At 36.2% G+C, this 72089-nt stretch overlaps 2 protein-coding genes and 1 long non-coding RNA gene across 4 annotated transcripts in view; 2 read left to right on the top strand and 1 right to left on the bottom strand.

Annotated features, from left to right (window-relative positions):
• The window catches only part of LOC149780162 (uncharacterized), a 6896-nt gene extending 4643 nt beyond the window's left edge, over window positions 1-2253 (bottom strand). For both annotated transcript variants that reach the window (XR_016414882.1, XR_016414881.1), the window contains exons 1-2: window positions 1941-2253; window positions 1130-1176 (exon numbers count right to left, since the gene is read on the bottom strand). This is a non-coding gene — a long non-coding RNA (uncharacterized LOC149780162). The remainder of the gene's footprint in view (window positions 1-1129; window positions 1177-1940) is intronic.
• A 4800-nt stretch (window positions 2254-7053) lies between these two features.
• Window positions 7054-19075, top strand: LOC149780161 (uncharacterized). Its single transcript, XM_089936179.1, has 5 exons — window positions 7054-7103; window positions 8142-8267; window positions 13277-13482; window positions 14302-14348; window positions 18940-19075. The coding sequence occupies exons 1-5, from the start codon at window positions 7054-7056 to the stop codon at window positions 18976-18978; spliced, it is 468 nt and encodes a 155-aa protein (XP_089792305.1). The 3' UTR covers window positions 18979-19075.
• A 7335-nt stretch (window positions 19076-26410) lies between these two features.
• Window positions 26411-70268, top strand: LOC149780160 (uncharacterized). Its single transcript, XM_089936336.1, has 6 exons — window positions 26411-26509; window positions 27455-27512; window positions 61972-62093; window positions 67349-67513; window positions 68386-68432; window positions 70121-70268. The coding sequence occupies exons 2-6, from the start codon at window positions 27460-27462 to the stop codon at window positions 70157-70159; spliced, it is 426 nt and encodes a 141-aa protein (XP_089792462.1). The 5' UTR covers window positions 26411-26509; window positions 27455-27459; the 3' UTR covers window positions 70160-70268.
• Window positions 70269-72089: the final 1821 nt, after the last annotated feature.

Here is a 72089-nt window from a genome sequence, read left to right as displayed (position 1 = left end):
TATGACAAATTCACATACATGTTTGTTTTATATTATGTACAAAACTGAATTATAACCGGAACAAATCTTTAATGCTGACTATCATATAAATTTAGGAAGATACTTGCTCAATTCAGACACTCAGCGCACATGTTGAAAGTAGAGACAGGCAGGCATAGTTAATAAGACTGAGAGAAATAATAGATACTGTGAATTATACCGGGAAAAAATGTCTGTTTGGTAGGATATGAATTCCATTGCCTTTGTCTATATCGATTATAATACAAATATTTGAATGAAGTTATTATCTCTATTCCGTCTGCAGGAAACGTTTATCCGTCATGAGTCATATAAAATATTAATTATAAAAAATATTTCTTGCTTTATTAACTGGGCTTTTCGTGTGAGACGAACTTTGATATTTCATACGAATGGCGAATGTTACACATAGTGGCTGTAACACCTTAGCAATATCATACACTGATTCTTGATATGACATTCTATACGTAAACTCATGTTGAACACCACATTTAATGCCTGTACACCATGGTGTACGCTACATTTATCAGCTACTTCAAGCCAAAAAAATACACCAATTTGAATCAGCTACTTTAAGCCTACAAGATACACCAATTTGAATAAACTACTTTAAACCTACAAGATACACCAATTTGAATAAACTACTTTAAGCATGCAAGATACACCAATTTGAATCAGCTACTTTAAGCCTAAAAATTACACTAATTCCAATCAGTTACTTTAAGCCTACAAGATACATCAATTTGGATCAGCTACGTGAAGACTGCAAGATACACCAGATCGAATCAGCTACCTTAAGCCTACAAGATACACCAATTCGAATCAGCTACCTTTCATCGATATCAATGTTTATACATTACACACCGGGTTTAAAACTTAAGTTCAGAAATCTCCGTAAAAAATTTGAAAAATGGGGGGGGGACGACTTCCAATTCCGAAAGCCAAAGCAAATAAAACATTTGATGAACATTAACATTAGTGTGTTTCCATGCATTCCTTGTACACTGGTAGATACATTAACCTTGAAACTGTGCTATAGTCGACAGCCTTAAGAAAATGACAAATAAAACCGATACAAAATGGAACTTTCTCGTGAGTATATAACACTTACATGAACCCAGTAACTCTCCCATTCTTTTACTGATACTCTACGGTCCACTGCAACGAAATTTATACAGTAACAGTCAGATACTTCTAATTGCAAGTTCATATATCTTTATTTTTTTTCTGTCTTTCATGGTATATGCCTATTTATCATTCTGTATGTAGATTACTCATATTATCTACCTTTTGATCAATCCAAAATTATCTACTTATCTATTTATCTATGCACAACAGTGGTACTAGATTTTTAAACTTTCGACACATAATGGATAAGCTGAAAGTATATGTCTTTCCATTCATCTCTCTCTCTCTCTCACACACACACACACACACACACATACACACAAACATACACCATAAAAACCTCATAAAAATAAGAACAAGGTTCCTGTACAGTCGTTATAAGTAGTGAATATATTGAGAGAAGTGGATCAGAGTACAGTTTAAAATGTTGTTGTTATAGGCTATACATGGCGGCCAGTATTAATGGTGGAGAAAGAACCCGGGAAAACCCCCGGAAAGAACCACCGACCCACGAGAAGCTACTGGCAAGCTTTCTCACATACCCACATTGGCTGAATCCGAGACTCGAATCCACGCAGACAGAGATGATATAGCTGTGATGTATATACGCATTGTAAAACAAGTGCGAACAGAAACAAGATCGTAATCCAGCTCTGTCAATATATGTACTACTTATACAACATAGATAACTTAAAATTGTATCTTAAATGAAATTTTTTAAATTCTATTTATTTATATTCGTTTCACTCTTTCTCATTAATTGAATAGAATATAACTGTTAAAAAACAACGCACTATCAACGTCCATCATGCTGAACAAATTGTCAAAGTCGTGCTCATCTAGATGGTGATCGCTGTCCACATCGTAATCATCGTAAAGTGCATGGGAGAGGTCATGTAGAGTCGGGGTATGAGTATTGACGTAGGACGTGTACTCGTGGCGTGTCACTCTGCCGTCATCTGCGTTGAAAAAAGTACAATAGAAAAACGGTTTTATGTATCTGCATGTAGCAAAATGGATTATGTCTTACAAAAAGCAAATTCAGTGAATTTTCGTCCCTTCATCCCTTTCCATGGTATAAGGTCACAAAATTTCACAGTAATGAAATCTGACTACAGTATTTATGAAAGATCTGGAATATCAACGGACAACAGTTTTATTGCACTATCTCAAGAATATTTAAAAAAGTTTCCATCAAAGTTATTATTTAAGGAAACATTGTCTGCTTGTTTCAAATGTTTTAAAAATGTAAAAGTTACCCTAGACTGCTTTGATGTAGTTGTTTGGTTACCTAGAAACTTTATGGAACAAGGTAACATGTACTCTGTTTATAAAAACCATGCTACACTAAAATGCATTGTAGGAATTTCACCGACAGGAACAATAACGTTTTGTCAGAAGTCTATGACGATAGCATTTCGGTCAAGGATAATTTTGTTAAAACTGGACTGGCAGATTTACTTGAGCCAGGTGAGTTAGTGATTACGAACAGAGAGGTTTTGATTAAAGATGTTTTAATGTCTGGCAGAATTGATTCCACCTTTTCTTATAAGATTAGATGAATTGACACCTCAAGAAGAATTCATGACCAGGAGCATTGCTCGTGTCTTATTCAAGCTGAAAGAGCATCTGATCGACTGAAAAGTTTTAAGGTTACATGTACTCCTCTCTCTTCTTGTAAATCAAAATTATTCGCGAATATTTATGCATAGCATGTTATTTTCTAATTGATAAACACGTTTATTTTGTCATCGGTTTTAAAGTTTCTTGTGTGTAGATGTGTATAAGAATTAAAAGAACATAACGTTATTATATTGAAATGATACATGTAGATTAACCCTTCAAATTGCTCTAAGAACATGAATTAAATCTACATATTCAGTATCGCTTAATTAAAGATATATAATCATTTGAACTACCTCATCACATTTATATTTCGTTTATATATCTTGTATATATATATTAATGTGTGTGTGTGTGTGTGTGTGTGTGTGTGTGTGTGTGTGTGTGTGTGTAGCATCCTGTCACGATTGGTTGCAAGTTGCTGTACACACTGGATATTTCCTATTCTTGAAGGCTGTGAGATAAAAACAGCAATCAAAATGTTCCGTACCAACTGTTCTGTAAATCCTTGCATATCTTATATTATCAAAAACCTTATTTTCTTATGAATTTCCATAAAGATGAACATCATACAGCAAACTATGCATCAACACACTATACACAAAAGAAAGTCATTTTAAAAGTGTTCATTCAATATTTGTTTTAGTATGCTTTTATAATCCCAGTTTCTCAATTAATACCAGAAGTTAAATTTAAAATCTGTGGTACCAATATAAAACGAAACAATTGTATTTTGCATAGTCAATGTTTCAAATCCTAAATCTGAAAATATGCCATGGGATCCTCATGTCAATATATTCTGGCATAATACTCCGTGGGATTCTCATTTTATAATATTCTATCATAATACTCCGAGGGATTCTCATTTCAGTATATTATGTTGTAATACTCCGTGGGATTCTTATTTCAATATATTCCGGCATCAGAATATTATGATGACATTTTATCAGTTTTGAACTTTAATATTTTCCAAATTCAACATCTGGAAATATTCTTTTTAAAATCATTCCTTTTGAGGACCAAATGACAAAGACTCGAAATTCTATATCATAAAGTGCAGTCTGCATTTCTGGTAATAATATAGCGTATGTACCTGGTAGTAATACTACATCTGTACCTGGTAGTAATACTACATCTGTACCTGGTAGTAATACTACATCTGTACCTGGTATTAATACTACATCTCTACCTGGTAGTAATACTACATATATACCTGGTAGTAATACTACATCTGTACCTGGTAGTAATACTACATATGTACCTGGTAGTAATACTACATATGTACCTGGTAGTAATACTACATCTGTACCTGGTAGTAATACTACATCTGTACCTGGTAGTAATACTACATATGTACCTGGCAGTAATGCTACATATCTACCTGGTAGTAATAATGCATATATACCTAGTAGTAATACTACATCTGTACCTGGTAGTAATGCTACATCTGTACCTGGTAGCAATACTACATATATACCTGGTAGTAATACTACATCTGTACCTGGTAGTAATACTACATCTGTACCTGGTAGTAATATTGCATATATACCTGGTAGTAATATTGCATATATACCTGGTAGTAATACTACATATATACCTGGTAGTAATACTACATCTGTACCTGGTAGTAATTTTACATCTGCACCTGGTAGTAATACTACATCTGTACCTGGTAGTAATACTACATCTGTACCTTGTAGTAATACTACATCTGTACCTGGTAGTAATACTACATCTGTACCTGGTAGTAATATTGTATATATACCTGGTAGTAATATTGTATATATACCTGGTAGTAATACTACATATATACCTGATAGTAATACTACATCTGTACCTGGTAGTAATACTACATCAGTACATGGTAGTAATACTACATCTGTACCTGGTAGTAATACTACATCTGTACCTGGTAGTAATACTACATCTGTACCTGGTAGTAATACTGCATATATACCTAGTAATAATACTACATCTGTACCTGGTAGTAATATTGTATATATACCTGGTAGTAATATTGTATATATACCTGGTAGTAATACTACATATATACCTGATAGTAATACTACATCTGTACCTGGTAGTAATACTACATCAGTACATGGTAGTAATACTACATCTGTACCTGGTAGTAATACTACATCTGTACCTGGTAGTAATACTACATCTGTACCTGGTAGTAATATTGCATATGTACCTTGTAGTAATACTGCGTATGTACCTGGTAGTAATATTACATCTGTACCTGGTAGTAATACTACATCTGTACCTGGTAGTAATACTACATCTATACCTGGTAGTAATATTGCATATATACCTTGTAGTAATACTACATATGTACCTGGTAGTAATACTACATATGTACCTGGTAGTAATACTACATCTGTACCTGGTAGTAATACTACATCTGTACCTGGTGGTAATACTACATCTGTACCTATTAGTAATACTACATCTGTACCTGGTAGTAATACTACATATATACCTGGTAGTAATACTACATCTGTACCTGGTAGTAATAGTACAACTGTACCTGGTAGTAATAATACAACTGTATCTGGTAGTAATAGTACATCTGTACCTGGTTGTAATACTACATATGTACCTGGTAGTAATACTACATATGTACCTGGTAGTAATACTGCATCTGTACCTGGTAGTAATACTACATCTGTACCTGGTAGTAATACTACATCTGTACCTGGTAGTAATACTACAGATATACCTGGTAGTAATACTACATCTGTACCTGGTAGTAATACTACATCTGTACCTGGTAGTAATACTACATCTGTACCTGGTAGTAATACTACATATATACCTGGTTGTAATACTACATATATACCTGGTAGTAATACTACATCTGTACCTGGCAGTAATACTACATCTGTACCTGGTAGTAATACTACATATGTACCTGGTAGTAATACTACATATGTACCTGGTAGTAATATTGCATATATACCTGGTAGTAATACTACATCAGTACCTGGTAGTATTACTACATCTTTACCTAGTAGTTATATTTACATGATTTCTTTATGAATGGCCCGTTATTCACAATTTTTGAAGAAAGGTTGTATACTTTATTTGCATTAAGGTCATTTACATATAATGGGTCTTTTTCTGCTAAAAATAGGTGATACTTAATTTCGACTACACCTATTACGCTAAAGTTTCGATGATAGACAAGGCCATCAGGAGTACATCCAAGTTTCGATCATAGACAAGACCATCAGGACTACATCCAGGTTTCTATCGTAGACAAGGTCATCAGGTCTACAAGTTCTGGATTGACCCAAAATCCACTTTCTTCTACCGTAAAATCAGATCCAGTGTTTTCAGCCATGTATTCTTGAAAAGTGGATATGTGGAGTTTGAGGAATCTGAAGCTGGTCAGGAGTGGTAAAGAAAAATAGACTGACAGCCGGGGATGTGGGGGGGGGGGATTTTTCTCGCCGTTCTTTGGAATTTCCAGTAAATAAAAATAGACTGAGAGCTGGGTGTCTATATATGGAGCTTGATAAATCTGAAATTGTTTGGGCGTGATACAAAATATAGTCGAAGATCTGACCTTGGATATGTGGAGTTTGAGAAATCTGAAACTGGTCAGTAGTGGCAAATGACAATAGACATACAGTTGGGTGTGTTTATGAGGATTTGAGAAACCTGAAATAGGTCAGAGTGATAAAAAAGCAAAATACTGACAGCTATGGGTGGATATGTGGATTTTGAAAAATCTGAAATTGGGCAGGAGTGTTAAATAACAATATACTGACAGCTGGGTGTGTATATGTGGATTTTGAGAAATCTTAAATCGGTCATGAGTGGTAAAACAACAAGAGACTGACAGCTGGGTGTGTATGTATGGAAAATGAAAAATCTGAAATTGGGCAGTAATGCTAAATAACAATAGAATGACAAGTGGGAGTGTATATGTGGACTTTGAGACATCTGAAATGGTCAATAATGCAGTGAGAGCAATACATTAACAGATATGAACGCGTCATTTATCATCGTATCGATCTGTCCAAGGTACAAGTTTTATAGGCTGCTCCAACTAGTCAAATATGTAATATATCCTTCTTAAACACAAATTTAGTATCTTTACCTTACATATAATCTCATGATTAAATAATTCATGTCGATTTAAAAAATTGCAAAACCAAGAAAGTTCTGTGAATATTTTTGTGATTTTCCCCGCTCACTGTAGTGAGGTTCCCCACAAGTATACCACGATAAAATCTGCATGTGACCTCTGCTACAGAGCTGTATAGTTACAAGATGGACATGGGAATTTTCATGTACATGTCTCAAAGTACATTAGAGTCAAAGTATAGAAAAGAAATTGACCAGCGATCTTAATGTTTAATATAATGTTCGACTGATTCATGAGGTGGCATCAATTATAGTTTTACCTTGGTTCATTCCTTAACCTCGGGTAATGTTTAGGAGTTAAAGCGTAAACACTAGCAACCATAAAATATACTTTTATAACCTTGACCTTGAAGATAGGTATGCAAATTTCAAAATGATCTATAATGTCTTAAAATGAAAAAGAAAGTATGGAAGAAAATAATGGTCATCCATAAATATACCTAAATATTAAAGGGCCAATATATCAAAAGCAGAATGAAAACTGTGATGGAAAATTCGATATTGACCTTGAACTGAATTATAGGACCGCCAGTATTTTGAATTGTGACTTTGATCTTTATGATAGGATTGCCAGTATAGTAAACAACATGCCTTCTCGTGATATATAAGCATACCAAGTTTTCATTACGTGGTTTCAAAACCTGATGAAATTAAAGACTGGAATAAAAGGGAACTATTTGATCGCGTGATCACAAAAGTTATACAGGTATAGGCTGGAATGGAAGTGAGATATTTCATCCCGTCATATCACGATATCACTGTAGCTAGCCAGTATCTAGATTATGTGATTCAGTTGTATGCCATATCACACTAGCTAGCCATTATGTAGATCATGTGATTGTGGTGTATACCATATCACTGTATTTAGCCAGAATCAAGATTATGTGATTGTGGTTTCTACCATATGACTGCAGCTAGCTAGTATGTAGATTATATGATTGTGGTGTATACCATATCATTGAAGTTAGCCAGTATCTAGATTATGTGATTGTGGTGTACACCATATCAGTGTAGTTAGCCAGTATCTAGATTATGTGATTGCCGTGTATACCATATCAGTGTAGTTAGCCAGTATCTAGATTATGTGATTGTGGTGTATACCATATCAGTGTAGCTAGCCAGTATCTAGATTATGTGATTGTGGTTTACACAATATGTTCGCAATATTTCGATTTTTACTTTAAGATAATATAATTCTCTTAATTTTCTTTCAGATTAAATTTGAAGCCATACAATGCAACCGCCTTATTGATGTTCAGGGGGTATGACTACAATCAGGATGGTTTCTTTACATTCGACGAGCTGCACAGAAGCTTCACTGTTTGCGACATCAACCGTGAGTAATTTTTGCTTTTACAATCAAGCATCCGAGGTGATACCTGTCAGTTTCTTGTCCCCCGTCTTTTCGCGAAAAGCAATTGATATTTAATCAGAGTTTTCATTCATCCTCACTGCAGTCTGTCTGTTACGTCTCGGTTTCCACTCAGTAACTTTAACCTATTCTAATGTCAAGGTCATGATTTTCCACACAAAAACTTTATAACAATTTTGAGACAAAGAGACGAAGTTTGGTACTTATATGATTCGAAATTAATAAGCGTGTCACATACCCCACGTAATTAGTTCCATCTTGAGTGTCAAGGTCACAGCGTAATATTTTACACTTTTTTCATGGAATTCTATAACTTTAGAGGTTTGAAATTTCGGAATAAGATATAGAATACTTTTATATGATCATTAGACGGCGTGTTGCACACCTCATAATTTTCTTTTACACCTACTATTCCGCTCTATGACGTTACTTTTATTTGAAATGAAAGAATACAACTTTTCATACATTTTCATAATAAAAATATGTTTTATACTAGTTAAGAGGAACATATCTTTAAGGTCAAAGCCACAACCTAATAGCCCACTTCCATTCCAGTCTATAGCTTCATACCTTTTGGAGATGACGGGATGAAATATCCCACTTCCATTCCAGCCTATAACTTTATAACTTTTGTGATCACGCGATCAAATAGTTCCCTTTTATTCCAGTCTTTAATTTCATCAGGTTTTGAAACCACGTATTGAAAACTTGGTATGCTTATATATCACGAGAAGGCATGTTGTTTACTATACTGGCAATCCTATCATAAAGATCAAAGTCACAATTCAAAATACTCGCGGTCCTATCATTCAGTTCAAGGTCACGATTCAATATCGAATTTTCCATCACAGTTTTCATTCTGCTTTTGATATATTGGCCCTTTAATATTTAGGTATATTTATGGATGACCATTATTTTCTTCCATACTTTCTTTTTCATTTTAAGACATTATAGATCATTTTGAAATTTGCATACCTATCTTCAAGGTCAAGGTTATAAAAGTATATTTTATGGTTGCTAGTGTTTACGCTTTAACTCCTAAACATTACCCGAGGTTAAGGAATGAACCAAGGTAAAACTATAATTGATGCCACCTCATGAATCAGTCAAACATTATATTAAACATTAAGATCGCTGGTCAATTTCTTTTCTATACTTTGACTCTAATGTACTTTGAGACATGTACATGAAAATTCCCATGTCCATCTTGTAACTATACAGCTCTGTAGCAGAGGTCACATGCAGATTTTATCGTGGTATACTTGTGGGGAACCTCACTACAGTGAGCGGGGAAAATCACAAAAATATTCACAGAACTTTCTTGGTTTTGTAATTTTTTAAATCGACATGAATTATTTAATCATGAGATTTTATGTAAGATAAAGATACTAAATTTGTGTTTAAGAAGGATATATTACATATTTGACTAGTTGGAGCAGCCTATAAAACTCGTACCTTGGACAGATCGATACGATGATAAATGACGCGTTCAGATCTGTTAATGTACTGCCCTCACTGCATTATTGACCATTTCAGATGTCTCAAAGTCCACATATACACTCCCACTTGTCATTCTATTGTTATTTAGCATTACTGCCCAATTTCAGATTTTTCATTTTCCATACATACACACCCAGCTGTCAGTCTCTTGTTGTTTTACCACTCATGACCGATTTAAGATTTCTCAAAATCCACATATACACACCCAGCTGTCAGTATATTGTTATTTAACACTCCTGCCCAATTTCAGATTTTTCAAAATCCACATATCCACCCATAGCTGTCAGTATTTTGCTTTTTTATCACTCTGACCTATTTCAGGTTTCTCAAATCCTCATAAACACACCCAACTGTATGTCTATTGTTATTTGCCACTACTGACCAGTTTCAGATTTCTCAAACTCCACATATCCAAGGTCATATCTCCGACTACATTTTTTATCACGCCCAACCAATTTCAGATTTATCAAACTCCATATATACACACCCAGCTCTCAGTCTATTTTTATTTACTGGAAATTCCAAAGAACGGCGAGAAAAATCCCCCCCCCCCCATCCCCGGCTGTCAGTCTATTTTTCTTTACCACTCCTGACCAGCTTCAGATTCCTCAAACTCCACATATCCACTTTTCAAGAATACATGGCTGAAAATACTGGATCTGATTTTACGGTAGAAGAAAGTGGATTTTGGGTCAATCCAGAACTTGTAGACCTGATGACCTTGTCTACGATAGAAACCTGGATGTAGTCCTGATGGTCTTGTCTATGATCGAAACTTGGATGTACTCCTGATGGCCTTGTCTATGATCGAAACTTTAACGTAATAGGTGTAGTTGAAATTAAGTGTCAGCTATTTTTAGCAGAAAAAGACCGATTATATGTAAATGACCTTAATGCAAATAAAGTATACAAACCTTCTTCAAAAGTTGTGAATAGCGGGCCATTCATAAAGAAATCACGTAAATATTACTACTAGGTAAAGATGTAGCAATACTACCAGGTACATATGTAGTAATACTACCAGGTACAGATGTAGTATTACTACCAGGTACAGATATAGTAACACTACCAGGTACAGATGCAATATTACTACCAGGTACATACGCAGTATTACTACAAGGTACATATGTACTATTACTACAGTTACAGATGTAGTATTACTACCAGGTACATATGTAGTATTACTACAAGGTACATATGCAATATTACTACCAGGTACATACGCAGTATTACTACAAGGTACATATGCAGTATTACTACCAGGTACAGATGTAGTATTACTACCAGGTACAGATGTAGTATTACTACCAGGTACATATGTAGTATTACTACCAGGTACATATGTAGTATTGCTACCAGGTACATATGTAGTATTACTACCAGGTACAGATGCAATATTACTACAAGGTACATATGCAGTATTACTACCAGGTACAGATGTAGTATTACTACCAGGTACATATGCAGTATTACTACAAGGTACATATGCAGTATTACTACCAGGTACAGATGTAGTATTACTACCAGGTACATATGCAGTATTACTACAAGGTACATATGCAGTTTTACTAACAGGTACAGATGTAGTATTACTACCAGGTACATATGCAGTATTATTACAAGGTACATATGCAGTATTACTACCAGGTACATACGCAGTATTATTACAAGGTACATATGCAGTATTACTACCAGGTACAGATGCAATATTACTACCAGATACATATGTACTATTACTACCAGGTACAGATGTAGTATTACTACCAGGTACATACGCTATATTATTACCAGAAATGCAGACTGCACTTTATGATATAGAATTTCGAGTCTTTGTCATTTGGTCCTCAAAAGGAATGATTTTAAAAAGAATATTTCCAGATGTTGAATTTGGAAAATATTAAAGTTCAAAACTGATAAAATGTCATCATAATATTCTGATGCCGGAATATATTGAAATAAGAATCCCACGGAGTATTACAACATAATATACTGAAATGAGAATCCCTCGGAGTATTATGATAGAATATTATAAAATGAGAATCCCACGGAGTATTATGCCAGAATATATTGACATGAGGATCCCATGGCATATTTTCAGATTTAGGATTTGAAACATTGACTATGCAAAATACAATTGTTTCGTTTTATATTGGTACCACAGATTTTAAATTTAACTTCTGGTATTAATTGAGAAACTGGGATTATAAAAGCATACTAAAACAAATATTGAATGAACACTTTTAAAATGACTTTCTTTTGTGTATAGTGTGTTGATGCATAGTTTGCTGTATGATGTTCATCTTTATGGAAATTCATAAGAAAATAAGGTTTTTGATAATATAAGATATGCAAGGATTTACAGAACAGTTGGTACGGAACATTTTGATTGCTGTTTTTATCTCACAGCCTTCAAGAATAGGAAATATCCAGTGTGTACAGCAACTTGCAACCAATCGTGACAGGATGCTACACACACACACACACACACACACACACACACACACACACACATTAATATATATATACAAGATATATAAACGAAATATAAATGTGATGAGGTAGTTCAAATGATTATATATCTTTAATTAATCGATACTGAATATGTAGATTTAATTCATGTTCTTAGAGCAATTTGAAGGGTTAATCTACATGTATCATTTCAATATAATAACGTTATGTTCTTTTAATTCTTATACACATCTACACACAAGAAACTTTAAAACCGATGACAAAATAAACGTGTTTATCAATTAGAAAATAACATGCTATGCATAAATATTCGCGAATAATTTTGATTTACAAGAAGAGAGAGGAGTACATGTAACCTTAAAACTTTTCAGTCGATCAGATGCTCTTTCAGCTTGAATAAGACACGAGCAATGCTCCTGGTCATGAATTCTTCTTGAGGTGTCAATTCATCTAATCTTATAAGAAAAGGTGGAATCAATTCTGCCAGACATTAAAACATCTTTAATCAAAACCTCTCTGTTCGTAATCACTAACTCACCTGGCTCAAGTAAATCTGCCAGTCCAGTTTTAACAAAATTATCCTTGACCGAAATGCTATCGTCATAGACTTCTGACAAAACGTTATTGTTCCTGTCGGTGAAATTCCTACAATGCATTTTAGTGTAGCATGGTTTTTATAAACAGAGTACATGTTACCTTGTTCCATAAAGTTTCTAGGTAACCAAACAACTACATCAAAGCAGTCTAGGGTAACTTTTACATTTTTAAAACATTTGAAACAAGCAGACAATGTTTCCTTAAATAATAACTTTGATGGAAACTTTTTTAAATATTCTTGAGATAGTGCAATAAAACTGTTGTCCGTTGATATTCCAGATCTTTCATAAATACTGTAGTCAGATTTCATTACTGTGAAATTTTGTGACCTTATACCATGGAAAGGGATGAAGGGACGAAAATTCACTGAATTTGCTTTTTGTAAGACATAATCCATTTTGCTACATGCAGATACATAAAACCGTTTTTCTATTGTACTTTTTTCAACGCAGATGACGGCAGAGTGACACGCCACGAGTACACGTCCTACGTCAATACTCATACCCCGACTCTACATGACCTCTCCCATGCACTTTACGATGATTACGATGTGGACAGCGATCACCATCTAGATGAGCACGACTTTGACAATTTGTTCAGCATGATGGACGTTGATAGTGCGTTGTTTTTTAACAGTTATATTCTATTCAATTAATGAGAAAGAGTGAAACGAATATAAATAAATAGAATTTAAAAAATTTCATTTAAGATACAATTTTAAGTTATCTATGTTGTATAAGTAGTACATATATTGACAGAGCTGGATTACGATCTTGTTTCTGTTCGCACTTGTTTTACAATGCGTATATACATCACAGCTATATCATCTCTGTCTGCGTGGATTCGAGTCTCGGATTCAGCCAATGTGGGTATGTGAGAAAGCTTGCCAGTAGCTTCTCGTGGGTCGGTGGTTCTTTCCGGGGGTTTTCCCGGGTTCTTTCTCCACCATTAATACTGGCCGCCATGTATAGCCTATAACAACAACATTTTAAACTGTACTCTGATCCACTTCTCTCAATATATTCACTACTTATAACGACTGTACAGGATCCTTGTTCTTATTTTTATGAGGTTTTTTATGGTATATGTTTGTGTGTGTGTGTGTGTGTGTGTGTGTGTGTGTGTGTGTGTGTGTGTGTGTGAGAGAGAGAGAAAGAGAGAGAGAGATGAATGGAAAGACATATACTTTCAGCTTATCCATTACGTGTCGAAAGTTTAAGAATCTAGTACCACTGTTATGCATATATAGATAGATAGATATATAGATAGATAGATAGATAGATAGATATTTTTGGATTGATCAAAAGGTAGATAATATGAGTAATCTAGATACAGAATGATAAGTAGGCATATACCACGAGAAACAGAAAAAAGATAAAGATATATGAACTTGCAATTAGAAGTATCTGACTGTTACTGTATAAATTTCGTTGCAGTGGACCGTAGAGTATCAGTAAAAGAATGGGAGAGTTACTGGGTTCATGTAAGTGTTATATACTCACGAGAAAGTTCCATTTTGTATCGGTTTTATTTGTCATTTTCTTAAGGCTGTCGACTATAACACAGTTTCAAGGTTAGTGTATCTACCAGTGTACAAGGAATGCATGGAAACACACTAATGTTAATGTTCATCAAATGTTTTATTTGCTTTGGTTTTCGGAATTGGAAGTCCCCCCCCATTTTTCAAATTTTTTACGGAGATTTCTGAACTTAAGTTTTAAACCCGGTGTGTAATGTATACACATTGATATCGATGAAAGGTAGCTGATTCGAATTGGTGTATCTTGTAGGCTTAAGGTAGCTGATTCGATCTGGTGTATCTTGCAGTCTTCACGTAGCTGATCCGAATTGATGTATCTTGTAGGCTTAAAGTAGCTGACTGGAATTAGTGTAATTTTTAGGCTTAAAGTAGCTGATTCAAACTGGTGATTCTTGCATGCTTAAAGTAGTTTATTGAAATTGCTGTATCTTGTAGGCTTAAAGTAGTTTATTCAAATTGGGGTACCTTGTAGGCTTAAAGTAGCTGATTCAAATTGGTGTATTTTTTTGGCTTGAAGTAGCTGATAAATGTAGCGTACACCATGGTGTACAGGAATTAAATGTGGTTTTCAACATGAGTTTACGTATAGAATGTCATATCAAGAATCAGTGTATGATATTGTTAAGGTGTTACTGCCACTATGTGTAACATTCGCCATTCGTATGAAAGCCCAGTTAATAAAGCAAGAAATATTTCTTATAATTAATATTTTATATGACTCATGACGGATAAACGTTTCCTGCAGAGGGAATAGAGATAATAAACTTCATTCAAGTATTTGTATTATAATCGATATAGACAAAGGCAATGGAATTCATATCCTACCAAACAGACATTTTTTCCGGTATAATTCACAGCATCTATTATTTCTCTCAGTCTTATTAACTATGCCTGCCTGTCTCTACTTTCAACATGTGCGCTGAGTGTCTGAATTGAGCAAGTATCTTCCTAAATGGATATGATAGTCAGCATTAAAGATTTGTTCCGGTTATAATTCAGTTTTGTACATGCTATAAAACAAATATGTATGTGAATTTATCATAATTGCTTTGCCAGATTCGGAATGCCGTATCCCTAATTCTTTGCGAAGATAGTGAGAAAATTCGGGGTGGGGTGGTCTCCAATATCTTGATTTAGCCAGACATATCCAGAACTGAAGGGAAATAACACGTTTTTGACTTTGGCAGTCTAGTTGACACGATTGGTTCCATATAATATTTTCAACAATAAATAACACAGGTGCGAGTAGCGAGCAGGTATAAATCGTACAAGCCATAGGTATAAATCGTACAAGCCGTAGGTATAAATCATACAAGCCAAAAATATAAGTCATACAAGCCATAGGTATAAATCATATAAGGGATAGATATAACTCGTACAAGTCTTAGGTATAAATCCTAGAAGCCAAAGGTATAAATCATACAAGTCATAGGTATAAATCATACAAGTCATAGGTATAATTCATACAAGTCTTATGTATAGATCATACAAGTCATAGGTATAAATCATACATGCCTTTGTTATAAATCATACAAGTCAAAAGTATAGATCACTGATACCATCGTTTTAAATCATGCATGTCATTGTTTTAAATCAACCAAGTCATAGGTTTAAATCATCAAAGTCATAAATAGAAGCTATATAAGTCATCTAATTAAAACCGAATGCGACAACAAGTAGGGTATTAGTATGTTTGTATTACATAACAGAACGATAAGCATGGTCTATTAGCCTATTAACATGGTCTATTAGTCATAATGTATGGAATTCAAAATAAATTTCGCACGTAGTGATGAAGACACTGCGTCAGACATACTATTGATTTATAACAGAAGAATACGGTCTGCCCAGTTGTCCGTATACAGACATGGAACATCCGATTAGTCTGATATTTACCTATGAAGTGTGGACTGGTTGGTTAGTAATAAATGTAGTTATTGGTTAGCAATAAACATAGTGATTTGTTAGTAATATACATAGTAGACTGATCGGTTACTAATAGACGTGTGATTGACTAGTAATAGACAGTGATTGGTTAGTAATATACATTGCGGACGGAATGGTTAGTGAAATACAAAGTCACTAGTTAGTAATATATACAGTTTATGGTTAGTGTTTGACACAGCTCACTAATTGGTTAGTAACAAACATAGTGATTCATTATTAAATGGCTTTATGATCTGTGAGTAACAAATACAGTGGATGGTTAGTAATATAGACACTGAGGTTAGTAATATACGTAGTGACGGGTTGGTAATAGAAATAGTAGACTGGTAGGTTGTTAGTAGACATAGCGATTGGTTAGGAATATACATAGTGACGAGTTGGTAATAGAAATAGTAGACTGGTAGGTTGTTAATAGACATAGCGATTGGTTAGGAATATACATAGTGATTGGCAGTATCAGACGTAGTTATTGGTTAGTGATAGATATAGTGATTGGTTAGTGATAGACATAGTGATTGGTTAGTAATAGACAGAATTATTGGTAAGTAATAGGCATGGTTGATTGTTAGTAATATACATATTTATCAGTTAATAACCGACATAATGATTTGTTAGTAATAGACATAGTGATTGGTTAGTAATATCCATAGTGATTGGTCAGTATTAAACGAACCGCTCTGGTGGCCTAGTGGTTAGAGCGTCCGCTACGGATGCGGGATCTCGCTAGCTCGAACCCCGGCCGAGTCACACCAAAAGACTTATACAAATGGTACGAACAGTTGCCTCGCTAGGCGCACATCATTAAGAGGGTAATGTTAGGACTGGCTGACATGGGGTCAGCATAATGTGACTGGGTGGGACATGACGCTACATGTCTGCGGCATGATGCCCCAGTACTAGACATCGCTATAAACTGCCACCCCAGACATCGTAGCGATATAACATAATTTTTTTTATTAAAGCCACGTTAAAAATCTAAATCACATAGAGTATTAGACGTAGTTCTTAGTTAGCAATATACATAGTGGTTATTAGTAATAGACATAATGATAGGTTAGTATTTGGGCATAGTGGACTGTTTGGTTAATAATATACTTAGTAATTACAGTTTTGAGACATGAATTTTCGCTTGCAAAGAATAATATCCTTGGATTCAATCACTGAAACGCAATGAATAAGTGGTACAACAGAGGTGGCTTGTTTCTTAAACAAAAAGGAAACTAAATGATCTCTTTATTTTCTGATCAATTATTATTATTATATATATTATTATTATATATATTATTAAAATTGCTACAATTTTCTTTCCTGAAAGTGCACCAGAAATTTGACGTTTTACAAATCAATGGTGAATAACTGACTTTTATTTATACCATAATAAAGAACTTTGAATTTATGTTATTATAACAATATCATATGTGTACATTTGCATCATTCTACATAAAGATAAGTAAGAATAGTTGCTTTCTACCAGCAGAGCAAGGGGAATGGAAGTGTACAATATATATATATATATATATATATATATATATATATATATATATATATATATATATATATAGAGAGAGAGAGAGAGAGAGAGAGAGAGAGAGAGAGAGAGAGAATGACTATCTGATGTCAAATTTCCGTGTTCTTAAGTCCATGCTAGAAAACTACATAGATGTTGATTACACAACCCCAGAAAGACCCTATTCTGTTTTAATATAAATAGTATCTAAAGGAAAGTAATGATCTCTTTATTTTCTGATCAACTAACCATATTATTAAAATAGCTACAATTTTCTTTCCTGAAAGTGCACCAGAAATTTGACGTTTTACAAATCAATGTTGAATAACTGACTTTAATTTTATACCATAATACAGAACTTTGAATTTATGTTATTATAACAGTATCATATGTGTACATTTGCATCATTCTACATAAGGATGAGTAAGAATAGTTGCATTCGACCAGCAGAGCAAGGGGAATGGAAGTGTACAAGATATATATATATATATATATATATATATATATATATATATATAGAGAGAGAGAGAGAGAGAGAGAGAGAGAGATAATGACTATCTGACGTCAAATTTCCGTGTTCTTAAGTCCATGCTAGAAAACTACATAGATGTCGATTACACAACCCCAGAAAGACCCTATTCTGTTTTACTATAAATAGTATCTATATATATTCTCATACCGTTTTTCCATATACCCAGTCCTTGCCATTTTTGTTCCTTAACACAACAAACCATCGCACTATTAAACAGCTCCTGGCCAGGATAACTATAAGTAATTCCAAGTGAATACCTTCTCTGTTTCGTTATGAGCGACACGAACGAAAATATGTTACGCAACTATTGCCTTCGTTGTTATATTCCTCACTTTTACTTACATTATTCTGACCCGTATGGGCATGGAAAAAACACATATACCATATATAATTTAATGTTATTCTTCATTGATCATCTTTTTGTCGTCGTATCAATCTATTGTTGATGCGACAGTCATTATTATCATTATGTTTATTATTATTATTATTATTATTACTTTTATTATTATTATATTTATTATTATTATTATTATTATTATTATTTGCAGCAATTTATAAAATATGAGCACCTTCATTCACAAATCTGAAGGCGTTAACACTACGCTGATGGGCGGATGAATACTAAGCTCTAGGATGCGTAAAGTCTTATTTTGTCCAGCTGATAAACAATAAATCCACATTCAGTTGATGCATTTTATCGTCGTCCTCGTTGTTTTTGTTTTCATTTTCTGTCTCTGAAATAAACTGTCATGTCAAATTTAAACAATCTCGAACATTGTACTAGAAAGTAGATGTCTTCAGATCTCGTAGCGATCCAAGAGTACAAGAGTTATACAAGTCAGATCTCTTTAACGGTTAAACCGTTAGGAATCGTCTACCGGCGTAGGTTTAGTCGTTTATAATCGTACACCGTTGTTGCTATAAAGGGTAAGATAGTTGCTAGAGAGTAATCGCACACCGTTGTTGCTATAAAGGGTAAGACAGTTGCTAGAGAGTCTACGACAGCTATTAGCCAGTAAACATACCTTGATAACAAGTTTGAGTTACCTATAGAAATTTAAGAACTTGTGAATCTTTGAAGAGTGCTAGTCAGACACAAGAACAAAATATATAATTCATGTTATGTTTGCAATATAACTTATTCTTTATAAAATGGTATATATATATATATATATATATATATATATATATATATATATATTCTGTTTGTGGATGGCTAAAACTCTTTTTTCTCCAACTTCGTTTCAGGCAATTTTGAGAAAAGACTAACATCCTCTTTAAATATTTTATTTAATCGTCAGTATTTAATTAGTTACAAGACTGTTTTGTTTGAATGAATCATCAATTTTTAGTTAACAGTCTGTCTTATTTATATGAATTGTCAGTATGTAGTTAGTTACAAGAATGTCTTGTGTGAATGAATCGTCAATATTTAGTTCGTTAGCAGAATGCCTTATTTGAATGAATCATCGATATTTAAATTGTTAATATACAGCCTTGTTTGAATGAATCATCAATATCTAGTTAGTTAACATTATGTCTTATTTATATGAATCATCGTCAGTATTTAATTAGCGAGCATACTGCTTTGTTTCTGACGAGACCTGGATCACTTAAGACAATTCCAATGATCTGTTCCACAACACGGTGTTATCAGTTTTGTGAAACACAATGTTTTCAACATTGAATAAGAGCAGTATATAGTCAGAGATGGGTGACGCTTTTGTAAATAAATAAATAAAAACCAAAAAAACTCCACTGTGTTTGTGAATGAATAACGCAATTCGTCTCTTTCAAACTTCGATTAGACAATTTTCAGAAATTAATAGCATTCTCTTTATGCTTCCCGAGAAGGTCACTAGCATGCAATGTTCTGCCAGTTTAACTGGACCATGGGCAACCTGGCCGTTTCTCTTATGCGATCACCAAAATTTACCATTTTTAACAAGGCACACTGAAGCAAAGTCAACTTGTAAATAAAATATATAGATACCAAAAGCAAGCTTTATTTGCGTTCTGTTTACGTATGTAATTTTCGTAAAAGCATCTTAAGATTCAATTAATTTATTTCAACTTCCAAACACCATATAAAGTCAACGGTAAATCTGCCCTCCTACCACAAATATGGCGGCTGATGACGTCATTCGAGAACTATCTAATTTTGAATTAATCGTCGATATTTATTTCGGTAACATACTTCCTTGTTTTAATTAAACATCTCTATTTAGCTAGCTAATAGGCAGCCTTGTTTCTGACGACACCGGAATCATTTTAGTAAATTCTCATGATCTGTGCAACAAAGGTCGTGTTGTCACTTTTATGAAAAATGAGCTTTTCAAAACTGAGCAAGATTAATAGATTGAAATAGTCGAGTGACGCCTTTGTAAATACCTCTGAACACTGAATAAGAACAATAGATTGAAAGAGGTTAATGACACCTTTGTAAATCCCACTGAACATTGAACAAGAGCAATCTATGCCCAGAGATGAGTGACGCAATAGCAGTTTATGGTCAGAGATAAGTGATGTCTCTAGCCACGAAATCTCGAGATCAATTCGAAGACTTCTCTTCAAACATTTCATAGTGTTAGACCGGGTCCCGATTTAGATACTTTACAAGATACGTTGAAATAAAAATCCTCCAAACTGGAGCACAATTGTTAGACTATTGATGCAATCAATTAACTTTTGCATTTTTCCATACACGGTTCGTATAGCCTACTGCCCCTTATACCGCTGACTCTTCTCGACGAAATTAGTCAGGACTAGATAATGTCAAAGAGGCGTTGAAATCAAAATCCTCTAAGTTGGAGTACAGTTAGCAAAAACTATTGATACCATCTATTAATATTTGCGTATTTTTCATACCCGGGACACATAAGGCGCCATTTATTTCGCTGTTTCCTCTAGACGAAATTCATCAAGATATCCTTCGTAGGTGGACTCTATCCCCTACAGATAGAATATTAAAGAAGGGTCCATGTCAAAACAGTACCAAGAAGTGACGTAATAGCGTAAATAATAAACGTAAGATATAATCTTAAGTCATGTGTTCTGCTCGACTTCTTTTATCTAGCCGCTAATTTCTCGAAATCGGCCCACGAATTTTCTTAAAACCTTTCCAGCTTTTCTAAGGGGTCGTTAATTTGATACTGGATGAAAGACGTTGAAATGAAAATCCTCTAAGTTGGAGTACAATCAGTACAAACTAGTGTTACAATCTATTAACATTTGGGTGTTTTTCATACCCGGTACTTACCGTTCGTCCATTTTTTCGTTCCAATCTGTTGACGAATTCGTCAGGACTCCCTTCATGGATGGAAGCTTTCCCCTAGAGATCAAATATCAAAAAGAAAAGTCCATGTCAAATCTCTTAAGAGGAACGTAATGACCCAACAATATATGTATGATTTCATCTTCTGACAACAAGCATTGTTCTCGACTTCCCCTATCCAGCCAAAAATGTATCAAAATCGGCTCGACGAACGTTCTTCATAGTTTTCCTACCTTTGGAACGGTCCCCGTTTAAATACCGACCTAGATACGTTGAAATCAAAATCATCTAAGTTGGAGTACTCTTAGTACAAATTAGTGATACAATCTATTAACATTTGGGTGCATTTCATACAAGGGACATGTAGCGTTCCCATTATTGCGCTGTTTCCTCTCAACGGAATTTATCAGGACCTCCGTCGTTGTTGGTTGCTATCCCCTAGAAGTAAAATATCAAAAAAGGTGTCCACATCAAAACTCAATGAAAAGGTGACGTAATGGCCCAAATACAAACGTAAGATATATTCTTACAGCCTGTGTTCTGCTCGACTTCCTTTATCTAGCCGCTAGGATCTCGAATTGTCTCTAAGAATTTTCTTCAAGCCTTGATTACTGTTAGAACGGGTCCCTAATTAGATACTGTCTGAGAGACGTTGAAATAAAAATCCTCTAAGTTGGAGAACAATCAGTACAAACTAGTGATACAATCTAGTTACATTTGCATGTTTTTCATACCCGGTACCCATAGAGCGTCTCTTATTTCCATGTTTCCTTTCGACGAAATTCATCAGGACTTCCTTTGTGGGTGGTCTCTATCTCCGAGATATAAAATATCAAAGAAGTGTCTATGTTAAAACTCAATGAAAAGGTGACGTAGTGTCCCAAATGTAACGTAAGATATAATCTTACGGCATGTGTTGTACTCGATATCCATTATCTAGTCGCAAATTTCTCAAATTTAGCTCGACCAATAACTTTCTGTATTTTCCTGCTATTAGAACGTGCCTCTAGCTAAATAATGTTCAAGAGGCGTTTAAATCAAACTTTTCTAAGTTGAGGTTCCATTAGTACAAACTATTGATACAATCTATGAATATTTGAGTGTTTTTCACACCCGGTACCCGTCGGACACCTCTTATTTCGCTCTTATCACACGACGAAATTCTTCAGGACTTTATTCATGGATGCACTTTATCCTCTAGAGATAAAATATTAAAGAAGGGCCCTTATCACAACTCTAAAGAGGGGACGTAATGGCCCAACTGTACAACGGTATATGTTGTATTCGACTTCCTTTCTCTTGCAGCAAATTTCTCCAAATCGGCTAGGCAAATTTTCTTCAAACATTTCCTGCTGTTAGAACGGGTACCTATTTATATACTGTATGAGAGGCGTTGAAATCAGAATCCTTTTAAGTAAGGGGTCAATTAGTACAAATTATTGATACAATCTAGTGACATTTGCGTGTTTTTTATACCAGGTACCCATCTGGTTTCCCTTATTTCTTTGTTTCCTCTCGACCAAATTCGTCATAACTTCTTCTGTGGATGAACTCAATCCCTCGATAAAACGTCAAAGAAGGGTCTGTGTCAAACTCTATAAAGAAGGGACTCGATGACCCAAATATATACATAAAATATAACTTTCATATGGAATGTGTTGTACCAGACCAAATTTTTGTGGCCGCGACTTTCTCGAAATCAACTGGACGTATTTAGTTTAACAAAACATTTTTAAAAATACTTTTAGCACGTGTGCCTAGCCAGATACTGTCTGACAGGCATTGAAATCAAAATCCTCTAATTAGAGGTTCAATTAGTACAAACTCTTGAATCAATCGATTGATCTTTTCCGTGTTTTTCATACCCGGTACCCACCGGACGCCCTTTATATCGCGGTTTACCATCGACGAAATTCTTGAGGACTTCCTTCGAGAGTTGATTCTATGCCTTAGATATAAAATATCAAAGAAGGTTCAACGTCAAAACTGTATAAAGATATAATGTTTTTACGGCATGTGTCTTACGCGACCTCCATCTAGCCGTAGATTTTTCGAAATCGCCTCGACGAATTTCTTTAAAAACTTTTTTCTACTGTTAAAACGTGTACCTAGTTTGTCAAAAACGTTGAAATCAAAATCCTCTTAACAGGTGTTTAATTAGTACAGGGGTGCACAACCCACGGTGATGAAATGTCAGAGAAGGGTCTATGTTATAATCTTCTTACGGAATGTGTCGCAGGAGACCTGCGTCATCAAGCTCATTTCTCGAAATGAACTCAACGAAATTCCTTGGGACTTCTTTCGTGACTGCATTATCCTCTAGAGATAACATGTCAAGAAGGGTCCTTGTCAAATCTCTTTAAAGGTGATACTTAATGACCAAACTGTAAAAGTAAGATATAATCTTCTTGCGGCATGTGGTTTACCCGCCCTCCACTCCCCTTTATGTAATCCCAATTTCTGAAAGTCGGTTACAAGTATGCTAAGATCCCGAGTTCCAAGGTCTTCAAGACAGTATTCAAAGTCAACTGAAGGCTTCCTAGACTCGTAAATACTCCGAATAATTCTCCTCTAGACACGACATAAAAAACATGAGAAATCTCCAATTTCACATTTGTTTGTTGTTTTTTTAAAATGTGGTTTCCCTTTTACTTGAGTCATTAGTAAGCGTTTCGAACCCGAATAGTAATATTTCACGCCATGCATCAGAAGACACGACCCAAATGCCTAACAAAACTAATTAATCCTATATTAAATTACTAAACACGTATTCCTATCAATATCCTAAACCATTCCTACATTTTGTCTGTGATCTGTCTATATTCACCTTTATATAACACTCGTATTTCTCCAGTCAGGTTACAATTACACCAATGTATGCTCTAAATAGCTTTCATCTGCATTAGCTAAGTGATAACCAATTACATACTAAATTGGGAGTACTGAATAAATAAAAAATCTCGTTGTGAATATGGAATAAGTATTGAAATGTATGTCAAATATTTGAATCGGGAATATGTGATGTTAGGTGATGTGATTTTGATTTTTAGCGTAGCTTTAACAATTTTTCAGTCATATCGCTACGATGTCTGCAATTTGGCAGTTTATAGTGATGTCTAGCACTGGGTCATCATGCCGCAGACATGTAGCATGATGTCCCACCCAGTCACATTATCATGACACCAGGCCGACCAGTCCTAACACTAACTTCTTAATGCTGAACGCGAAGCAAGGCAGCTGTTAGCACCATTTTTGTAATGGTCTCTGGTATGACTCGGCCGGGGATCGAACCCACGACCTCCCGCATGATACACAATATCATTGCAATCCTTTCTGCTTCCCTTTCCCCCCTCTCCTCTCATGCATAAGGGATAATATATACAGAAATCTGAAGTGAGAGAGGAAAAGAATTTGGGTTGGATGAAACCCTTGAACTGAACTTACACCAAGTAACCTACAAGAATATATTTCGTCCTAACGGTATCTGTACACTTTTCTTTGGATATCTACAGTGCTTAAATAATCAATGATACAAAGTTGCAATAACCTCTCGACACTTAGTATATTTCTTGGCTACAAGCACGCACACTGTAATGTATTTAATGTGTTGTTGTTGTTGTAGTTTCTTAAATCTATTATTAATGTTCCAAATTCGGCTATTATTAATACAATATGGAAATGTTAAAAAAGGCCTCTCTCTCTCTCTCTCTCTCTGGACCATTGTAGCAAGATACGGGCGAAAAACCACGAAAATACGAGCGTAAAGGATTTTCGCTTGTGTCATACGACGATTTCTCTGGACCTATGAACGATGGTAAAGTTAAGTCAAAGCGAACTGGGGGGGGGGGTGAGAGAGAGAGAGAGATGTTCTTTTTGTATGTGATATAAATAAAATATATAGTATAGTATGTACGCTATATCAATGATATACAACTCGTATAAATATTTCATTATATATATATATATATATATATATATATATATATATATATATATATATATATATATATAATACAAATAATACTATAATACACGTTAGAGAATTTTTAATTCGTACTCTACGAAGATTCGAACCAAGGCAGAACGGAAAGTGCTATCCCTAGATTCTATAGAAGAATGCTGTCTGGTGTATATTTATAATTCTTTATAATTAATTCTACCTTGATTTCTTTCATAGGAATCGGAATGACTGTGTAGATAGATGAGAATTAATTACTAGGTCATCATGCGAGTGTGTCTACTACACACGAGTACATATACCACCGATTGAGTAACATCATTGTTTGGTGATGTGCACTTAGTGATGAGGAATATGGACTATTGTGTGCAGGCAAGGCGATGGATGCCCTTTACCCGCGAACCTGTGTTCGAATCTCCGTAGAGTAGGAATTAAAAATTTTCTAACCCGTATGATAGTATTATTTGTAATAAATATTAAATCTGCCTACTATTATCAAGCATTCTTCTATAGAATTCAGGGATAGCATTTTCCGGTCGTGATGTATATTTATAATTCTCTCTTTGTCTCTCTCTGTGTTTGTCTGCCTGTCAGTCTCTGTCTCTATCTCTGTCTCTCTCTCTCTGTATATATATATATATATATATATATATATATATATATATATATATATATAGAGAGAGAGAGAGAGAGAGAGAGAGAGAGAGAGAGAGAGAGAGAGAGATTTCAACTTGTTTCCTTATCAGTTTCAAGCTTGCATGGAATTGCCCCTTTCGTGTATAGATACGTGAGAAAGAAACACGACATGACGTTGACATTTTGATCAACAGATAAAGTCACATTAAGATCCATAGGGAGAGAACAGTCAGACTGAAAGCTTGTATTGGTAAGGATATATAAAATACATCTAATTAACCTTATAGTAGATCATGTATTTTAGTAGTGAACCCTGCTTGAATCAAGTTAAGGCTCTAACAGATCCTGTCTCTAAACTGTTAACCAATGGAAATCTATTATATGTATGATTCTTTTAAGTTATTGTTCAAGCAAAGTATACCTTTTAAAGAACTACATGCTTAAATTCGAATGCTTTACCAGTCACAGATTGTTTATCGCAATTCTTGTATTTAGCAGTTTCTCCAAATCTTACTATTTTTGTAGTTCACGGTTCCGCTGCTACAATTATATGCTTATCTTTTACAGTGTGTTACATACCATCGTTTTTTGTATAGTGTTACAGACCATGACTACTTTTTATAGAGCGTTACAGACCATGACTACTTTGTACAGAGTTTGACAGACCAAGACTACTTTTTATAGTGTTACAGACCATGACTAGTTTTTATAGTGTTACAGACCATGACTACTTTTTATAGTGTTACAGACCATGACTACCTTGTATAGAGTTTGACAGACCAAGACTAGTTTTTATAGAATGTTACAGACAATGACTAGTTTTTATAGTGTTACAGACCATACTTAGTTTTTATAGATTGTTACAGACCATGCCTACTTTTTGTAGTGTTACAGACCATGACTACCTTATATAGAGTTTGACAGACCAAGACTAGTTTTTATAGAATGTTACAGACCATGACTACTTTTCATAGTGTTACAGACCATGGTTAGTTTTATAGATTGTTACAGACCATGACTACTTTTTATAGTGTTACAGACCATGGTTAGTTTTATAGAGTGTTACAGACCGTGACTAGTTTTTATAGAGTTTTACAGACCATGACTAGTTTTATGGAGTGTTACAGACCATGACTAGTTAGCATCTTTGATATAGTATCATTGCCAATCATAAGAATTTTCTATTCTATTGCAGGTATCATGAAGTACCTTGTAACAGCAATCGTTTTGGTCTGTTTTCACAGCTGCTATGGGTAAGACAAATTAAACTGCGATTTACACGTGCTAGGTCTGCTCGGAGATAGCCATATCATCTAATCTAGTATTGTGAAATACTGTGCATTGAGAACGGGATACCTGATATCAATACATCCTTATTTATGCATCGTCAAATGTTTAGTATACATGCACATCAATATCATCCATGCCACTCTTTCCTCATAAATACGTCCTTTTCCTCAATATAGTAACGTACTGATGACTTTGTTTTATTCAAACAATATTTTAATTTAGTAGATTGGAATATATTATTTTCCTAATTTGGAAAAAATCGTCCCTGAAAAACACTAATTCACTCGCAGACTTCATCCTATCCAAATACAATAATCATCTTAGACACAATTTGTCAAAAATATGCACAATTTCTGGTGCATTGGCTTTAAAACCCTCCTCTTATGAATAAGTAAATGGGCATATTTTCCTATCTTTTCCTCAAAAAACATAAAAATATTTATAGTCTGACATAGGGGGTATATCATTATTAGTCTGATATACATAGGGGTGTATCATTATTAGTCTGATATACATATTGGGCGTATCACTCTTAGTCTGACATACGTGGGGGCGTATTATTATCAGTCTGACATACATAGGGGTGTATCATTATTAGTCTAATATGCATATTGGGCGTATCACTCTTTGACATACATGGGGCGTATTATTATTACTCTGACATACATATGGGGCGTATCATTATTAGTCTGACATACATAAAGGGCGTATTATTATTAGTCAGACATACAGAGGGGGCGTATCTTCATGAGTCTACATTTGGGGCTGTGAATTTTTTAACAGGACAGTTTTAATTAGCCCCTTCTCCACTCGTAAAAGAAAGCAATAAAAAACAAACACACAAGCAGGTCGCTTGAAATTACATTTAAGAATATAAGTATAAATGTTCTTACTTGTGTATGTGTATTTTCAGCTATTCGTTGTTATTCTCACCTCAAAATCGAAGTACGTATTTAACCAACACTCATGACATTTGGTCTTATGATGTCACTCAAAGAGTCATTCACTCTTATCAAGGCTGGGTCAGCGTATTTTTGAATCTCGAATGGTTCTTGCATTTACTGTTATTTGTTATTTAAGCCATCACTATTTTGGACTTTATTTAATCAACACTTATAACAACAACTGGTATGTGTATTTATCTCAAAGAGAGTAGTTACCATAGCAAACGTATTGTAACAAATTTGAAGTAAGCGCATTTAGTTATATCATCCCATTTTTAGGAATTCTTATAATTTGTCGATTTTTTGTTTGATTATGGCAACTCGGTCCTGTGGAAATATTCCTTAGCCCGAAATAATTAGCGAATTAGTAGGAACAAACGTAACTGAGGTCAGAGCGGAATGAGTGTCCCTTTCGTTCCATAGTCCGTATTAAAATGTAAGGGTGTACACTGGTTGTGTGATCCCAGGTGCAGTATTTATGGTAAATTGCACAATAGAATGAACGAGAAGGGACTTCCGTCGTCGGCAGCTACCTGTATGGTGGCGTTCTACAGTTTCGTATTTTGCAGGGTTAGAATTTTAAAGAAAAAGAAATTCCCCGTCATTCCTCACAGGTTTTACTGGCTATTTAAAAAAGACCTTGTATATCTTATGTATAGTTTAAAGAACCTTTAATTCCATTTATTTTGGTGTATGATTGATGGGTGTAATATGGGTTATAGAGTATACAGCTTGGCCTTACTCCAGATGTGCACTTTTTTTAATTACATTTTACATATTTGGTAATTCATTCATTGCACATTCAGAAGCCGATATTGTCTAGTCTGGCAAAATTCATTTTCCCTATTTCAATAGCTGCTACGGATATTGTACTTTAGACTAATTGTGGCTGATTTTGTGAGCACAAAGGAACAGTCATTTTAGTTAGCAGTGTGCTTAGATCATGTAAATTTCCCAAAGTACAATATCCAAAGAACTGTCAGCTACATTACATTAAAGTAGCATAGCGGTATGCCAACATTCTTTCCACTGTGCATGTTTTAAATGAAAACAACTTCACCATACATACGTCAATCTCTCAAAAATACATAATAACTGGTGAGCGCCCCCATGTCGCCATGGAAGCAAATGTGATGCAATTTTACAGGCGAAATGTGTCTCACAAAATGATTGTACTGGCCTAAGGTGGCTCAGTAAAAATAGTTCCTTGTGTTAGGGGTAGTTGTATAGTTTTATGGCGTGAAATGCTGACGATACCGCGATTTGAAGAAGAGAACCCATGCAGATGTGAGGTTGATAGACACTTGGAAAGTTGTGAGATCTGTGGTCTTGTATTGATTAGAGTAAAATTATTTATAGAATGGACACGTTGAGCTTTCTAATTTACAGCAGAAGTTGTATGGAGGTCTTTGGAGTTAGGGGAAACTTATGACTTCTAGAGGAATAGCGCCAGAGTTTGACACCGCTCTGTCGACCAAACACACCTGGGTTGTAACAGTATCTTTGCTTTAAGAGAGTAGCTACCACGCCAAAGGTATGTTTTATTTCACCAATTAAGGACTTAGTGTTATGTACTGGGATGCTTTTTTTAATACAATGATTTTAAATATAAATGTCTTTACATAAAATGCCTACTTGTTACTTCTTCTTAGAGTTACTGTTATTGTTTCGTGTAAATAATCCGTGTCGTAGCGATGAAATGTTGTCATATAACTTCGACCCTACACTGATGAAACTTTGCATGTTGATGCATCGTAATAAGAATTATAATGCATAATATTTCTTAAATCCAATTGCTGACCAACCAATTCGAAACACCGTGGCCGAATTAGCTAGGACAATGGCATACTCTTATCATATGTGTATTTACTGAACTTTTAAAACCCCACACTACCAGGTCATACTAAATTGGGGCCGCGAAATTGTTCCAGTGATTTACACATTGCCTTCATCGCTTTCGTCTTCCGTCTGAAAATGTAAATGAACTACATTTACATTTATGACATCATTCTCCATATCTCATAGTCATGCTAGATTAATTTGCATCTATGAATGGACATAAATACTGTACCACTTAACCTTACGGAAGGACGAAAAATTAACCCTAGTCCTTTATAAATGGTGGATCGAACTGCAGTGTTTGTACGACCTCTAATACCCTAATCGTAATTTTTACGAGATGTCACTATTAAAACAAGAGTTATAATCGTTTTTACAAATCATTCAGATTCGTCACACACGGAAACATTGCAACGGTAGGAACAAATATTGCAACGTCTTGAACAATTTCCACCGATATGTTTAGAGCCGCTTGGAGATTTCAAGAATCTGACGAAACCGGAGAAAAACCAGCAACTACAAAGACGATAACATACATGTTACCATTCGAATCAAAGAGTATCGAAGACTGGGTGACTTACTGAACATCAGTATCGAGACAATTCTGGCTACAATTTAACACAATCTATGTTGCCGACTGAATAGAAAGGTGTGAGTGTTGGTCAGTAAAAATCAGTGTTGAGCAGGTTAGAATGGGTGCTGGTGGATATCAATGCCGAAAAGTACCAAAATGAAAATGTACGTTCTCAAAATATACACAAGAATGCTGAAACGTACTGATGAAGTCAAAATATACATAAGAATACCAAAACGAACTGATGAAGTCAAAACGTTACTGTAACAAAACGTACACGAATTTTGGCAATGTATTAAACAATAAGTTATAACATTTTGCAGTTCTCCCACCTAAACGTATAAAAAGTATATTATAACAGGTATGAAGTAAAAACTATAATTCTGGACCATTCAGCTTCGGCCCGATAATTTAAACTCCTGATCAGCTTAAATCATCAGTGATAATTTCTTTGTGTTTGTTTTTGTCCCCAATACTAGCTATTTTAAGAAGTAATATAATTATTTTTTGTTATATTAGACTCAGCCTCAGTTTTCGGTATTGTCAACGTTTAATTCTGAACAGTTAATTATCACAAATTCATGTTTATTTATTCGATCTTTGCGAGAAGGATAATTATCATAAAAATGCGTACTAGTCCACGATTGTCCTGCGATATTTATTCTTACAGCTGTTTGCACGGCAGTATTGCAAAAAGCAACTTTTTAATTCATGAGATTTAGAGAAAAGCGGCAATATATTTTATTACGGTACTCATTATGCAATGCTCTAATTCTACCTTTATTATAATTGTGAAAATGTGAAATTAAATATTATTCACAGGAAACCGAATTGACCATAATTGGTGTTTGACTTCGGTGTTTACTAGTAAGAACAGTGTGTTTATTTTTGTGCCAGTCCGAACAACCCGTTTTTGTATTATGTTTTTAGTTTGCTATAAAACGCAGTGACTGGTGCAAATAAAGTTTTGAACTGAATTTGCCATTTTCATAAACCAGATATAATTCGCAAGTAACATTTTCAAAGTGGCATACCAGTTTGGAGCACTTGTTTTGTAAAGGCAGCATCGGCTTTGTTTTCCTGGGTCATTTGAACTTCTTCTGATAATGAATCGGAGTCTAAAGATATATATATGCACTGACCTTACAGTATGAACGTAGACGTTATGGACAAATGTCGGACATTATCTGGAACCAATAGGTATAATACAATTAATGATAGGAGGATGAACAGGTCATGTATTAACAGAGTGCAATAGAACACAGAGGTAATGTCATCAAGAATTTAACCACTTTTAGAGAGAAAAAACAACAAATAACATATAATGCACATACAGATGAAAAAAAAAAATTGGAGCAGCAGATTGGATAAATTCTATATTAGTAAAAAATAGAAAAGGAAATAAAAGCACGGATTATATTAGCAGACCATTATTAAACACCTATCCAGTTAAATTATTAATTATCACCAAGAAAAGCTAAGATGGGCGAGTGAACATTAGAAAATAAAAACGGCAATATTGGTATTTTCATTCAGATAAAAGGAAATAATAAACTCTACAACAGAGCACAAATATATTTGCTGATTGAAAACAAAAACAAAAATCATTTAATTACTATGACACAATTAAAAATGAAAATAGGACAAGAAGATTCCATTGGCTCTACAAGAAAACAATAGGGAGCATAATATAAAGGGAAACCAAAAAAGATATATAATTATTTAATTCGTATACCAGTACTATCAATAATTATGTACAAGAAAAATCTAAGTAGAGAAACAGTAGAGGATAAAAGCAAAGATATAAATTTTCAAAATTATTGTAGAAAACAAGAGATAAAAATATACGTAGAGAATCTACAGACGATTATGGCAAAAATGTAAAGTTTAAAAATTAATAAAGAAAACAATGATTACGTGAAACCTTTATCGAACAAATAGATTTTTAAAAAAACAGCAATCACATGAATAAATTAAACTTAATCTCCTGGCATCAATGGGCTATCATCCAACTATCATCCAACTTATATATATATATATATATATATATATATATATATATATATATATATATATATATATATATATATATATATATATATATATAATAATAATAATAATAATAATAATAATAATAATAAAATGGAGGAGGTGATAGCTTAAACATTGGAGACCTATATCTCTTATCAAGCACCAACTATATAATATCAAACAAAATATTAAAAAATAGGATGATATAATTTCTAGGACAACTAAGAAATAAAAATCATTCATGTGGAGAAAACGAGGAGGAAATTACCAAGCAATTTATTATCAACAAAATGTATTTTGGACCATTTGAGAACACTGGTATATAGGGTATGATTTTTTTAATCAATCGAGACAAATTATTTTATAGAACGGAACAAAATTATACCCCAAAAATCCGGATTTGATATAACATTTTTTGATGGGTAAATATGCTATATAATAATACATATTCTAAAGTGAAGGTAGATGAAGCCTATACACAAACAAAGATGATTCAACAGGCTGACGATTGCACAAACTTCATCATTGACAAATCATCAGTTTCATATTTACAGAAAGAGTACGAATTATACGATAAAGCGTGATGACCAAAGAGCAATTTTAAATACATTTAGGTGGACATTGGAGAAGGAAAATCATCCAGGCCTCTCCTAGAATATAAAAAAACTAAAAGTTATAACCCTAGACACCTGTTATGGTAAACAGGCATAAGAGAAAGCATTTAACGTAAATTAAATAAAATTAGAACTAAACCTATATAAAAACATACTAAATAGCCTAGTTTTATCATTCATTCTATATTAGATAATAACAAAGTTATTTACTTGGGTTTAAATTCTAGGGTCAACCTTGTTGATGACAGTAGACGAATCTAGAAAATGAATCTGTACCGTGTACATATTTGAGTAATTTTCTGATTGGATGGTTGTATTAGGACATATGTCCGGTGCGGATATATTGCTGGTTAGGGATGGATCGCAACAGAGAATCGTGCAGATCTATATAAGAAAAAAGAAGTACACATTTGTTTCCTATTCTTTTTCATATGTTTATTTTAATATAAGTCTTTTGGTGATGATCAGTTATAATTTAAGAGGATTTATTAATTTATTAAATTACTGGTATTACAAAAGTGCTTATAGATAGTTTAGACAAAAATGTTTTTTGTGGGATTATTGCAAATTCATTCAAAAACATTATGGATAATATCGTTTTGATAGGAAAAGATTGTTAGCACATCCGCACATTCATAAAATTGGTACAACAAGCTCATTGATAGTCTGAAATTCATTCTAAGCACCACATAAGTTCATTCAGAACGCTCTATACTTTGGACATTTTATAAAACGTTTAGGACTATTTGGGATTTAATTCGCAATAGTATAAATTCCCGTTAAATTTTCCTTGTATAACTTAAAACTATAAATTAAATTATTTGATGAATTTTATTAAGCTTGTTGGCTTAGCTTTTTTGCCATTTTGTTAAACACTATAGAGAAGTCACGATATTTAGCCAGTTATGGTATGTTTTAAGTATATCCCAGGAAATGATAAAGTAACTGGAACAAATAATAATATATTTTTTTGGGAGGGAATGCGTCAATTCAGAAAGGAAACACTTATAAAAGCAAAAGAAAACATACACACGCACAGCAGCAGGGAAGTTGTACAGACCTTCCGTTCCAGACCAAATAAAGCTTCCTACGAGAACATTCTCCGTAGAAGCCTCAGATTTCACTTTTACAGCCTTCTACGGAAGCTAATTTTCGTGCATTTCAGACCGGATGCATCGGTTGGTCGCGCCGGTGTGTTGGTAAATATAGCATCCGAGACAGGAAAAATAAATGAAGAAGAATTCTAGGGATAGTAATTTTTGTGTTAATTTTTTTGTTTCAACTTGGGGCTGCTTTTTCATGAATAAATTTGATCGAGACCAATTCGATACCGACTGCGTGGATCGTGAAGATTTATCGTAATAAAACCGTGAGGTGTTGCCTGAGCGCGGCTAAAGAAATTTTTGAATTTGTTTATGTCCATGTCACCGTTACACCAGGTCTGATGGATATTTCTCAGCGTGTGCGTGTCTACGCCATTGAACACCGACAAGATATTGCAATTGTCCCTAATCACCTTTGGAATCTGCGTATATCTCTGTGTTACGTAAATCACATCGGTGTTCTTGTGTCTGCCACGCGAGAATATCCTAGCCGGGTTGGTCTGCTTGTCTAGCATAACATCGTCGAAAACAACAAGATTATTAATATCGCCGTCTAAATTTTCCACGGATGGAGCTTCATTGATGTCTGTGATAAATTCGATTGTGCCTTCGTCGGTATTATCGCTAAATTCCTTTAACACTTGATAGCAACGTTGATCGTCAACGGATGGTGCAACCAAATACAATTTGTCCCATTTTAGCCATCGCATAATCAAATTTAGCAACAACTGCGTCTTACCAGATCCTGACGGGCCAATAATTATCATTCTAATCGCATTCGGTAATACCGCGTTATGTTTTACCTGCTCGCGTCGCTTCGTGGCTGAAAAATCAATTACATTCATGTTACTAGAATACATGGATTTATATTGTGTTAAGTGCCGCACTCACACAGCTACGATAAATCCAACCGAAATCGTTACACGCAATAACAGAAACGCAATTGCAGGAGAATGCGAAGTTTGTAAGACACGCAAGTTTAGATTTGTAAAAAAAAAAACTAGAACCGGAGGAGACATTGCCGCCTCCATGAAAAATCTACCTGGGCTGCCCTGGGCGAAATATCCCGGAGAGAAACATCTACCAGGGTACAATTACTGCGGACCTGGAACAAGACTCGATATCAGACTCGACGATAATAACCAACCAAAACAAGACGAAGATCCAGTAAACGCCATCGATAACGCTTGCTATGTTCACGATCTCGCATATCCCAGTGGAGATTTACAACAAAGGCATCTCGCTGATATCAAGCTAATTCACGCACTAGACGCGATTCCTAACAAAAATTTCAAAGAAAAATTGGCATCCTGGTTGATAAAAGGCGCGATGAAAGGTAAATTAGTATTCGGTGCTGGTAAATAATATGGAGCAAATATATTATTCTCCGCGAGGATTTTGGCGAGGAAAATCAGCAATTGCCAAACTTGCCAAAGCCGCTAAAGTAAAACAATCCGTCGCTGAATCGTGGCTATCGAAACAGGCAATCTGGCAAATATATCTCCCTCCGCCCAAGAAAATACCGTACGCGAGTTTCACCGTCAGCGTCCCCAATGAGGTCCATCAAGCGGATCTGATGTTTCTTCCTCACGATACCGTCGACGGAGTCACATATAAATATGTCCTGACAGTCGTTGATATCGCTAGTAGGTATAAAGAAGCCGAGCCATTATCGAATAAAACAGCAACGGAGATCGCTAAGGCGTTTAGCGAAATTTATTCCCGATCCCCGTTAACATGGCCGAATCTTCTCCAGGTTGATCCAGGTCGAGAATTTCTTGGCGCGGTTACTTCGTTGATGAAAAAAAATAATGTGAAAATCCGACGCGGTATTGTAGGTGTTCATCACAATCAAGCTATCGTCGAAAGATTCAATAAAACTCTCGCAGAACGATTATTCGGATACCAATACGCGCGTGAATTTATTCAGGATAATCGATCTCACGATTGGGTATCAAGATTGCCTCATGTAATTAACGCACTGAATAACGAAGTAACTTGAACGATAGCAATGAAACCCGCAATTGCAATTACAAAATCGAATATACCCCTAAAGCGAGATTCCACAATTCAACCTGTACTAGGTAGCGTCACAGTCAGATATTTATATAAAGAAGGCGAGGCTGAAGGAGGAAGAAAAAGAGCAACCGACCCAACCTGGAGCGTTACAACTCACAAAATATCTGCCGTGACAAGATCGTCATGAAGACCAGCTATTTATATCCTAGATTCATTGGCGCCTCAACGCGGATTTACCAAGGAAGAATTACAAATAGTACCCGAAGATACTCAACTACCACCAGCGTCACTTATGTAGTTTACTCGAATTCGTCCTAGCTGGGATAATTTTCTTACTCTCGACACGGCTAAATATACCAAATTTGACCAGGAAATTCTATCATCGACGATCCAAACTTGACAACCTACGGTCAATCCCTGCGACGAGTGTATCGTTGTTGCGTATCCTAGTTTCCACGGTGATTTTTCTGCATTTATCGCGTCATTAACGAGATTAATATCAACGAAGATAATATCATTCAAGACCAAAATCTTTTCCTCTCCGCATGGCAAAATAATATTAATATTTTGTTTTCTAGTATTGGCAGGCCTATAGCATAACGGTATCTGCAGCGTTGGAAATTTCTCGCAATGCAGCTTGAATAACATTTCCTGAATAATATCACGAACAACTTTCCTACTAGCAACGATCAAATGATCGGGACGCCACAAATTTAGAAAATCGCTCATCGGAGTCTCGTCGATTATTTTTCTCATGACATCACACTGAATTTTATTCGGTTGTAATCGAATCAATTTCTTAAATTCGGTCAGTAAAATATCTGTAGATCTATAATCAGCGTCGATTTCCTCGTAATAATCAACGAAGTTTCTGAGCCATTCGTGAGGCGATTCGCCATCGATAGGATCAGGTTGGCCGTGATCACCGCACATTATCATAGCGGTATTTTTTCCTTCCAACCAAGCCAAGATCGATTTTAAAATATCTAAATTCACCGTGCAAATCTCATCAAATATTATAATCTTGTTGATATATTTATCGCCCATTCGCACCGAGTCCCATGATCCACCGCTGTACTTGAAATAACTGTGATACGTGCAAGAATTAACGCCACGCTGATTTATTTCTCGCGCTAATCTATGTGTCGGAGTTAATACAATCATATCGGAATTTGCAAATAAGTTTATTACTCGCGTTGTTTTACCGCTACCACCAGGTCCATTTAGGTAAGCAAATTTACTGCGCGAAATTGGATCAAACGCAGATGCGGCTGTCGAAGATTCCAGAATCGAAGATTTTTCAAATTTACCTCGATGAAATTCATCGCGATCTTCAACATCGGCGTCTTCGCAATAATCTAGGATATCTTCGTTTTTTATCCTCCACGTTCCCCACAAACTACCATCGGTGATTAAATTTTCCAGCCTGTATTGGTACTTTTTATCGATATAAAATGAATCCGTTGCGACTCTTACCGCGATATCAGAAAATTTATTTATCATCGACAGCAAATTTATACTTACATAGGCGAGCATCGACGACCGCAAATGCGTATATTGCGCTGATTCTCCGTCAAGGTAGCTAATCACGGTACCTAACTTTGTTCCATCAATGATAATATTCTCTCTGTTACAAAATATTCCTCGTGATACCGTATCGGCGATTATAAAATCCATCTCGGCGTCGTTGATAAACAACCTAGCGTGTCGATGCTTGTGATCAACAGATCCACCTTGAGTAAATTTACCAATTATTTTTCTTCCTATATCTTTGGCGTTGTCACAGTCTGTCGGCAACCACACATCGGTCTGTTTCCTATACGATATAATCGCCTCACTCACCGTCAACGACACTAACATCGACGAATCTATCATATATCTCAATAACACCGTAGGAACCCAACGACGCTGGGAGAAATGCTTGCCGAACCAAATATAGCAGATTTTATGCAAATTTTCAGCAAACTCGAATGACGTTACACAAGCGAATCCGGTCATGACAAAATTAGGCAACGGTCCGTTAATTGCTACCCTTGTCATCTCGCTGGTAGGATGGCCGAATTTAGCAAAATAATCTGCACAATCGCCATATCCGAGGAAACTTCCAGGATAACACGCGCTCATGTCAACGGAGATCATATTTTCGAAATAGTACTTGGTATTCCACAATCCGCCATGGCCGTATTCGATACAACTAAGTTGAATATCAGCGAGAAATTCGTTCCTTGTGGGCTTCCACGAGTTTTTCTCCCTAGCGGCATGAGCGGCCACAGACGGAACTGTAAAGCAATTCGTTAGTAACTGATCGGGATTCGATGAATATTTTACCGCAAGTTTTCTCATCGACTCGTGTAATATTTCCCCCCGGTAAATATCGCCGCATGGCAAAATAAATTGATCGTATTTTTCTTCGCTCGAGAATAACCATATCGATATCGGATCAGATACGCTTAATTTTTTGATAAATCTAAACATGGCATCGCAATTATCTTTCGCAGAAAATTCCGTAGAATTTTCCACGGGATAAAATTTGACAATATGATCCCGCGGAAATATCATCACCGACTGCGACCAAGCATGTGAATTGTGATCGACAATCTCGATTGGCGCTTCTCGGGATCTATACGGCGACGAGTATAATATTTCTCCCGATAACGTTTTCACTGTGATAGGAAATTTAAGTTTTTTACTCAACGCAGCTACATCGTCCACAGATGCACCATCAGCGACGGTCTTTGCCCACGCGTTAATTTTATTCAATCTCAACTGGGTCAGACCAGATCCACGTCGAGCGTTTTTCATATGTTCGACGACGCGCTCGGCCACGCAATTTATCATTGGCGATTCTTTCATCGCAGGTAGATTTTTCACGTCCGAGTTGTTATTTAGCCGATAAATTCCATAAACGACTGCACTAGATGGATATGCCCTGGCATAATAGGGACCATCGATTCCAAGTAACAATCCATGCTTAGAGTTTTTATCGAGAACAACATTTTCCTTACCGCCACGCACTGGATCTCGTTTATCGCGAATAATCCAAGTATCGTCGGGCATTTGTGCGATAAATTTTATTCCAAAGATAAATCGCTCTTCGGAGTGTTCGGTTTTTATATGCTCGATTATTTTCTTGGCTCGTTCCAGATTCATCGTAGCGTCAACAGAGTTCGTTTTCCAGGTCGACCAAGTATGAACCGCTCCGTCATCGAAAAACTCTCTCTTGGCCCGATCAACTTCAGTTATAATATATTCTGCCTCATCAAGATCAAATGTGTCCATGATTATATTTTAGACAAATGTTTAAATTATAATGAATCAATGCAAGTGGATATTAATCGGTTCAACAAAATTTTGTGATAAATCCTGCAGAGGCGATTATTACGGCGCTCACATACATGCGATTCGGCGTGGCAGTAAAGGACCACAACGTTGCTTAGTTTGTCAAGTTGGCACGCGAGGAAAAACTCGGTTGTGTTTGGTCTGCGGAGGAAAAAATTATCGAGAGTTGCGGAGATATTACGAAAAAAGATCCTCGTCGGTGATAACTTGCGAAGAAGATTATATTAATCGATTCAAGGCAAATAACGATTTAGACAAATAGATTATCATATATGAATCCAAAATCAGCGATTCCAGAATCAACAATTACATGCGAGTTTAAATCTCATCCAACGATCAAGGGATACGAAGCGTCGTCCGATGGTATTGTCAGAAATACCAAAACGAAGTATCAAGTTGGTAATTTTAATAAATTTGGCTATCTCAGATTTACCGTCAACAAAAACAAAAAACGAAGATACATGAATTATCTCAGCCACAGGTTTGTATTTGAATGTTTTCACGGACCAATAAAAGTCGACCTTGTTATCGACCACATCGACGGAAATAAAGCTAATAATAAATTATTTAATCTTCGAGCGGTAACTCAGAGTGAAAACTCTAAAGGTAACGGCTTCGGATATCGATCAGTTAAGGCGGTAAAATCGATAAATCTAGAAACAAGCAAGGAACTTATGTTTAAATCGATAAACGCCGCTGCAAGATACTTCGGTATTCATCCGAATTCCGTGCAATGTGTGGCAGAAAAAAATTCAAAACGCAGCATTTTCCTACAAATTCGACGTTTGGATCCAATTTTCTTATATTCAGATAATATCCGAAGAAAATTAATTGAATATTACAAAATTTATATAATGAACGAAGAAAACGTAAATAATATCATCGAGGCCATCGAGGATCTGAAAAAAAATGTAAATTTATCCTCAGATTTGGACACAGGTAAAATCCGGTCCGAATTTGAAACAATTGTTCAGGGGAAGCTCGAATACAGATACACGCTACCGTCAGAATACAAGTTCATAAAGAAAATCCAGATTGCGATGTACCAATCGCTTGCGACTGTCAGCGATGATCAAATCGAGAATTTTGTTAAATTATGGACGCTGGTAGAAAAAGTAAGGTCGAGTTTATCAGACGAGTATGAGTCAAGAAAACTTACCAGCTCGCGTGTCAGGCAGCTAAAAAAGCTGGTCGATGAAAGCAGAATCAAAGATTCTTGAATTAGCGTCAAAGATTCTTAAGATTCTCAAAATTAGCGTCAAAGATTCTGAAGATTTTATCACAAAAAAACAAAAATTTCTGATTTGTTTTTTTTTTTTAATATTTTACTGAAATTGCACAATTTTCTTATTTCTGACTACCATTTACCGCAGCAGATTTGCTAAATTATATAAATTACTCAATTTGACGGGTATTTACCCCAGCAGATTCACGAAATTATATAAATTACTCGATTTGACGGGTATTTACCCCATCAAAAACATAAAATTACACAAATTTCTTAATTTCTCTGATTTTTATTAATTTTTTTTATTATTTACCGAAATAATTTATTTATTGAAATTGTGCAATTTTCTTAATTTTGACGGGTATTTACCCCATCAAAAACATAACATTATATAAATTACTCAATTTGACGGGTATTTACCCCAGCAGATTTAGGAAATTATATAAATTACTCAATTTGACGGGTATTTACCCCATCAAAATTAAAAAAATCTACTAATTTTGAAAATTTACTTGGTTTTTATTTTATTTTTTTGGCCATTTTTCTTTGGCGGATAGATTCAAAAATCTTCGATTTTCACGATCTCACCAGCAAGTTGATACTCAGTGTTTCCCCGCGTATATCAAGCAAATGTCCATTTTGATCCGTCAGTTTGAAATTTATCCTTGATAATAATCGATTGTAACATCGTAGGTAAAATGGATTTACTGGCTCTTTTATTATCAAAAAACCCGGAGATGCGCTAGGTGAAAAAGAATATAAGATAAATCCCTGCTGTGCCTGCTCTGACACAGACGAATCCACGTTGTAGCTACCTTCAACGACGTCCGCGTGAAGATAAATCGCGATAACCTCCGTTATGTTAACGATACCTGGCGAGATATGCCGCCCTTGCCCGGCAGGATCATTATTGTGTTTGAGAATCGATTCTGATTGTATTTTTTTAGTCCACGCGGCATTTAATTTCGGAAATAAATCATCGATGGTATCAACGACGGATTTTCTCATTTCATCAACATCATAATCAGGAAATTTGAAATTTGGTAGCGTTTCCTCGGTTAATCCAAATACTCTCATGAATTTTTGTTTTTCTCCTGAATTTCTGATCAACTCGAATTTGCTAATAGGAAGAACATAATCGGCAATTGATATATCGTCGATTATCGTCCGAATGAACATACCGTGATAATATTCAACATCATTCGCGAGTTGATTTAAAATCTTCACGCATTCGATAATTTCGCTACATGAACCTGATTTATTTGATGCATTCATGAAAGGATTCCCGCAATAAATTTAATTGTAATTTATGTTCTTGAATAAATTCGTCGAGGGTTTTTCTTACCAAGATACCGTTTATGGGGAATATTGTCCTGTTAATATTGGTAGCGTCGAAGATTTTCACACCGGGGGGAATTTTAGGAAGAGGCAACCACGAGAGAATTCTTTCGTCCCTAAAAGTAAAAGCGAACACCACCAGGTTAAATTTGTGGTTGTTCATGAGGTTGATGGCGCTGTGGATCAGAGGTTTGTGTTTGATATCTCCGTACCATCCTTCGTCGGTGGTAAAATCTGATTTTTTTGGCTCCGGTAGCTCTGGAGGAGCTTGTTCGTGCCAACCTGGAATAATAAAATCTGGTTTTTCTAGTTTTGCCAGAGGTGCGATTTCGGGCCAACCTAGAACTGTCCTAATCGATGACTGGTAAATATCAACGATATATGGCGATTTTACCTCGATTATCGACGACAACGTTGGATCGTGCGAGGATATTTTTATTCCTGGAGTAGCATCGCCGGTTATATTTGATATCCTACTGGTAAGTTCCTTATCTAGTTGCTCAATTTCGTAACTGCCTGTTGGTATGCCAACGACGATCCAATCGGGAGTTCCATCGGGACGGTTTTTATTGGCAAAAACAAGCGAATTATTCGATGATAATCTACCAAATGATTTCGATCTAACATTGGGCCAGCTATTATAGACGCGTAACTGTGACAGCGCAATTTCCTTGACGCTAATTGGTATTGGAAAATCGATACTAAATTCCGGCCTGGTTGAGCTTGCCGATATCAGCGTCGTTATCGGTGGTGTCGTGTTTGTCACGATTTGAGTTAGTTCGGACATTATTGATATTCATTTGTTCAATCTCAGAGTAGATATTTATCATCGCTGAAAATTCCATATCGGATATAACGCCGTCGTTGAGACTCTCAGAAAGCAGCGATGATAATTTCGAATACGCCTCGTTGACCTGGGATAGTTTACTCGTGTATAGAGACAATTTTTCATTTGTGCATGAGGATATGTTTTTTGCGATAATGTTGAGAACACCAGCGATTGTCGTTGTCGACGAGATTATTATCGTTGCTGCGATCGGCGCGATTGTTGTCACCGCGGATAAGATTATTCCCGCACCGGCGATTATTGCACTTACCGCGTACACAGCAACATCGATGGCAACTAATCTACGCTGGTATTTTTTTATTTTTACCTGATACTCATCGAGGAGCTTTTTTAGCGAATCCTGCCATAAACGCGCCTGATTGTATCGGTAGTCCGATGCAGTCATTTTATTAGTTAGTTTATCTAACCAATTGCGTGTATTCCGGATAAATATTCGAAAATTACTTGACAATCGGCCATCATCACGGTTCTAATTGGTGGTTCTAGCCTAAAAGTTTTCGTTTTATTTTTAAATATAGTCATAACAAAAAACCCAGGATAATATTCACGAAAATCATAACCATCGTCTATTGTTACATTGAATTTTGTCATCAAGGAGATAATATATACTCGATATACGCCAGTAATTGGCGAGGTAAAGCTAAATGTGTTATTCTCAGGTGTCCAAGTAAGATCCTGTATTTTTACCACAAATGGTACATGGCAGGGAAGATTTTCTGTTTCTACCTCCGCTGGTATCGAAATACGCGCTAATATTCCAAGATTCATTGACGATATTTTTGTGTTAATATGGCTAATTTTTGTAGTTGCGTCGAGAAGTTTCGCATTTAAATCTCGAATTTCTCCGTCATACGACGATACATCTATCTTTTGACGCGCCAAATCACGCGTCTTGGAAATTTCATCGTTGATTTTGGTAATATCCTCGTTGATTTTTCTCACACTTTCGCTGAGATCGCCGTGTAATGTCTTATCGACTTTTTCATTTGTGATTTGGTATATCTTGGAAATTTCATCGTTGATTTTAGTAATATCCTCGTTGATTTTTTTTGTTTTCTCGCTGAGATCGTCGTGCGATGCTTGATCGCTTTTCTGACTCATTACAGTATTTATTTTGGTAATATCCTCGTTGATTTTTCTCACTTTATCGCTAAGATCGTCATGCGATGCTTGATCGGTTTTTTTCTTTGCTAGTTCGTTTGCGGCGGAGGAAGTATCGCCGAATGTTTTTATATCTTCCTCGATTTTTTTACTAAATTTAGCTAAATTATCGTCGAGTTTTTTAAGATCGTTATTTAGCCTGCTAAGTCTCTTTGTCAATCTGTCCTGAAGTTCGTCGTGTGATGCTTTATCAGCCTTCAGAAGCAACATTGCTGATAATTCGTTATCCTTTTTTTCCACATCAGCGATATTGGCCTTCAGTGGCAACTTCGCTATAATATCGGCGATATCAGCGATGGATTTTGATACCGAATCTGACAGGCTAGTAAATTGATTAATGCGATCGTTATATTCGTCCCGCTTGATTATATCAGTTATTTTGACGTTGCTTGTTTGTAATCTCCCTTCGCGGCTCTGAAAAATAGCAACTTCGCCAGGATCCACTTCTGACAGCGATAGAAGATTGTTAATATCATCCCTTGTGGCGAACTTTGATAGATCGACGTCAGTCACTTCTGCTTCCTTCTTCCTGTAGATAAATCTACCGTAAATATCAACCATGATATTTATCTACGGCGTATTTAAATACGATCTTGTGATACGGATCGGATGATTTTGAAATTGCATCGAGGACGTTAATTGATTCAGGACCGCATATCGGTGGATCCATTAACGTCTGCGTCGGAAGTGTCGAATACCAAATTGGAATATTTAACTTTGACACGTAATTGATAAATTCTTTTGGTGGCGCTAGTCCGTACGAGTCAAAATAAACAACTTCGCGAGGATTAATCGCGTAGGCGACCCAATGTGTGCCAGGGCCAGTATTTGAATCGAGATTTATTATTCCTGTCTCGGTGGGATTTGGTTTTTCTGGTAGTTGATCCCGCATAAATACGCCTCTGAAAAATTTTATTTTTTTATTCTTTGCTTCGTTGAATAAATCTAAATTTGAGGCTGGTAGGCTAATTTCAGACCGGATCCGTACGGGGGTCGTCTTAGATAAAGGCCGGATCCGTACATGGGAGGTCGTCTTAGATAGAGGCCGCTTCCCTTTTTTTTACCGTATCGCCCTCCCATTACTTTATGCGCTAATTTAGCACCTGCGGCTCCAACCGCACCTAACCCTAACGCTTTTGCACCTGCTATTAACGCGGGAATAGCGGCTAGCAGAGGGAAAATTCCACCCGTTTTGACCATATCCCTGATGGCGCCTATACTAAGATTCACATGAACGCCAGAATTCGCTGATTTGGCTTTGGCGAAACGTTCACGTTGATTTTTAGTTAGCGACAGTTTGTTAGGACCGCCCTGAATTTGGTCATTTTTCAGGGTTAATTTCGTACCGCATCGCTTTGATATCGCTGATTGGAGCTTTTTCATCTGACCCTGGGTCAGAGTTACGCTGACGTGTTCGTATGGCATATTAATAATCGTTTAATCTAAATTTAGAAATCTTAAAATCTTCGATTTTGTTACATTTTCTCGACAGGAGCGTCGATGAGTCTCATTCTACCGCTGATGCCTTCCAAGATCATTGTTCTATCCCTGAGGATTACCGCAATCGCTCTTGCTGGTCCACCTGTGTTAATTCTGGCTTTGAAATGAATATCAACGACGGATTGTTTTACCAAATCAAGATGTTCCAGGGAAAAGTAATAGATAGGATAAAATTTATTAAAATCCAGCTGTGATATTTGCAATCCGGTATCGATATTTTGATCACGACCCATGAAACTTAGCAAGCGATGATACGCGCGGGCCGTCGAGTAATTTTCAAAATCAATCGATATTTCCTCTGATGGTTCTTGTTGCCCGTTTATCCTCAACGACACGTTTGTTGCTGCGAATTTGTCGAATATCATATGACTGTGAATTTGATCATATCTGTTTGCGTTTTGAAGAGCCACAAATATGTGTCTAGGTGCCGAGACGCCTTGCTGTGATGCAATTCGCCAGGTAAATATTCCGTTAATATTAAAGTCGATAGAGTCAGTCGTAGTTGTTAGCCAGGACATAACAGACTTGCCACCCTGATTCATGAATGACAATAATTTTTCTTCCTCAAGCATCGATGGGACTATCGCTGGCATCCACAAAGTAAATTTGGTTAGTAATATTTTGCCTCGATCACCTGCCACACCTACTTCTCGCCAGATGGCTCTGTCATTGCCTGTGTCGTCTCGAACGAAAGAAATCGTGTGTTTCGCTCCGTAAATGACTTTCCTGAAGTGCCTGCAAAATCCAAAAATATGAAATAGCGGAATTGCACAGGAAAATCTTCGATCATCTCCCTTTAACATAAGTCTTGGCGTGGCAAATCCAAGGTTGTAATTGTCATTGATGCCGAGCATTACACCAACGTTTGTGGCGTCAGCATTATTAGCGGCATTTCTCGGTACACCGATGTTATACGGGAGATGATCAGCGTGATCAGAGTTATCCTTGGCAAACATCATACTAGGACCAGCCGATCTGGTAAAATCATCCGAGTATCTAGCTAGGCCTATTACACTGGACAACAAATTTTTACAAAAGTCATGTTACTGAAATAAAATTAGTCAATTCTTATCAATTTTTATGTGCTGAACACGAATATGACAGTCAAATTGCAAAATTGGCTCTAGTTTTTTTGTAATCTGCAAGAAATTAATGTTTACATAACGAAATGCATTCCAATAGTAAAAGGTCAACTGTAATAGCCTACCTATAAAAAATCAAGTCATTGACTACATCTTAGATTTCTTCGCCTGTCTCTTGTACAGCTGTTCGGGAGCATCTCTGAGGAGTGTCCAGCAGTAGTCAGCCAGCATTGTAGTGGACCATTTTCCCTGGTATCTTTATTCCATTGTTGCGATATCTTGATGAAAACGTTCGCCGTGTTCATCACTAACAATACCACAGTTGCTAGGAAAGAAATCCAAATGGGAATGAAGGAAGTGAATCTTTAGAGACACATTGCAGCCAAGTTTCTTATACTTCATCAACATGTCTTCTACTAGTTCCTTATAGTTTTCTGCCCTAACATTTCCGAGGAAGTTTGTAGAAACTAGGCGAAAAGCATTCCATGCTTGTTTCGCGTCACCTTCCAGCAAGTTGTTGAACCGGTCATCTTTGAAAAGCTCTCGAATCTGAGGACCCACAAAAACTCCCTCTTTAATCTTTGCTTCGCTGAGTCGAGGGAATTTTTCATGCAGGTATCGGAATGCTGGCAAAGTCCGGTCAATGGCTTTCACGAAGTTCTTCATCAAACCTAGTTTGATGTGAAGGGGTGGTAGCAAGATTTTCTGAGCCTCAACCAGAGCTGGGTGTTGGATATTCTTCTCTCCAATCGCTACATTCTGCCTGTGAGTCCATTCCTTCCTCATGTAGTGCATTTCCCTTGCTCGGCTATCCCACTCGCATAAGAAACACATGTATTTTGTATATCCTTGCTGCAGTCCCATTAAAAGGGCAACTACCTTCAAATCACCACAGAGGTGCCAGCTGTACTTGTTATACTCAATGGAATTCAGTAGCTGCCTTAAGTTATCGTATGTCTCTTTCATGTGGACAGCATACGCTACTGGAATAGATGGAAGAATGTTTCCATTGTGCAAAAGCACAGCCTTGAGACTCAGTTTCGAAGAGTCCACAAATAGTCTCCATTCTTGTGGGTCATGAGTGATTTTTAAAGCATTCATGAGGCCCTCAATATCGGAACAGAATATCAGATTACTTTCCTTTCTGAAGAAAGGCTCCAATTGCTGGTGGCGCTTTCGATATGCAGTAATTGTGACATCTTCTTCTAGAAGATTCCATTGTTGGAGTCTTGATCCTAGCAATTCTGCCTTGTTCTTTGATAAGTCCAAATCACGAATCAGGTCATTTAGTTCTTCCTGTGTTATTCTGTGTGGGGTTGATGATGCACCACAGTGAAAATCTGGATCACTGCATGCTGATGGACCAGGAGAAGAACAGGTCGACTCACCTTTGTCTTCGTCAGATGAATCAAGAGAATATTCTGCTGGAGGTTCTGGAATAGGAAGTCCCTCACCATGTGGAACTGGTCTCAATGCAGACGGAATGTTTGGGTAGACTATTCTCGACTTCTATCGCTTCGTTATTCCGCCGGAAAGAGGAGGAACCAAGCAGAAGTAACAGTCATTTAGGTGGTTGCTTGGCTCTCTCCACACCATTGGGACTGCAAACGGCATTGATGACCTTTTGCAATTCAACCACTGTGAAAGCTGTGTTGTACATGTAGCACAGCATATATGCGGAGCCCAAGGCTTGTCTTGGTCACCAACCTTGCATCCGAAGTAAAGATGATATGCCTTCTTCACTTGAGAATTGATACTTTTCTTCTGGTTGGCAAATGTCACTTCCCCACAAATATAGCAAAAATTGTCCGCGGTATTAACACACTTTCGAGGCATTACTGTTCTTTATTGTACGTAAATGGATAAAATAATAAGTTTTATGTAACAGTAGCTTGAACTGTCTCGCACAACGTCTAAAATATTTTAAATGCTGAACCTATCTGATTGGGCTTTATATAGTACACTGCTTACGTCAGCTTCAGCAGCCGCCTGGCATTAGTATAATAGGCCTACACATGTATAGTACACTGCTGACGTCAACTTACTTCAGCAGCCGCATGGCATTAGTATTGCATTGCATCAGAAAATGATGCAATCAACTGTGGATGATGTGAGCATGATGGTATTATGCAATGTTACATCATTATTCCGGATGTTGCTGCAGTCCTACTGGAGAAATTTACACAGTGAAACATAGAAAATGAGGTATATGAATATCTTCAAAACGAGAGCCAATACAAATTTTTCACGGTTATATTCGTGTTCGGCACACCAAAATACTACAGATTAGGGCCTTTTCAAGTCAGTAATGATTTCACTGTTGACCAGTGTTATCGTCGTTGCTATATCAACGTTACCCGTGATTGACTCGATTTCTCTTCCATCGATCATGTAAGTGGCACTCTTGAATAATGCCATGATGCCGTTGTTGACAAATCCGACTTTAAAATCTGCGCCATAGTCGGTATTATCCGCCTTCTTAATTTCCCCAACAACTTCGATATACGCCTCAGATGGAAGAAAATATCTCGTTGCATCGTGAACTTGAATTTCAACGCGATTAGTCGCATTTGGTGTCACTGCGTCATACGAGAAATACTGGAAATCTCGCACGGATGTGTCTCTACCTACAGGCTCGTCCATGTCGAACACTTCGTTTGACACTTGTGCGAACATTTATTAATAAGAATTTCATCTAAAACGAAGACCGCTGCCCGATATGAAACTTGTGTTCGCTATTTCATTTGCAAGATTTGCGGTAGCAACTTCCTGTGCTAGCTCATTTATTTTTTTTATTTGCTGCGTCGTTTATAGCTTTACTGACCTCGGGGGGCATTTCGCTGGTGCTAGGTAATTTGACGGGCTGTTTTTTTTTACGCACCAAATTTGATATTTTACCTTTGACAAAATCGAAGCCTTTAGTGGCCAAATTGCCGATACCAGAAACGACAGTCTCGCCAATCTTTCCTATTGCTTTTGACGCGAATTGCTTAGCTGCGGGTCCTATTTTAGGAACTATCCTTGTAACGAAACTTTTGACGATATCTCCGAGTCCATTACCGTGAATATATTTATATACAGGCAATCGAGAGTTAACTATGCGGACCTGTCTAGGTCTGCGCTGATGTTTGTGAACAATCATGTTATTTCAATTATGTTGTTTTAATCGATGAGTTCGTCAACGAGTTCCTTGTAAATGTAGGAGTCGATGACACCACCGCGGAATAATCGCTGGCAAATATCTGAGGCCTCGTTGATTATTTCACGAGAGTTATTTCCGGCTCGTTTTCCCCCGATTAATATTTCGAGGCGAGACACATCGTTGACAACGCTGTCAGGGCAAAAGGTATATCCTCTTCCTGTTTTTGGTTCTGGAGACGAATTACTATCCCGCCCTGATAGGCCTCCCTCTTCTTCTGATTTTTCTTCTTCTTCTTTTTGTATTATTTTTCCCATAAAATTTTGGTAACCCGGGTCATCAAGATTGACGGATTTTTCCTTTGAAGCAAAATATACCGCGGGAATCCAATTTTCTTTAGTAAATTTATCAACATGTCCAGATTTCAAATATTTACCTCTTTCACTAAAGCCAAATCTGGCAATGTTGATTAAATTATCCTCATCTTTGTTGAAATAATCGATGGAACTTTCTTCGAAATGCACGCGAGGAAAAGTTCCTGAGATATTGGTTTTTTCCTCTGTTGGGAAAAGTACCTGAGATGTATCGGCGGATGTTATTTGGGGCATTTTCCCTATTTTCAAAGATTGTGGCGTCACCGGAGATTTAGGTTTTCCTTTCCCCCGAGGTCGACTCATATTATACAAAAACCTTCCTTGTGCAGATTTATAAAATCGATCATAAATCGGGTCACCCCCAGTTATCTTGGGTAAATTAACTCTAGCTCGGTTGATGGCGCTGTGGATCAGAGGTTTGTGTTTGATATCTCCGTACCATCCTTCGTCGGTGGTAAAATCTGATTTTTTTGGCTCCGGTAGCTCTGAAGGAGCTTGTTCGTGCCAACCTGGAATAATACAATCTGGTTTTTCTAGTTTTGCCAGAGGTGCGATTTCGGGCCAACCTAGAACTGTCCTAATCGATGACTGGTAAATATCAACGATATATGGCGATTTTACCTCGATTATCGACGACAACGTTGGATCGTGCGAGGATATTTTTATTCCTGGAGTAGCATCGCCGGTTATATTTGATATCCTACTGGTAAGTTCCTTATCTAGTTGCTCAATTTCGTAACTGCCTGTTGGTATGCCAACGACGATCCAATCGGGAGTTCCATCGGGACGGTTTTTATTGGCAAAAACAAGCGAATTATTCGATGATAATCTACCAAATGATTTCGATCTAACATTGGGCCAGCTATTATAGACGCGTAACTGTGACAGCGCAATTTCCTTGACGCTAATTGGTATTGGAAAATCGATACTAAATTCCGGCCTGGTTGAGCTTGCCGATATCAGCGTCGTTATCGGTGGTGTCGTGTTTGTCACGATTTGAGTTAGTTCGGACATTATTGATATTCATTTGTTCAATCTCAGAGTAGATATTTATCATCGCTGAAAATTCCATATCGGATATAACGCCGTCGTTGAGACTCTCAGAAAGCAGCGATGATAATTTCGAATACGCCTCGTTGACCTGGGATAGTTTACTCGTGTATAGAGACAATTTTTCATTTGTGCATGAGGATATGTTTTTTGCGATAATGTTGAGAACACCAGCGATTGTCGTTGTCGACGAGATTATTATCGTTGCTGCGATCGGCGCGATTGTTGTCACCGCGGATAAGATTATTCCCGCACCGGCGATTATTGCACTTACCGCGTACACAGCAACATCGATGGCAACTAATCTACGCTGGTATTTTTTTATTTTTACCTGATACTCGTCGAGGAGCTTTTTTAGCGAATCCTGCCATAAACGCGCCTGATTGTATCGGTAGTCCGATGCAGTCATTTTATTAGTTAGTTTATCTAACCAATTGCGTGTATTCCGGATAAATATTCGAAAATTACTTGACAATCGGCCATCATCACGGTTCTAATTGGTGGTTCTAGCCTAAAAGTTTTCGTTTTATTTTTAAATATAGTCATAACAAAAAACCCAGGATAATATTCACGAAAATCATAACCATCGTCTATTGTTACATTGAATTTTGTCATCAAGGAGATAATATATACTCGATATACGCCAGTAATTGGCGAGGTAAAGCTAAATGTGTTATTCTCAGGTGTCCAAGTAAGATCCTGTATTTTTACCACAAATGGTACATGGCAGGGAAGATTTTCTGTTTCTACCTCCGCTGGTATCGAAATACGCGCTAATATTCCAAGATTCATTGACGATATTTTTGTGTTAATATGGCTAATTTTTGTAGTTGCGTCGAGACGTTTCGCATTTAAATCTCGAATTTCTCCGTCATACGACGATACATCTATCTTTTGACGCGCCAAATCACGCGTCTTGGAAATTTCATCGTTGATTTTGGTAATATCCTCGTTGATTTTTCTCACACTTTCGCTGAGATCGCCGTGTAATGTCTTATCGACTTTTTCATTTGTGATTTGGTATATCTTGGAAATTTCATCGTTGATTTTAGTAATATCCTCGTTGATTTTTTTTGTTTTCTCGCTGAGATCGTCGTGCGATGCTTGATCGCTTTTCTGACTCATTACAGTATTTATTTTGGTAATATCCTCGTTGATTTTTCTCACTTTATCGCTAAGATCGTCATGCGATGCTTGATCGGTTTTTTTCTTTGCTAGTTCGTTTGCGGCGGAGGAAGTATCGCCGAATGTTTTTATATCTTCCTCGATTTTTTTACTAAATTTAGCTAAATTATCGTCGAGTTTTTTAAGATCGTTATTTAGCCTGCTAAGTCTCTTTGTCAATCTGTCCTGAAGTTCGTCGTGTGATGCTTTATCAGCCTTCAGAAGCAACATTGCTGATAATTCGTTATCCTTTTTTTCCACATCAGCGATATTGGCCTTCAGTGGCAACTTCGCTATAATATCGGCGATATCAGCGATGGATTTTGATACCGAATCTGACAGGCTAGTAAATTGATTAATGCGATCGTTATATTCGTCCCGCTTGATTATATCAGTTATTTTGACGTTGCTTGTTTGTAATCTCCCTTCGCGGCTCTGAAAAATAGCAACTTCGCCAGGATCCACTTCTGACAGCGATAGAAGATTGTTAATATCATCCCTTGTGGCGAACTTTGATAGATCGACGTCAGTCACTTCTGCTTCCTTCTTCCCGTAGATAAATCTACCGTAAATATCAACCATGATATTTATCTACGGCGTATTTAAATACGATCTTGTGATACGGATCGGATGATTTTGAAATTGCATCGAGGACGTTAATTGATTCAGGACCGCATATCGGTGGATCCATTAACGTCTGCGTCGGAAGTGTCGAATACCAAATTGGAATATTTAACTTTGACACGTAATTGATAAATTCTTTTGGTGGCGCTAGTCCGTACGAGTCAAAATAAACAACTTCGCGAGGATTAATCGCGTAGGCGACCCAATGTGTGCCAGGGCCAGTATTTGAATCGAGATTTATTATTCCTGTCTCGGTGGGATTTGGTTTTTCTGGTAGTTGATCCCGCATAAATACGCCTCTGAAAAATTTTATTTTTTTATTCTTTGCTTCGTTGAATAAATCTAAATTTGAGGCTGGTAGGCTAATTTCAGACCGGATCCGTACGGGGGTCGTCTTAGATAAAGGCCGGATCCGTACATGGGAGGTCGTTTTAGATAGAGGCCGCTTCCCTTTTTTTTTACCGTATCGCCCTCCCATTACTTTATGCGCTAATTTAGCACCTGCGGCTCCAACCGCACCTAACCCTAACGCTTTTGCACCTGCTATTAACGCGGGAATAGCGGCTAGCAGAGGGAAAATTCCACCCGTTTTGACCATATCCCTGATGGCGCCTATACTAAGATTCACATGAACGCCAGAATTCGCTGATTTGGCTTTGGCGAAACGTTCACGTTGATTTTTAGTTAGCGACAGTTTGTTAGGACCGCCCTGAATTTGATCATTTTTCAGGGTTAATTTCGTACCGCATCGCTTTGATATCGCTGATTGGAGCTTTTTCATCTGACCCTGGGTCAGAGTTACGCTGACGTGTTCGTATGGCATATTAATAATCGTTTAATCTAAATTTAGAAATCTTAAAATCTTCGAATTTGTTACATTTTCTCGACAGGAACGTCGATGAGTCTCATTCTACCGCTGATGTCTTCCAAGATCATTGTTCTATCGCTGAGGATTACCGCAATCGCTCTTGCTGGTCCACCTGTGTTAATTCTGGCTTTGAAATGAATATCAACGACGGATTGTTTTACCAAATCAAGATGTTCCAGGGAAAAGTAATAGATAGAATAAAATTTATTAAAATCCAGCTGTGATATTTGCAATCCGGTATCGATATTTTGATCACGACCCATGAAACTTAGCAAGCGATGATACGCGCGGGCCGTCGAGTAATTTTCAAAATCAATCGATATTTCCTCTGATGGTTCTTGTTGCCCGTTTATCCTCAACGACACGTTTGTTGCTGCGAATTTGTCGAATATCATATGACTGTGAGTTTGATCATATCTGTTTGCGTTTTGAAGAGCCACAAATATGTGTCTAGGTGCCGAGACGCCTTGCTGTGATGCAATTCGCCAGGTAAATATTCCGTTAATATTAAAGTCGATAGAGTCAGTCGTAGTTGTTAGCCAGGACATAACAGACTTGCCACCCTGATTCATGAATGACAATAATTTTTCTTCCTCAAGCATCGATGGGACTATCGCTGGCATCCACAAAGTAAATTTGGTTAGTAATATTTTGCCTCGATCACCTGCCACACCTACTTCTCGCCAGATGGCTCTGTCATTGCCTGTGTCGTCTCGAACGAAAGAAATCGTGTGTTTCGCTCCGTAAATGACTTTCCTGAAGTGCCTGCAAAATCCAAAAATATGAGATAGCGGAATTGCACAGGAAAATCTTCGATCATCTCCCTTTAACATAAGTCTTGGCGTGGCAAATCCAAGGTTGTAATTGTCATTGATGCCGAGCATTACACCAACGTTTGTGGCGTCAGCATTATTAGCGGCATTTCTCGGTACACCGATGTTATACGGGAGATGATCAGCGTGATCAGAGTTATCCTTGGCAAACATCATACTAGGACCAGCCGATCTGGTAAAATCATCCGAGTATCTAGCTAGGCCTATTATCGTCGTTGCTATATCAACGTTACCCGTGATTGACTCGATTTCTCTTCCATCGATCATGTAAGTGGCACTCTTGAATAATGCCATGATGCCGTTGTTGACAAATCCGACTTTAAAATCTGCGCCATAGTCGGTATTATCCGCCTTCTTAATTTCCCCAACAACTTCGATATACGCCTCAGATGGAAGAAAATATCTCGTTGTATCGTGAACTTGAATTTCAACGCGATTAGTCGCATTTGGTGTCACTGCGTCATACGAGAAATACTGGAAATCTCGCACGGATGTGTCTCTACCTACAGGCTCGTCCATGTCGAACACTTCGTTTGACACTTGTGCGAACATTTATTAATAAGAATTTCATCTAAAACGAAGACCGCTGCCCGATATGAAACTTGTGTTCGCTATTTCATTTGCAAGATTTGCGGTAGCAACTTCCTGTGCTAGCTCATTTATTTTTTTTATTTGCTGCGTCGTTTATAGCTTTACTGACCTCGGGGGGCATTTCGCTGGTGCTAGGTAATTTGACGGGCTGTTTTTTTTTACGCACCAAATTTGATATTTTACCTTTGACAAAATCGAAGCCTTTAGTGGCCAAATTGCCGATACCAGAAACGACAGTCTCGCCAATCTTTCCTATTGCTTTTGACGCGAATTGCTTAGCTGCGGGTCCTATTTTAGGAACTATCCTTGTAACGAAACTTTTGACGATATCTCCGAGTCCATTACCGTGAATATATTTATATACAGGCAATCGAGAGTTAACTATGCGGACCTGTCTAGGTCTGCGCTGATGTTTGTGAACAATCATGTTATTTCAATTATGTTGTTTTAATCGATGAGTTCGTCAACGAGTTCCTTGTAAATGTAGGAGTCGATGACACCACCGCGGAATAATCGCTGGCAAATATCTGAGGCCTCGTTGATTATTTCACGAGAGTTATTTCCGGCTCGTTTTCCCCCGATTAATATTTCGAGGCGAGACACATCGTTGACAACGCTGTCAGGGCAAAAGGTATATCCTCTTCCTGTTTTTGGTTCTGGAGACGAATTACTATCCCGCCCTGATAGGCCTCCCTCTTCTTCTGATTTTTCTTCTTCTTCTTTTTGTATTATTTTTCCCATAAAATTTTGGTAACCCGGGTCATCAAGATTGACGGATTTTTCCTTTGAAGCAAAATATACCGCGGGAATCCAATTTTCTTTAGTAAATTTATCAACATGTCCAGATTTCAAATATTTACCTCTTTCACTAAAGCCAAATCTGGCAATGTTGATTAAATTATCCTCATCTTTGTTGAAATAATCGATGGAACTTTCTTCGAAATGCACGCGAGGAAAAGTTCCTGAGATATTGGTTTTTTCCTCTGTTGGGAAAAGTACCTGAGATGTATCGGCGGATGTTATTTGGGGCATTTTCCCTATTTTCAAAGATTGTGGCGTCACCGGAGATTTAGGTTTTCCTTTCCCCCGAGGTTGACTCATATTATACAAAAACCTTCCTTGTGCAGATTTATAAAATCGATCATAAATCGGGTCACCCCCAGTTATCTTGGGTAAATTAACTCTAGCTCGTTATATATTTTTGTACCAAAGCTCTCGCGATTTAATTTTTTTTAATCCATCTTTCGTTAAAAATTTCGCCCTAACATTAAAAGAATCTTCAGCAAATCCACCAAGTTCATCAATATTATCACCAAATAATTTGAATTGTTTTTCCATCGTATTCCAACCATCATCAGTAAACTTATCTTTTATTATTTCCCAAGGTTCTCTATCACTTTTATCATCTTTTTCTTCTTCTTCTTCTTCCTGCTGTGGCTGTTCTTATGGCAATTGTGCTTGTGCTTGTGCTTGCTGCAATTGTTCTTGCCGCGCTTGTGCTTGTACCTGTGCTTGGTGAATTTGATCCAGTCTTTCCGGCACCACTCGAGTATGTGTCTCAATATCTCTAGTCATGGGAACAATTCCGAGTTTCCTGAGTTCCTTATCATCTTTTTTGTCACCATATGCGACTCTCTCGACTGTTTCGGTGACTGGACTTAAAAATCTCGACGATATCTCGGTAATTCCGTATTGCGTATCTTCGTGCTCACGAACTTTTTCCTTAAATAATTGTTTTGCCGGGATAAGTTTCTTTAGTGACGCTAATTGTTCTCGCGCTAATCTGGCAGAATGAGGCTCTCCAACTGTGCTAGTTTTCCGACTCATATTATTTTCAAGTATATTATTTTAATGTGACGTAAAATTGGCCAAAGCAGCCCAACCATGCAACAAAAAAATTAACACAAAAAATCTTATCCTAAGAATTCTTCTTCATTTATTTTTCCTGTCTCGGATGCTATATTTACCAACACACCGGCGCGACCAACCGATGCATCCGGTCTGAAATGCACGAAAATTAGCTTCCGTAGAAGGCTGTAAAAGTGAAATCTGAGGCTTCTACGGAGAATGTTCTCGTAGGAAGCTTTATTTGGTCTGGAACGGAAGGTCTGTACAACTTCCCTGCTGCTCACGCACACACGTATGTATGTATTGTTACAATCCAGGGGTCTTTACTTGACAGGTGTAAAACCCTGGCGCGATTCACGCTAGAAATCATAAGTTTACCGCAAACATCCAAAGACTTCTATACACCTTCAGTTGTAAATTAGAAAGCCAGACGTGTCCCTTCTATGCATGCATTTTACTCTAATTAATGCAAGACCACGGATCTCACAACGTGCCAAATATCTATCAACCGCACATCTGCAAGGTTTCTCTTTGTTAGGTTTTCGCACCGCCAGCAGTTCAAGCCGTAGAAGCTATACAACTATCCCCGAACACAGGGAACTATTATAACGACGCCACCTTACGCCAGTCAATCCATGGTTTCCAGGCACATATCGCCGGTACAACTACATCATATTTGCCATCATGGCGACATAAACAGTATCTGCCGAGTGCCTTCTTATTTATTTCTTTGTGTAATTTACTGGTTTCCTACCGTAAATACTGCCACTGCAGTCAGACCACCAGTGTACACCACTAGATTTTAATAGCGAATATGGTGTTACAGGGACACTCATTCGGTTTTGACCTGAATTCACTACTAGTGAACGATGGCATCATGGAAACTCACTAGGACTTCACTCCGTGACGTTTGCTGCTAGGAACTGGCTAATTATTTCGGGCTAAGGAATATTTTCTTTGCACCGAAATCCAGTAATCAGACGAGTAATCACACAAATCTAAGACTTCCTTAAAACGGGGCGATATACTCAAATGCGAATACTCCAAATGTATGTATGTATGTATGTATGTATGTATGTATGTATGTATGTATGTATGTATGTACGTACGTACGCTTATTTTTGCAGTAGTGTCTAGAAGCTGAATCAGTCTTATTGTTGCGTTATGATTTTTATTTGTGTAGAATTTGTCATGAAAACTATTATTCCCTCGAAATAGAAGGTTCTCATCAATACTTTTCCTGGACAGACACATTAATTTGAAATTATAGTGAATGCAAACAAGGACATTTTTGGATTATGTTGTTGTGATACATCAAGTCACTTTAAGCACATCTTCACAATCCAGTCCATTGACACATTAACACGTTCGAGATTACAGGCGCATCAGCACATTCAATATTGGAATTTATTTTGAAAACCACTGGAATTCAATTTGAATTTCATAGAGATGAACTTGTGAAAGAACTTTTATGTCTATTTGAGATTCAATTTATAATACTAAGTTCTTTTTAAATCTTCAGTTTGTAATCTGGGGAAATAAATTATTTGTTGAATTTGGAAGGTTTGTTGGTTTTTGCATTTTCTGTTTTATAGTTTAAGACCATATAATCTTCACTATTTATACAATAAATAAATAAATAAATAAATAAATAAATAAATAAATAAATAATTAAATAAATTCTCATTAAAATTCTTTTTGCTTTTTTGAAATATGCTCACAAGTACAGATTGGGGGTGGCTGTTGGAAACAAACATATATAAATACCCCTTTCGATCTCATGAAGGTCATTCCAAAGACCTATTAGTTTACCATGGTTGGAGGTAGGAGAAGTGTCCACACGAATGGTTACAACGAACAGGACGAATTATTAAACTTTGTTCCACTTGACATTAAACAAGAACATTTGCAGGAATCTGTGAATGATACAAGTGCGGAATTTTACTTTTTATCATTTAATTGTAAGAGATATGGAATTAACATTAAAATTGAAGTTTGAATCGGATCATTCTGGACTACTATTTCGATAGAGGAATGTGACATTTACTTGAATTCATGGATTTATTCTATAAATGGATTTTGAATGTAAATTAAGTGCAACTCCAGATCACTGACGAAAAGTCACCTTTGACATAGTGATTTTATTTGTAAATTACACCTTTCAAATGTTAAAGCTCTGCCTCCCGAGTTAGTCCAAATTACATTATTTAAAAGGGTCTCAGTATTGAATGAAATTGCAGACGCCATGCTGTTTATACATTATTCAAGGTATCTATTTACACGGATCAAAGAAAATCAACCTAAAACCAGTCATGCATATTGAAGGTATCTTAGTAGACAGATCAAAGAATATAAACCTAAAACCAGTCATGAATACTGAAGTTTATCTTAGCACACAGATCAAAGAAAATAAATCTAAAGCCAGTCATACATATTGAAGTTATGTTAGTACACAGATCAAAGAAAATAAATTTAAAGCCAGTCATACATATTCACAACTTACAGAGTATCATTGTCTATTGATATATGGAACTCACGACATATAAATCTAAATATGTAAATGTCCGAACTTCAACGGGTTGGAACTTGCATTAATAGTGTTATCTCTTTACATGGGAACGTTTTAACTATGAATTTGTTACTTTTAGGTTTGGGTACATTTTATCTTAAATACGTTTTGACTCTAGTACGTTTTGACTTGAGTACGTTTTTAGATTGGGTAGGTCTACTACCTTGGTGAGTAATACTTCGTTGCTCATATTAGATGTGAGTAATGATCACTTGGTGCTGGTCAGTTGTTGAGGGTATTGGCATGTAGGTATGAGAGTTGGTCAGTAAGTGTGCATGTGTTCGTCAGTAAAACTGTGTATTGGTCAACAGTGTGCTAGGAAGTGATGTAGACGATGATCAGTATATGCATATTGTGATCTGTTTGTATGGGTGATGGTCGGTAGGTACTGGGTGCTGGTCAGTAAATGTGAGTAATTTTACCGTGCGTGACCCAGAATGTTAAATTCATTGAGTGTTGAACGAGAGCCATACATCGTTAATACATTACATTTCCCTTTAAATGTACAGTAACCACCTAATATTAAATTGATGGAAGTTTTTAACATTAAATTCTCCTTTTCTCCACAGTGATGTGCGTCACATCCAGTAACTACTGAATTTCAAACTATAAAGTGTGTGTCAAACATTTATTGAGATTATACATCAGATTGGTGCAAGGATAAATACAATTGGTGTTCGTTCTAAGATTTGAAAGAGCTTATTAGAATTCTGAATAAAAAGAAATTCACTTTTTCATGCAATGAATCTATTTCAGTAACATTTAAGCTCTGTCATAGCATAACTAGACAATCGAATATAATTTACTCGTTGAAGTGGACTATACCAGAATATATTACTGTAGCCAGGCAGTATGCAGATTATGCGATTGTGGTGTATATCATATCACCGTAGTTAGCCAGTATCTAGATATGTGATTGTGTGGTATACCATAACGCTGTAGCTAGCCAGCATGTAGATTATGTGATTGTGTTGTATGCGATATCAATGTAGCTAGACAGTCTGTAGAGTATGTGATTGTGGCGCACACCATATCACTGTAGTTACCCAGTATCTAGATTATGTGATTGTGGTGTATGCTATATGACACTAGGTAGTCAGTATGTAGATTATGTGATTGTGGTGTACGTAGTATCACTGTAGCTAGCCAGTGTCTAGGTTATATGATTGTGGTGTATACCATATCACTGTAAGTAGCCAGTATCTAGATTATGTGATTGTGATGTACACCATATCACTTTAGCTAGGCAGTATCTAGGTCACAGGATTGTGTTGTATATCATATCACTGTAGCTAGCCAGTATGTAGATTATGTGACTGTGGTGTATACCATATCACTGTAGCTAGCCAGTATCTAGATTATATGATTGTGGTGTCTACCATATCACTGTAGCTAGCCATTATATAGATTCTATGATTGTAGTGTATACTATATCACTGCAGCCAGCCAGTATGGAGATTATGTGATTATATTGTATATCATATCACTGTATATAGCCAGTATATATATATTAATTGATTGTGGTTTATACATATCATTGTAGCTAGCCAGTATGTAGATTATGCGAGTGTGGTGTAAACCATATCATTGTAGCTTGTCAGTATGTAGATTATGTGATTGTGGTGTATATCATATCACTGTAGTTAGCCAGTGTCAATATTATGCGATTGTGGTTTGCAGAAGATGTTCGGAATATTTCGATTTTTGCTTTACGATAATATAATTATTTTAATTTTCTTTCAGATTAAATCTGAAGCCATACAATGCAACCGCCTTATCGATGTTCAGGGGGTATGACTACAATCAGGATGATTTCTTTACATTAGATGAGCTGCACAGAAGCTTCACCGTTTATGACGTCAACCGTGAGTAATTTTTGCTTGTACAATCAAGCATTCGAGGTGATATCTGTCAGTTTGTTGTACCCCATCTTTTCGCGAAAAGCAATTGATATTTAATCAGAGTTTTCATCCGCCAGTCTGTCTGTTACATCTCATTTTCCACTCAGTAACTTTAACCCATTCTAATGTCAAGTCCTGATTTCCCGCTCAATAACGTTATAACAATTTTGAGACAAAGAGATGAAGTTTGGTACTTATGGTGGCGCTCTACAGATTCGTATTTTGCATAGGGTTAGGATTTTGAAGAAAAAGAATTTCTCCGGCTTTCCTCACTGGTTATACTGGCTATTTAAAAAAAGACCTTGTATATCTTAGGTATAATGCAAAGAACCTTTAATTCCATTTATTTTGGTGTATATTGATGGGTGTACTATGGGTTATAGAGTATACAGCTTGGCCTTACTTCAGATGTGCACCTTTCAAAAAAGTGCTAGCTCTACTTGGTCATTTTCACTTCCTGAACTTCAGAGGTAAATTGTATAAAAAAGAGCTGATAACTTTTTTTTACATTTTATATATTCGGTAATTCATTCATTGCACTTTCAGAAGCTGGTATTGTCTAGTCTGGCAAAATTCATTTTCCCTATTTTAATAGCTGCTATGTATAGTGTACTTTAGTCTAATTGAGGCTGATTTTATAACACAAGGGAGGAGTCATTTTAGTTAGCAGTGTGCTTAAATCATGTAAAATTTCCAAAAGTACAATATCCAAAAGAAATATCATCGACATTACATTAATGTAGCATAGAGGTATGCCAACATTCTCTCCACTGTGCATGTTTTAAATGCGAACTACTTCACCTTACATACGTCACTCTCTCAAAAGTACATATTATCTGGTGAGCGCCCCCATATGATTCGTAATTAATAATTATGTCACATACCCCACGTAATTAGTTCCATCTTGAGGGTCAAGGTCACAGCGTAATATTTTGCACTTTTCCTCACACTTTTCAAGGAACTCTATAACTTTAGAGTTGTTTGAAATTTAGGAATAAGACTTAGAATACTTTTATATGATCATTAGACGGAGTTTTGCACACATCATAGCCGCTCCTGTTTTCAAAGTCTAGGTTACAGCATGATATTGTAAGTTTTCTTTTACCCGTATTATACCGCTCTATGACGTTACTGTTATTTGAAATGAAGAGTAACACTTTATATACCTTTGCATCATAAAAATGTGTTTTATACTAGTTTTGAGGACCATATCTTTAAGATCAAAGTCACGACCTAATAGCCCGCTTCCGTTTCAGTCTATATCTTTATACTTTTTGGAGATCACGGGATGAAATATTCCACTTCATTTCCAGTCTATAACTTTATAACTTTTGTGATCACGTGATAAAATAGTTCTCTTTTATTCTAGTCTATAATTTCACCAGGGTTTGAAACCACGTGATGAAAACTTGGCAGGCTTATATATCACGAGATGGCATGTTTACTAAGCTGGCGATCCTACCATAAACATCAAGGTTACAATTCAAAATACTGGCGGTCAAGGTCACGATTCAATATTGAATTTTCCATCATAGTTTTCTTTTTGCTTTAGATATATTGGCCCTTTAGTATTTAGGTATATTTATGGATGATCATTATTTTCTTCCATACTTTCTTTTTCATTTTAAGACAGATCATTTTGAAATTTGCTTACCTATCTTCAAGGTGAAGGTGATAAAAGTATATTTTATGGTTGCTACTGTTCACGCTTTAAATTCTAAAAATTGCTTGAGGTTCAGGAATGAACGAAGGTGAAGCTATAATTGATGCCACCTCATGAATCAGTCAAACATTATCTTACAAATTAAGATCACTGGTCAGTTTCTTTTCTATCCTTTGACTCTAATGTACTTTGAGACATGTACATTAAACATTCCATGTCCACCTTGTAACTGTACAGGTCTGTAACATAGGTCACATTTAGATTTCATCATGGTATACTTGTGGGAACCTCATCACAGTGAGCGTGAAAAATCACAAAAAATTAACAGAATGTTCTTGGTTTTGTAATTTTTTAAATCGACATGAATTATTTAATTATGAAATTATATGTAAGGTAAAGATATAAAATTTGTGTTTAAGTAGGATATATTACATATTTGGCTAGTTGGAGCAGCGTATAAAACTCGTACCTAGGACAGAGCGATACGATGATAAATGACGCGTTCAGATCTGTTAATGTATTGCTATCACTGCAGTACAGGCCAGTTGCAGATGTCTCAAAGTCCACAGGTACACTCCCAGCTGTCAGTCTATTGTTATTTAGCACTCCTGACCGATTTCAGATTTCTCAAACTCCACATATCCACGGTCAGATTTCCGACTATGTTTTTCACCACTTTCGACCAATTTCAGACTTATCAGACTCCATATATATACACACTAAGGTCTCCGTCTGCTTTTATTTACTGGAAATTCCAATAAACGGCGAGAAAAATCACCTCCCCCCTCGGATGTCAGTCTATTTTTCTTTACCACTCATGACCAGTTTCAGATTACTCAAACTCCATATATCCACATTTCAAGAGTACATGACTGAAAATACTGGAACTGATTTTACGGTACAATAAAGTGGATTTTTGGTCAATCCTATGTATGCAGAACTTGTAGTCCCGATGGTCTTGTCTACGATCGAAACCTGGATGTAGTCCTGATGGCATTGTCTATGATCGAAACTTGGATGTAGTCCTGACGGCCTTGTCGATGATCGAAACTTGGATGTAGTCCTGACGACCTTGTCTATGATCGAAACTTGGATGTACTCCTGACGGCCTTGTCTATGATCGAAACTTGGATGTAGTCCTCATTGCCTTGTCGATGATCAAAACTTGGATGTAGTCCTGATGGCCTTGTCTATGATCGAAACTTTAACGTGAGAGGTGTAGTTCAGATAAACTGTCAGCTATTTTTCAGGTAAAGACCCATTATGTTTAAATGACCTTAATGCAAATAAAATATAAAAACTTTGCTCAAAAGATGTGAATAGCGAGCCATTCGTAAAGAAATAACGTAACTATTACTACCAGGTACAGATGTAGTATTACTGCCAGGTACAGATGTAGTATTACTACCAGGTACAGATGTAGTAATACTAATAGGTACATATGCATTATTACTACCAGGTACAGACGCTATATTATTACCAGAAATGCAGACTTCACCTTATGAAGTAGAATATTGTGACTCTGTCATTTGGTCCTCGAAAGGAATGATTTTAAAAAGAATATTTCCAGATGTTGAATTTGGAAAATATTTAAGTTCAAAACTGATAAAATGTCATCATAATACTCTGATGCCAGAAGATATTGAAATGAGAATCCCACGGAGTATTACAATATAATATACTGAAATGAGAATCCCACGGAGTATTACGATATAATATATTGAAATGAGAACCCCACGGAGTATTACGATATAATATAATGAAATAAGAATCTCACGGAGTATTACAATATAATATATTGAAATGAGAATCCCACGGAGTATTACGATATAATATATTGAAATGAGAACCCCACGGAGTATTACGATATAATATAATGAAATAAGAATCTCACGGAGTATTACAATATAATATATTGAAATAAGAATCTCACGGAGTATTACGATAGAATATATTGAAATGAGAATCCCACGGAGTATTATGATAGAATATATTAAAATAAGAATCTCACGGAGTATTACGATAGAATATATCGAAATGAGAATCCCACGGATGCCATGGAGTATTACGACAGAATATAATGAAATGAGAATCCCATGGTGTATTATGATAGAATATATTGAAATGAGAATCCCATGGCGTATTATGCCAGTTGATTTTCAGATTTAGGATTTGAAACATTGACAATGCAAAAAAAAATAGTTTCGTTTTATATTGGTACTACATATTTTAAATTTAACTTCTGTTATTAACTCAGAAACTGGGATTACAAAAGCATACTTAAACAAATATTGAATGAACAATTTTAAAATGACTTCCTTTTATTTATAGTGGGTTGATGCATAGTTTGCTGTCTGATGTTCATCTTTATGGAAATTCATAAGAAAATAAGGTTTTTGATAATATAAGATATGCAAGGATTTACAGAACAATTGGTACGGAACATTTTGATTGCTGTTTTTATCTTACAGCCTTCAAGAATAGGAAATATCCATTGTGTGCAGCAACTTGCAGACAATCGTCACAGGATGCTACACACACACACACACACACACACACACACACACACATATATATATATATATATGATGAACTAGTTCAAATGATTATACATTTTTAATTAATCGATACTGAATATGTAGATTTAATTCATGTTCTTAGAGCAATTTGAAGGGTTAATCTACATGTATCATTTCAATATAATAACGTTATGTTCTTTTAATTCTAATACAAGTCTACACGCAATACAATTTAAAATTGATGACAAAATAGATGTGTTTATTAATTAGGAAATAACATGCCATGCACAAATATTCGCGAAATAATTTTGCTTTACAAGAAGAGAGAACAGTTCCTGTAACCTTAAACGATTTCAGTCGATCAGATGCTCTTTCATCTTGAATAAGACACGAGCAATGCTCTTGGTCATGAATTCTTCTTGAGGTGTCAATTGTTATAATCTTAAAAGAAAAGGTGGAATCAATTCTGCCAGACATTAAAACATCTTTAATAAAACAATCCTCTGTCCGCAATCACTAAATCTCCTGGCTCAAGCGAATCTGCCAGTCCAGATTTAACAAAATTGTCCTTGTCCGGAATGCTATAGTCATAGACTTCTGACAAAACGTTATTGTTTTTGTCGGTGAAATTCCTACAATGCATTTTAGTGTAGCATGGTTTTTATAGGCAGAGGACATGTTACCTTCTTCCATAAAGTTTCTAGATAACCAAACAACTACATCAAAGCAGTCTAGGGTAACTTTACATTTTTAAAACATTTGAAACAAGCTGACAATGTTTCCTTAAATAATATCTTTGATGGAAACTTTTTTTAATATTCTTGAGATAGTGCAATTAAACAATGTTGCCATTTGATCTTTCAGATCTTTCGTAAATACTGTAGTCAGATTTCATTACTGTGAAATTTTGTGACCTTACACCATCGAAAGGGATGAAGGGACGAAAATTCACTGAATTTGCTTTTTGTAAGACATAATCCATTTTGCTACATGCAGATAAATAAAACAGTTTTTCTATTGTACTTTTTTCAATGCAGATGACGGCAGAGTGACACGCCACGAGTACACGTCCTACGTCAATACTCATACCCCGACTCTACATGACCTCTCCCATGCACTTTACGATGATTACGATGTGGACAGCGATCACCATCTAGATGAGCACGACTTTGACAATTTGTTCAGCATGATGGACGTTGATAGTGAGTTGTTTTTAACAGTTATATTCTATTCAATTAATGAGAAAGAGTGAAACGAATATAAATAAATAGACTTTAAAAAATTTCATTTAATATACAATTTTAAGTTATCTATGTTGTATATACATATATTGACAGAGCTGGATTACGATCTTGTTTCTGTTCGCACATGTTTTACAATGCGTATATACATCACTGCCATATCATCTCTGTCTGCGTAGATTCGAATCTCGGATTCAGCCAATGTGGGTATGTGAGAAAGCTTGCTAGTAGCTTCTCGTGGGTCGGTGGTTCTTTCCAGGGGTTTTCCACGTGTTCTTCCTCCACCATTAATACTGGCCGCCATGTATAGCCTATCGTGTGCTGAAAAATGGCGTTAAACCCCACAACAACAATAACAACAACATTATAGGCTGTACTCTGATCCACTTCTCTGAATATATTCACTTCTTATAACGACTGTACAGGAACCTTGTTCTTATTTTTATGAGTTTTTTATTGTGTGTGTGTGTGTGTGTGTGTGTGAGAGTGAGAGAGAGAGAGAGAGAGAGAGAGAGAGAGAGAGTGAGTGAGATGAATGGAAAAACATGCTTTCAGCTTATCCATTACGTGTCGAAAGTTTAAGTATGTAGCACTATTGTTATATATATATATATATATATATATATATATATAGAGAGAGAGAGAGAGAGAGAGAGAGAGAGAGAGAGAGAGAGAGAGAGAGATTTGTATTTTTGGATCATTAGGTAGATAATATGCGTAATCTATATCAGAATGATAAATAGGCATATACCATGAAAGACAGAAAAAAAAATAAAGATATATGAACCTGCAATTAGGAGTATCTGACTGTTACTGTATAAATTTCGTTGCAGTGGACCGTAGAGTATCAGTAAAAGAATGGGAGAGTTACTGGGTTCATGTAAGTGTTATATACTCACGAGAAATTTCCATTTTGTATCGGTTTTATTTGTAATTTTCTTAAGGCTGTCGACCATAGCACAGTTTCATGGTTGGTATATCTACCGTTGTACAGAGAATGCATGGAAACACACTAATGTTAATGTTCATCAAATGTTTTATTTGCTTTGGCTTTCGGAATTGGAAGTCCCTCCCCCCCATTTTCTAATTTTTTACGGAGATTTCTGAACTTAAGTTTTAAACCCGATGCCTAATGTATATATATATATATATATATATATATATATATATATATATATATATATATATATATATATATATATATATATATATTGATATCGATGAAAGGTAGCTGATTCGAACATGTTGATCTTGTAGGCTTAATGTAGCTAATTCGATTTGGTGTATCTTGCAGTCTCCAAGTAGCCGATTCAAATTGGTGTATCTTGTAGGCTTAAGGTAGCTGATTGAAATTGGTGTATTTTGTAGGCTTAAAGTAGCTGATTTCGAATTGGTGTATCATGTAGCCTTAAAGTAGTTTATTTGAATTGGTGTATCTTGTAGGATTAAAGTAACCGATTCAGATTGGTGTATATTGTAGGCTTAAAGTAGCTGATTCGAACTGGTGTATTTTTTGGCTTAACGTAGCTGATTCGAATTGGTGAATTTATTAGGCTTAAATTAGTTGATTCGAAGTGGTGTATCTTGTATGCTTAAAGCATCACGAGCTTGACGTTAGTTAGACATTGCAACACATTTTCAAAGCAATAGTTGAACGTTATTTTTTCCCGACAGTATTAGTAGTGATGCTGCTGCTGCTGCTGATGATGATGTTGATGTACAGGAATTAAATGTGGTGTTCAACATGATTTTATGTATAGAATGTCATATCAAGAATCAGTTTATGATATTGTTAAGGTGTTACTGCCACTATGGGTAATATTCGCCATTTGTATGAATTATCAAAGGTCATCTCACACGAAAAGCCAAATTAATATAGCAAGAAATACTCCTTATAATTAACATTTTCTATGACTCATAACGGATAAACGTTTCCTGTAGACGGAATAGAGACCATAAACTTCATTCAAGTATTTGTATTATAATCGATATAGACAAAGACAATGGAATTCATATTCTTCCAAACAGACATTTTGTCCGGCATAATTCACAGTATATATTATTTCTCTCAGTCCTACTATGCCTGCCTGTCTCTACTTTCAGCATGTGCGCTGAGTGTCTGAATTTAGCAAGTAGCTTCCTAAATAGATATGATAGTCAGCATTACAGTTTTGTTCCGGTTCTAATTCACTTTTGTAAATACTATAAAACAAACATGCATGTGAATTTGTCATAATTGCTTTGCCAGTTTCGGAATGCCTTATCCCTAATTCTTTGCGTGTGTGTGTGTGTGTGTGTGTGATTTGGATTTCTTAACGTAGCTTTAACAATTTTTCAGTCATATCGCTACGATGTCTGCAGTGTGGCAGTTTTTAGTGATGTCTAGCACTGGGGCATCATGCCGCAGACATGTGGCATGATGTCCCACCCAGTCACATTATCCTGACACCGGGCCGACCATTGATCATCTTTCTCGTCGTATCAATCTATTGTTGATGCGGCAATCATTATTATTATTATATTTATTATTATTATTATTATTATTATTATTATTATTATTATTTGCAGCAATTTATAAAATATGAGCACCTTCATTCACAAATCTGAAGGTGTTAACACTACGCTGATGGGCGGATGAATGCTAAGACTCTAGGATGCGTAAAGTCTTGTTTTGTTCAACTGATAAACAATAAATCCACATTCAGCTGATGCATTTTATCGTCGTCCTCGTTGTTTTTTTCCTTCATTTTATGTCTCTGAAATAAACTGTCATGTCAATTTAGAGAAGTCTCGAACATTGTACCAGAAGGTAGATGTCTTAAGATCTCGTAGCGATCCGAGAGTACAAGATTTATACAAGTTGGATGTCTTTAACGGTTAAACCGTTAGGAATTGTCTACCGGCGTAGGTTCAGTCGTTTATAACTGTACACCGTTGTTGCTATAAAGGGTAAGATAGTTGCTAGAGAGTAATCGCACGCTGTTTTTGCTATAAAGGGTAAGATAGTTGCTAGAGAGCAATCGCACACCGTTGTTGCTATAAAGGGGTAAGATAGTTGCTAGAGAGTAATTGCACACCGTTGTTGCTATAAAGGGTAAGATAGTTGCTAGAGAGTCTACGACAGCTATTAGCCATTAAACATGCCTTGAAAACAACTTTGAGTTTCCTAGAGACATTTAAGAACTTGTGAATCTTTGTAGAGTACTAGTCAGACACAAGAATAAAATATATAATTCACCGAGTCATATTATGTTTGCAATATAACTTATTATTTATAAAATGGTATATATATAAATATATATAAATATATATTCTGTTTGCGGATGGCTAACGTCACTCTTTTCTCTCCAACTTCGTTTCAGGCAATTTTGAGAAAACACTAACATCCTCTTAAAATATTTTATTTAATCGTCAGTATTTAGTTAGTTACCAGACTGTTTTCTTTTGAATGAATCATCACTTTTTAGTTAACAGCCTTATTTGAATGAATCATCAATATCTAGTTAGTTAACAGTATGTATTATTTATATGAATCGTCGTCAGTATTTATTTAGTTAACATACTGCCTTGTTTCTGACGAGACCTGGATCACTTACAAAAGTTCTAATCATCTGTGCCACAACACCGTGTTATCAGTTTTGTTCTCAACATTGAATAAGAGCAGTATATAGCAAGGGATGGGTGACGCTTTTGTAAATAAACAAAGAAAATAAAAAATAAACACTGTGTTTGTTAATGGCTAATGTAATTCGTCTCTTTCAAACTTCGATTCAGACAATTTTGAGAAATTATTAGCATTCTCTTTATGCTTCACGATAAGGTCACTAGCAGGCAATATTCTGCCAATTTAAATAGACCCTGGGCAACCTGGCCGTTTCGCCTATATGCCATCACCAAAATTTACAATTTTTAACAAGGCACACTGAAGCAAAGTCAACTTGTCACTAAAAAATATAGATACCAAAAGCAAGCTTTATTTGCGTTCTGTTTGAGTATGTAATTTTCGTAAAAGTATCTTAAGATTCAATTTTTTATTTCAACTTCCAAACACCATATAAAGTCAACAGTAAATCTGCCCACTTACCACAAATATGGCTGCTGATGACGTCATTCGAGAACTATCTATATTTGAACTATTCGTCAATATTTAGTTACTTAACAGACTGCCTTGGCTGAATGAATCAACAGTATTTATTTAGGTAACATACTGCCTTATTTTTTTATTAAACATCAATAATTAGCTAGTTAATAGGCAGCCTTGTTTCTGACGACACCGGAATCATTTCAGTAAATTGTAATGATCTGTGCAACAAAGGTCGTGTTGTCACTTTTATAAAAAATGATGTTTTCAAAACTGATCAAGATTAATAGATTGAAATAGTCGAGTGACGCCTTTGTAGATACCTCTGAACACTGAATAAGAACAATAGATTGCTAGAGATTAGTGACGCCTTTGTAAATCCCACTGAACATTGAACAAGATCAGTCTATACCCAGAGATGAGTGACGCCTTTGTAAATCCTACTGAACATTGAAC

Source organism: Sinohyriopsis cumingii, chromosome 16, assembly GCF_028554795.1.
Source record: "Sinohyriopsis cumingii isolate HCF-2022 chromosome 16, ASM2855479v2, whole genome shotgun sequence".
NCBI classification, from domain to species: domain Eukaryota; kingdom Metazoa; phylum Mollusca; class Bivalvia; order Unionida; family Unionidae; genus Sinohyriopsis; species Sinohyriopsis cumingii.
The sequence above is the reverse complement of the archived record's forward strand: the minus strand, read 5'-3'. Positions and strand labels throughout refer to the sequence as shown.

Bases quoted from the DNA above. Each gene is read 5' to 3' on its own strand.
- LOC149780160 (XM_089936336.1), top strand. From the start codon at position 27,460: ATGAAGTACCTTGTAACAGCAATCGTTTTGGTCTGTTTTCACAGCTGC. The intron at 27,513-61,971 runs GTAAGACAAATT...ATTTTCTTTCAG, and splicing joins TGTTTTCACAGCTGCTATGG to ATTAAATCTGAAGCCATACA. The intron at 62,094-67,348 runs GTGAGTAATTTT...TTTTCAATGCAG, and splicing joins CACCGTTTATGACGTCAACC to ATGACGGCAGAGTGACACGC.
- LOC149780161 (XM_089936179.1), top strand. From the start codon at position 7,054: ATGGACATGGGAATTTTCATGTACATGTCTCAAAGTACATTAGAGTCA. The intron at 7,104-8,141 runs GTATAGAAAAGA...ATTTTCTTTCAG, and splicing joins CAAAGTACATTAGAGTCAAA to ATTAAATTTGAAGCCATACA. The intron at 14,349-18,939 runs GTAAGTGTTATA...TATTATTTGCAG, and splicing joins GGGAGAGTTACTGGGTTCAT to CAATTTATAAAATATGAGCA.